The sequence below is a fragment of the Rhamphochromis longiceps genome, linkage group LG19 (assembly GCF_057381845.1).
Source record: "Rhamphochromis longiceps isolate RC_006_pf linkage group LG19, R_longiceps_female_GT1.1, whole genome shotgun sequence".
Lineage (NCBI taxonomy): Eukaryota > Metazoa > Chordata > Actinopteri > Cichliformes > Cichlidae > Rhamphochromis > Rhamphochromis longiceps.
Window position 1 is genome coordinate 9,708,826 of NC_140575.1, and position 72,089 is coordinate 9,780,914.

The 72,089-nt window shown below is 41.4% G+C and overlaps 2 protein-coding genes and 1 long non-coding RNA gene across 4 annotated transcripts; all 3 read right to left on the reverse strand.

The window, feature by feature from the left end:
- Positions 1 to 27,827: 27,827 nt before the first annotated feature.
- LOC146646168 (uncharacterized) lies at positions 27,828 to 30,443 on the reverse strand. Its single transcript, XR_014908923.1, has 2 exons — positions 29,069 to 30,443; positions 27,828 to 28,408 (listed from the first exon to the last, which is right to left on the reverse strand). It is a non-coding gene; the product is annotated as an uncharacterized LOC146646168 (long non-coding RNA).
- Positions 30,444 to 45,177: 14,734 nt separating this feature from the next.
- On the reverse strand, positions 45,178 to 54,252 carry ap5s1 (adaptor related protein complex 5 subunit sigma 1). The gene is made up of 3 exons (XM_085390900.1): positions 53,960 to 54,252; positions 51,743 to 52,034; positions 45,178 to 46,424 (listed from the first exon to the last, which is right to left on the reverse strand). Exons 1-3 carry the CDS (start codon positions 54,139 to 54,141, stop codon positions 46,296 to 46,298), a joined length of 603 nt encoding a protein of 200 aa, XP_085247026.1. The 5' UTR covers positions 54,142 to 54,252; the 3' UTR covers positions 45,178 to 46,295.
- Positions 54,253 to 62,029: 7,777 nt separating this feature from the next.
- Positions 62,030 to 68,949, reverse strand: cdc25b (cell division cycle 25B). Of its 2 annotated transcripts, none has more exons than XM_085391726.1 (15): positions 68,420 to 68,949; positions 68,165 to 68,247; positions 67,760 to 67,811; positions 66,542 to 66,583; positions 66,336 to 66,369; positions 65,981 to 66,109; positions 65,627 to 65,746; positions 65,399 to 65,533; positions 65,223 to 65,300; positions 64,781 to 64,969; positions 64,179 to 64,283; positions 64,032 to 64,094; positions 63,839 to 63,937; positions 63,383 to 63,628; positions 62,030 to 63,195 (listed from the first exon to the last, which is right to left on the reverse strand). In XM_085391726.1, the coding sequence occupies exons 1-15, from the start codon at positions 68,617 to 68,619 to the stop codon at positions 63,055 to 63,057; spliced, it is 1,716 nt and encodes a 571-aa protein (XP_085247852.1). In that variant the 5' UTR covers positions 68,620 to 68,949; the 3' UTR covers positions 62,030 to 63,054. The 2 variants fall into 2 exon arrangements, with proteins under 2 accessions (XP_085247852.1, XP_085247851.1); XM_085391725.1 differs by having other exon boundaries at positions 65,217 to 65,300.
- Between the last annotated feature and the right edge of the window lie 3,140 nt (positions 68,950 to 72,089).

Genomic DNA, 72,089 nt, shown 5'->3' on the forward strand with positions numbered 1-72,089 from the left:
TTAGGTTTGCAGAGTAGCCTATGAATAAACTGCAGGACTTCTGGACTTGTGTCCTTTGTAGAGATGTTTGCCAATTAGCAAAAAACTACACGCAGCATATTAGCACAAATGGGGGAAAGAGGGATGATGATTTTGACTTGTTTTGCAGTCATGGGGCCTGGCCACCTATATGGAGTCAGATGTGAGGCCAAAGTCCAGACCTTAACTGGATTGAAACGCTGCGTTGAGGCTTTAAGAAAGCTGTCAAAGCGAATAGCCACAAACCGCAATTAACTGAAGCAGCATTGTGAAGACGAGTGGGCTAAAATTCCTCCACAATGATGTGAGAGTCATACAACATAGGACTACTTAAAGATACCGTTGCTAATAGTGGTTCCACAAGTCACTGAATTATGATGTACATTGAGCACAGGACGACACAGAAAGACTGTGAAAACTTTCCTTTTTCCCCATGACTGTATAATTACCCCTCCACAACTGCCGTGTCGCCTTTACAGATGCTGAAGTCACACATGTGTTGTCATTTTCTCAGACTGTTGGACCAAAGACTTCAACTTTACAGCTACAAAAAGCCTCCATCAACATGCATTATTCTCTTAACCTTCAGCTCCACAAACACAGAAGATCACATAGAGACGGAGACGCTCCATACACGCTGCATAAATATTTTTAGAATCTGCACTGTGGATCATACTGTATAAAAATCTTCAATATGTACTAACAGTACCGAAACTGCTATTATGCTCTTCAGGTGTGATGAAATCTGGCACATCAGAATACATTAGCGATAATTGTTATAGACAGTGTTGTTGTTAATGTATGTTTGGGGGCGTTGAACCCCGGAACCTTCAGAGGTTTTTCAGGGTTCTCCCTGCCGGAATGTTATGTGTGGAACAGTTTCCTGTATGTGTGCGACTAGCTGTGGTTGTTTCTAAAAGTGGTCAGTAAACGTCCTAAAACTGCCACTTGAGTTTCCGAGCATTTTTATCCTGAGGTTATAACAGCTTTTTGGCGACGAGGATAAAAGCCGAACGCGGACAGTTTTGAGTTTTTGCTACGGATTTTGCAGTCGGACTACCACTTCGCATCTATGGCTACGATCGGATCGCTCACGGAGTTTGCCGAGGGAGACGGCGACTGGATTGAATATGTCGAGAGGCTTGAACACTTTTTCTTGGCAAACGACATTTCGGACGAAGAAAAAAAAAGGTCAGTTCTTCTCAGTGCGTGTGGAGCGAGGACCTACAAGTTGATACGTAACCTGACGACGCCTCGGAAGCCCGGGGACTTCAGTTTCAAAGAACTGGTGACGTTGGTGCAAAATCATCACTGCCCGAAACCCTCCGTGATTGTTCAGCGGTTCAAATTCCACACTCATTCACGCAAGCCGGGAGTTTCGGTGGCTGCGTATGTGACGGAGCTGAGACAGCTATCAGAGCACTGTGAGTTTGGAGGCGTGCTGGATGACATGCTCCGCGACAGGTTGGTGTGTGGTATAAATGATGATGGCATGCAGCGTCGGTTGTTGGGGGAGCCCACACTGGACTTTAAGAAAGCTTTGGAAATTGCTCAGGCAATAGAAACGGCAGCTAATAACACTAAAGACATTCGGAAAGCTAACAACAATATGCACTCAACCGAGGTGCATCATGTATCTCGGAGTGTGAGGGGCAAACTGAGGGAGCTTTTGGAGTGTTACCGGTGTGGGGGGGCACACTTTGCCAAGGACTGTGTTTTCAAAGACAGTACCTGCCATAACTGCAAGAAAAAGGGGCACTTAGCCAAGAAATGCAGGGGCACTAAGGAGAAATCAAAGAAGGAATGGAAGACAAAACACAAACTAAACACTCATCACCTGCAGGGCATGGCACCTGAGGAGGATGAGTGTGTTTTCAACATGTTTAATCTGGTTGGCTTTAATAAGTGCTGTGCGGAGCCCATCTATGCCACTATCCAGGTAAATGGGAAGGAGCTACAAATGGAGGTGGATACAGGGGCTTCAGCTTCGGTGATCAGCCAAGCCACCTACCACAGCTTGTGGCACTCGGGCGGGGCACCAGCCCTCCAAGCGACTGAGATAAGCCTTAGACAGTACACAGGTGAATGCATTCCCCTGCTTGGTGCTATAGAGGTGCATGCAGCATATCAGGGTCAAGAAGCTGCAGCAACACTGCTGGTGGTGAAAGGGGAGGGGCCTAGTCTGCTGGGTCGTGACCTTCTGCAGAAAATCCGCCTGAACTGGAGGGAAATCAGGTATGTAACGGTAATAGCAGAGTTACTGGGAAAGTATGCAGATGTGTTCAAGAATGAATTGGGCACTCTCCGGGGCACCACTGTGAAGCTGTGTGTGGACCCTTTTGCCCGGTCACGCTTTTTCAAACCACGCACTGTACCATACGCCATGAAGGCCAAGGTGGAAGCAGAGTTGGAGAGACTACAACAGATAGGGGTCATTGAGCCAATAGAGTTCTCGGACTGGGCAGCCCCGATCGTACCAGTGTTGAAAGAGGACGGAGGGGTGCGTATATGCGGTGATTACAAACTGACAGTGAACCAAGCCTCTCAGCTCGACGCCTACCCTCTGCCTCGAGTGGATGACCTTTTTGCCACACTGGCGGGTGGTCGGACATTCACAAAGTTGGATATGAGTCATGCTTACCAGCAGTTGCTGCTGGATGAGGAATCAAAAAAATATGTGACAATAAACACACACAAGGGGCTGTTCAAGTACAACCGCCTGGTGTTTGGCGTTGCATCCAGTCCGGCTATCTTTCAGCGCACTATGGACAATCTTCTGCAAAACATTCCTGGTGTTGCTGTTTACTTGGATGACATTTTAGTTACAGGTAAAACAGAAGAGGAGCATCTGCGTAACCTTGAGCAGGTGTTGAAGAAGCTCTCAGAAGCTGGGTTGCGTTTGAAGCGCAGTAAGTGTGTTTTCCAAGCCCCTAGCGTGACATACCTGGGTCATCGCATTTCTGCACAGGGCCTGTCCCCACTGGAAGAGAAAGTGAGGGCAGTAAAAGAAGCCCCGAGTCCAAAGAATGTAGCTGAACTAAGATCATTCTTGGGCTTAGTGAACTATTATGGGAAGTTTTTGCCTGACCTCTCCAGCATGCTTGCTCCCCTGTACGGGCTGCTGCACAAAGACAGTCAGTGGAGGTGGTCCCAAGCACAGGAGAAGGCCTTCAGACAGGTAAAAGAACTGTTACAATCGGCACCACTCCTGGTGCATTTTGATCCGGAGAAGGAGGTGGTCCTGTCCTGTGATGCCTCCCCGTATGGCATAGGAGCTGTTCTTTCCCATCGTATGGAAGAGGGGGAAGAGAAACCGGTCGGATATGCGTCACGCACGCTCACAGCAGCAGAAAAGGGCTATTCACAGCTTGAGAAGGAAGGCTTAGCAATAGTTTTTGCTGTGAAACGTTTTCATCAGTACCTGTATGGCCGCCCATTTACTGTTGTTACAGACCATAAGCCCCTCCTGAGTCTCTTTAGTGAAACAAAAGGCATCCCACCCATGGCTTCAGCCCGGGTTCAGCGCTGGGCATTAACACTGTCGGCATACCAGTATCGCATTGTTTATAAGGCGGGACCTGAAAATGCGAATGCAGATGCTTTCAGCCGCCTCCCCCTCCCGGAGGTCCCCGACCAGTCGAACTTGCCCCCAGAAACTGTGTTTTTGCTGGACAAGCTGGCGAACTCTCCGGTCTGTGCTAAAAACATCAAAGCATGGACTGAACGGGATCCAGAGTTATCTCGGGTTAAACAGTGGCTGTTGCAGGGCTGGCCAGCAACAGTGGAGCAAGATCAGCTCAAACCGTATGCCAAGCGTCAGCAGGAGCTCAGTGTTCAAGATGGCTGCATCCTGTGGGGTTCCCGAGTCATTATTCCGCCTCCAGGTCGGTCACAGATCATTGAAGTGTTGCATGAGGCTCATCCAGGGATTTCTCGGATGAAAAGTCTGGCAAGGTCATTCGTGTGGTGGCCGGGAATGGACAGTGCCTTGGAAGACAAGGTAAAAGCCTGTTCTCAATGTCAGTCAAACCAAAAAATGCCACCACCTGCCCCACTCCACCCTTGGGAGTGGCCTGGCCGTCCATGGTCCAGGCTTCATCTAGATTTTGCCGGCCCCTTTTTGGGCCACATGTTCCTGGTGTTGGTGGATGCGCATTCAAAATGGCTGGATGCCCACATAATGCCGACCATCACAGCCCCAGTCGTCGCAGACACACTCCGGAGAATCTTTGCAACACATGGATTACCAGAGGCAGTGGTCACGGACAATGGGCCCACGTTCACAAGTGGGGTTTTCCAAGAATTTATGGAGAGAAATGGGATCCGACATATCTGCACAGCACCCTACCACCCTGCCTCCAATGGCTTAGCGGAGCGCGCCGTGGAGACGCTGAAAGACGGTCTAAAAAAAATGCCAGGTCTTTCCATAGAAAAGAGGCTCTGCCGTTTCCTGTTTCAGTATCGCATCACGCCTCATACAACCACAAGCTTGTCCCCAGCGGAGTTGCTGATGGGGAGGAAGCCCAGATCTCATCTGGACCTTCTTCGCCCAGATGTGGGAGCCAGAGTCGCCCAGTCACAAGGTGGGCAGAAGGTGAGACATGATCTACATGCCAGAGGCTGTGTTTTCAGGCAGGGAGACTGTGTGTATATCAAAAACTTTACGGGTGGCTCACGGTGGCTGCCTGGCGTCATTCACCACAGTTCAGGGCCAGTATCTTTTGTGGTGGAGTTGTTGGATGGCAGACAAGTTCGCAGGCACAAGGATCATGTGAGAGCCCGCACGGATGGAGCTGAGAAGAGGGCTCAGAGTGGTTCGCACGCACATGGTGGAGACAGGGCTGTGGACATTGTGGGGCCTCAGAGTGGTTCACCCGAAGGGGAAGTCGTGTCAGCAGCCCCTGAGATCGGGATTGGTTCTTCAGTATCACCAGAAGGGCTGGTGGAGCAATCTAAGTCACCTGAGCCGAACCCGGTCACAGGAGCTCAGCAGGCTCCTAGCCTAGAGAACCCAGCAGCAGGACTGAGAAGGTCAAAGAGGCAGCACAAGCCCCCTGATAGACTGAATTGTTAAAATAATGTGGTGTTGAATTCTCCCTCTCTTTTTGTACTTATGCATAATTGCTATGTTGTGGGTTTTTGCTTAAGGGGGGGGGAAGTGTTATAGACAGTGTTGTTGTTAATGTATGTTTGGGGGCGTTGAACCCCGGAACCTTCAGAGGTTTTTCAGGGTTCTCCCTGCCGGAATGTTATGTGTGGAACAGTTTCCTGTATGTGTGCGACTAGCTGTGGTTGTTTCTAAAAGTGGTCAGTAAACGTCCTAAAACTGCCACTTGAGTTTCCGAGCATTTTTATCCTGAGGTTATAACAATAATGAATTTCCCTGGTCTGTTTTTTCACGGCGAACAGAGCTGGCCGAGGGAAGAAAAGGCAGTGGAGTGATGAGGCTTACAGTTCGATGCGTTTCCCTTTTTCCTTTTCATGTGGGAAGTGACACTGTCACGCTCGTGCCTCACTGACAAATGAAAAATATCAGGTTGATGACTGCTTTTTTTTTTTTTTTCATTTGTTTCTCCACGCTTCCTGTCAAGATTTTGGAGATGTCTTTTCTGAGCCCTTGTGTTCGGTACCTGCTCGTTATTACTGCTTCCCCACATTTCCGGAAGATTACAGGTTTCTCATGCAAACAAGACAACAACACAATGCAGACAGACGTGCTAAAAGAAAGAGTGAAGTTAATGGGTGCTCAGCCACACTCAGACAGAAACACAAGCGCCTTAAGTCTGCCATCTATTTTGTCCCTTTTCTCCCTCACACACGCACACACACACACACACACACACACACGTACTGACAGTCAGCCACAGCAGGAAAGCCAGACACGCTGGCCCCCAGCTTTTTTCCTGCTTCAGCCCTGAAAATGCTGAATCAAACATAACACCATCTCCTTCACAGCGGCCTTGCCCACCACCAAAATCACCTAAAAGCTGCAGACACATTTTGGGGTTTTTTTCCTAAAGTGTTTTTTTACCAAGGGGGTTAGCTCATGCATGAGTATTTGTTTTCCTTTCCACCGTTTGGTGTGAGTGTGCTGTGGATTTGTATGTTTTTGCACGTGCATGCATATTTTTGTGACAAGGCTATTCATCTCAAACAGTCCCATCTGCGAGCAACAGCCTTGTTTACTTATCCCTCGACCAGAGAGCAGCAGCACTCCTGTCCACAGGTAAGCGTGCAGCCAGAGCCCAGGACAAGCGGGAGGGGTGTGATTCTGTCTTCATCCGGGGATAAATCATCCTTTACACAAGCGCCAAACTTCCAAACCTTTGTCTCTGCCCATGCTGTCTGCTCGTTGCTGCAGAGTCATCCTTTTCTGCTCTCCATTTTGCTGCATCGTTTGCCACTTTCTCACACCAGTTTAATTTACTCATCTTTCCAGAGCAATCTCATTCACTTCCTCTCAGTCCTCCTCTCGTTGTCCTCTCTGAGCTCCACCCACACCCCCTCCTTTTTATACCCTTTGCCATTTTTTACCCCTTCTCTCTTCTCCCACACCTTTTCCTTTGTTGAGTGGCTGTCTAGTTATCTTTCTAAAGCCATCCTTTCCCACACCTAAGCCTTTCTCTCTTTCCTCCTCTCCCTTCACTTACCGTTCACCCATCCAACTTGTCTTTCTCATCTGGTGGTCAAAGGCATCTTTCAAAACATAGTCATTTCTTCCCTCAGTCTGCTTCTCATCTGTCTCGGCTCTGATTCTCATCAACATATTCTTAGCCCCATTCTCTCTTTCAGTCCCTGACAGAGGACAGGGAACAGCCGGCACGGGCTGATGGGGTGAAATAGCACCCAGTGATGAATATTCATCTCGTCCCACCAGTCGCTGTTCCCGGCCGCCGTGTCACAGAGGCCTGCAGAACACAGATGCCACTATGTATTTGTCTCAGCCAAGATGGGACCCACAGGAAGCTTTCTTCTCTTTAAGCCCGATGAGGGAAGAAAGATCAGTGATTCCCACCCATACTAACATCCAACTTATACTTTCCATGTTAAAGAGAAATGAAGAACGGGGACACATCCCAGAACTCAGAATCACAGATTTAGACAGATTTAGGCAGACAGCTGGGAAAACACTGGAAAAAATGTTTCCTTATTTTGTTACAATTTTGACTTTTTATTTCTTTTTTTGGTTACACTTTAATCACAGTCTATATGATTGTAAATGTAATTCCTACTATTTTGGGTTCAAATCACCCAGCTGGCTTTCTGTGCATATTCTTCCTGTTCCTCATGTTCAGTGTACATCACCCATAACTTCTTCTGATTTAGACTTCCACAGAAATCTATGTCACAAACTACGATGTAATTAGAAACCACTTTTAACCCTACGACATAACCTGAAAAATAACTACACATCAAATATATAACTGGTCAGTTCAGCACCATTTCCAGCTACTTTTTTGTTTTTTAACATACCAGTGGCAGAATAGCAATCATCGCCTCAGCACATAGAACAATAATCATAGCATATATATCGTTAGCTTCATAGCATAATTGCCTAAGTCATTTGACTAAGTCAATGACTTAGGCAATTATGCTATGAAGCTAACGATATATATATATATATATATATATATATATATATATATATATATATATATATATAAGGAATCGAATGTCAGCAGATTCCTGGAGGGAGATTGCTGAAACGACCAAAATGGACTTGAGTGAATACGAAGAAGTGGAAAAACCTGAGAGACTTTTTTATCAGCTGGCACCACATATGTAATACCACACGATAATTAACACGTAATTACACACAAGCATGAATGTGGGCAATGACGTCAGCCAGTTATGTAGCTCACTAAAGTCTGTATCTGTGACAGAACTTGAAAAGGCGCTGTGGGCATATATAATAATTTAGACTTATTAATGTTAATCAGATTTTACAACTTCTTTCTTTCTTCCTCTTTTTGTAGTAAGGGATTGTAATCAACAATCAGTCTTTCTCAACAATCAACAACCTTTATTTCCTGCTCACGTTCATTATTTTTCCTCCAGGCATCTCATTTAGATGACTGATTTTTGACTTTTGTGGCTTCTTAGACTTTGAAATGAAGCAAGGTGCTTTTTTTTTGCTTTTTTTTTAAATGAGCATGAAAACAACTGTGTAAACATATGAAGAAAAAAAGCATTGTATCCCTGTATCAGTGCATCAAAATGTAATACAGTGACATTACAACAGGCTTGGCAAATACGTCACGATGCGCATGAAGCAACTGAAGCTTCTGCGCTGCTGTGGCGACTAAAAGTAGCAGCAGACAAAAGCGTCAGATCCATGTGGAGAGATTAAGAGACTATAACAGTATGTCCTCACCAAAAATACTGCATTTTTCCATTACCTTTTTTTTCACGTTTTATGGTTTGACTACGGTTTAAAGCTTTTTCGTTTGCATCTGGAAAACAGAACGTGGCAGGAAAATTAGAGACATCAGCTCAAATGTGTATTTTCTGTATTTTCTGTCAGTATTGAGATATAAACCTAACATTAACTACTCACCCCTTGTGAATGCTTACACTTTTACAAATTTTCACATTACAAAGTGTTTACAGTTTTCCCAATACTGTGCAGTATGTCATCACAAAAAAATACTATGAACGACACAAGGTAACTTTGATGATTGACTGTTTGAAGTCTAACTGTAAGCAAAAGCGATGCCATCTTGGTCCTTGTGGCATCACAAACCCCTTTGAATGTACTCACTGGTTTGATGATATAGTGACGCTTGAAGGGTGCTTAAAATCATTCTTTGTCTTTGATCGCATTCCCTGCCTTAGTGGACCAAAGCGGTATTATTTTCCTTTAATAGTGCTGCAAATTTTATACACTCGCTTCGAGACCCTGCTTCAGACTCACAGATGATTTTCTCTGAAGGCTCCCTGTAAAATATAGAAGAAAAATAAGGCTAATGGATTAAAAGAGAGCAGGGTCAGATGGGGCGAATGTGCCGACATGATTGGGGTTCCTGCCCAATTAACTGGAGATCACTTAAATGGTTGGCGAGCTGAAGAGGTCATTATCCTGAAGAGCTCTAAAGAAACCCATTAGGGCTTTTCAAAGCTGGACCCATGACTCTCCCACTTTAGTTTTACATTTCTCCAATAAAGAAAACACATGGCTGATTCTGCTTTATGGAGGCTGTTGGCCTTTTTGTTAAATTCTTTACCTTGATTGAATCTGGGGAACAGGTGCAGTCATGCATGTCATGTGTCCGTAAATTCAATCCTCAACACACTCTATCAGACATCCACTGCTATAAGCTGTGACGCATTGTATAAGCTATAGAGCAACTTTATCCTTTTTACGCCAAGCTAAGCCAAAAGGAAAAAAGACCAAAGAACAAATCAATGTTTTCCACAAACTGAGCACTGCACACAAAACAAATCCAAGAAATATTGACTTTCACGTTAGCCCTGAAAAAGAGATGGTAAACTAAACAAAGTACAAATGTTTCCCTGAACAGCCACAGAAACATGAATTGCAACATCAATATATACAACTGCAAAGGGACCGGGTGTATAAAAGTCTTTTTCAACTGGATTCCACATGCACGTTGTGTTGGAATCATTCATTCATGCGCAGCAGCTCTACATAATCACACTCTAACTGTGAACATCACAGCAGCATCTCCTGTATTAGTCATGCAGTCCCACCAGCACGTTAAACATGAAGCAGTCTGTTTCAGCCTCTTCCGAATCCCCATCATCCCTTAACTGACTTCTGGATTAAAACTACATTTATTTAAAAGGGCTTTTTTCAAATGATGTCTGTAGAAAGTGGTTAAAAGTAGAGCATAAAATTCTGATGAGATTGGAAGACCAGGGTATGACTGAATTGTAAGAGTGTTACTAGTTTCTCACTTTGCTTATATAGAGTGACTCTAATTTACTAAGACTGTTACACACAATGAAAGTAAATTCAGCATCAGTGATAAACAGCTAAATTAATCTCAGTTACTTTTCATTTCTGAGTGGATTATGTTTTGCCTATTTTTGGTCATCCTATGTACAAATAATCCAGATGAGCTGAGGGCACATCAGGCTCAAAATGTTCTGTTTCAAACGGATTTTTTAATATGTTCATCACACACTGTGATATTATTACTTTTATTTAAGTGCATAATTACTTCTTATTAACATTTAAACCTGTTTTTTATTGTTTAACTGTTAAAGAGTACAAATTAAGTCTGCAATGTGAAAATGCAGAGAAAAACAATTTCAGCTTGATGCCAAATTAGTCAAGAAAAAACACAAGGAGCACAATTAACTCGAAACAGATCCACCAGATACAGTCATGTGAAAAAAACGAGAGTTTCGCAGGACTCAGTGCAGCATTGCAAATAACTAACTCGACTCAGTAGCATGTAGAACCACCTTTATTAGCAATTACATGAAGCACTTATTTTCTGCAAGAGCTGATCATTCTCTCATGTTATTGTGAAAATTTTGGCCCACTCGTCATGTTGTTTCATTTCGTTGCAAGTTTTGGGCATTTGTTCATGCACGGCTCTCTTAGGATCCAACTTCTCCGATTGCTGCTGTTGCATGACTCGGTTTCAGCCACTCTTCAGCTCTTGGACAGATCTAGAACAAGTTGGTACACAGAGTTCATGGTTGACTCGATGACTGGAAGGTGTCCAGGTCCTGTGGCTGCAGAACAAAGCCAAATCAGGATATCTCCCCGTTTTTCTTGACAGTTGGCATGAGGTGTTTGCGATGCTATGCAGGGATTGGAATTGAGATCCAGTCCTTGGTAAGAACTTGTTCCTTTTAGTTCAGTTCCTTGGAATTCTTAGTCTGCCGCTTATCAATCGTACAATCACCTGATTTCAGTTCTTGTACCAGAAGAGGACATTAGCAGTACAGTCTAGAGCACTGATGTGGATAATTTATTTGTGTTTTATTGCAAAAAAGGACAAGAGCACAATGGTGAAGTGGTAAACTGCATCCAGAACAGCAACAGCTGCATTATGCTGCTAACACAACTTCAAGCCTGCAAGCATCTGCACAGCAGCATTCTAATACTAAGCTAGCCAAGAAAGCCAAAGTGATGTTAAAGCTGAGTGAATGCTGACTCCAGGCCAGCAGCCTGAAACTGAACTTCAACGGGTATCAAAAGCACTGACGAGCATTGAGGCTGCAACCTCTGTTTCTACCTGTTTCTAAAGTGGAATCACCATGGCGATCGCTTTAAAGTCTCGGCGCTGGTTTCCATCTTTATTTTCTGTTGTCAGCTTTGTGTTCATACCTAAATACTAAGAGAAAGATCATAGTGTGTGTCCTCATTAGCATAGGTGTTTGTGTTGGTGTGTGGAACCACACAGCATGCAATTACTTTGCACAAATACCTTTGATCTGCTGCTTAGCGATAGTGGTGAATCTCAAAGGGGAGCCAGTGAGAATCGGATAAGAAAATCGATAATGGAACCGGAATCGCTAAATTCTTATCAATTTCCATCCCTACTGATATGCTAGCATGTGGTGTTGTTCAATATGAGCAAACATCTCCATTTTGGTCGTATCTACCCAAGGGGTGTTATTCCAGAGGTCTTGTGGTTTGTTGAAATACAATTTTTCTAAGCTGTCCTGTCATGTTCTTTTCACAGGGAAGAGACTGTCTCCTGACAAACACTTCAAACAAGCCTTACTTTTTCCATTTTTTCTAATTTCAATAAGTCCTCTGAAACTGCTCTTTTTCACACGACTGGATAGAAATTTTGCATATTCTCTATCAGGTCCTTACTATCATTTTAGGCGCAAAAATCTACTTTACGCCCTTGCATCTCTTGCCAGGTGTGTAGCGTGGCTTCTTGTAGAATTCACTCTGCTGATGATGAAAAAGAGCATAACTTATTGCTACTAATGAACTGCTCATTTGTAATGGTGGTACATAATGGTGATGAGCAACAGGAGTTCATAGTTTTTCCCACCTTTTTATTCCTAACCGCATCTCTTGCAGCACAGCCCCAGTAGAGACATTGCCATATGACCTAATTATCTCTCATTAGTGGCCTCAGTAATTACAGGCCCTTTTACAGCTCCATCTCTTCTGTCTCACATAGGAGGGGATTTCAATTAGGCTTGCCTTGCAGCTCTGCCTGCCTTACTTTCACAGCTAAGCCACACTGTCACCTGTGTAGCCAAGCATAGCCAAGCGGCATGAAGCCCAGTGCTCACAGAAAGCTCCCAGCAAGTGTTTCTGCATCTGAGTTTTATTCATTCCATATCATACCCCCATCAATGAGACATGACAACGAGACAGCTTGAGGAGGTATCTTCTTTCACTGAAGAGAAAAATAACCTTTTATGCCATCTTCTTCATGAAAAATACATAAGAAACAAACTATGTATTGCAGCAGATCTGCCTGTCACAGGTAAATAGCATGTGATATGCAAAATCTCAGACATCTGAGTGACAGAAAATGCCTCCATCAAGCCACATTCGTCAAACATAACTAGAAGGGGAGAAAAGAAGATTGAATCAGAGGCCCCTACGTTATTCAGCTAAAAGCACAGTCAGATTCATAAGTACAGGAAAGTGGGGCGGGGAGGGGGGGTATGAACAGGAGGAGGCCTGAAATTGTTGAGTGGAGGCGACGAATTGCTGCACACACCTCTTCCCTCTACTCATGCTTATCATTTAACTCTCACTCCAACCTCAGCACCAAATCATTCACCCTAATTAAAAGGCCAACGAGGAACACCAATCAATACTGCAGAGGGATAATTAACCCCTTGTGTTCTCAATTGTCTCTACAAAGGTGAAATTGAAATTGATTGAGATTCCCTTTTGTTGGCTAATTGTTGCCCTCAGCTGGGTGAAAGAGTGTCTGCTAATAGTGCGTGCGCTGCTATCAAGAGCAAGTGGCATTTATGCAGGTTGCAGCAAAGGAGCTTCATGACTACAGTAGAAGGGTTGCTTTTATTTTGAAAATACATTGGGGAGTAGCCACTTTGAAAAAGAAACACAGTACAGGAAAAGGATGAGTTTTATTACTTAATGAAGCAAACAGTATTACCTTTAAGCCTGCTTACCTTTTACATATGTGCATCACTGCTGTGCAATATGGAAAATTTGGGTGTTGATCAGATACCAAGGAAATGCGAGGACAATACTGCCGATACTGATACCAGCACCGATACTATAAAGCCAGTTTATGTAGGAGAGAGTGTGTCGTGATTTATGAGATGAATCATTATTAGTTTGCAAATTCTGAACACATTTTAATGACCGCTAAATCACTTTGATTTTTACTTTCCACAATAATTAGTAAATGCAACAAATCACTCGTTTTGTTTTTTTTGTAAATGTGCCTGTTTTTAAAGCACTTTGGGGAAACTTCTGTTGTTTAAATATGCTAAAATAGAGACAGTCAACACGAAAAGGTTCAGACATTTTTCATAGCGCATGTTTCAGTTATATTTTTTTCATTTCCAAGAAAAAAATGCAACACAGTTCAGTGGGCTGCATAATGAACTTAGAGGATAAAAACAGAGGATCGATCACGGCAGTATTGATCCCATACAAATACCAGCGTCGACATTTGGATCAATCCGCCCACCTCTAATGTGCATACAGGTCAGCGCACTGCAAGCACATGTGTTAAATATACAAAACACAATATGCAAACATGTTTCAGCAGCCTTTTATTCACGATTCGTGTGTATGTGTCGCAGAGCAAACTGAGGAAATACAGCATTCTCATATTTTCATCATTTTAACAAGTCCTCTCTATTGGCACCCTCAGTGACCAGTGGATACTACTAGAGCCACAGAAACCCATTTCTCTTTTCACCACAACTTGAACAATGTCTGTCAAGCCCACACTCGGCTCAGCTTCATTTCATTTTCTTTTACCCGGCGTCGAGTCGCCTCAGGTGTCACAACCCCTAGAGAACACTTCGCCCAGCAGTCCTACTTCCTTTCTGCGCTCTTTTTCTCATCTGTTCTAAACCAACCACCTTCTTGCACCTATGTCCATCTATCCTCGGCGACTAAAGGCTATCCCTGCACATTACTAACTTCATTTGTTCTGGCCTCATTTTGCCACCAAAGTTTGGGTTGTTTTTACCAACCTAGTCCACCATGACTTACACTGAAGTTGAATGACAGACGTTTCTTTCTTCTTCATTATGGGACTTCCTACTTTAGGGGCAGTAAACTGTACATACATGATCTCAGTAATAAAATTAGAAAATAGGGCAAGTCTGTAATTTTATTAGGGAGGTTAGGATGAAAGGTGTTGCTGTGCCCCAGCTTGCTGAATGAGGCTGAGCTGCAAGAACACAGAATTATTCCCATAATTCATTTTCTGGGACAGCTGAATCTTGTGTCAACACGCACTAAAACACCGAAACTCTACTTTTACCATGATCTGGATTGGTGTGGACGTTTGGTCGTCAGTTTACTCAAACAAGGATTCTTTGAAATAAAAATGTTTAGATGCATTCACCTTTATAGATGCCCGAGGGCAAAGTGAACCAAAAGCTGAACGAAAATCAGCATAAACGACATGTAGCTTTAGTTTCTGTAATTAAAGAAATTAACATTAGTCATCAATACAACAGAAAATGTTTGAATTGGAGCTGCAGGGTCTCTCGAGGTTTTTAATGTGGCGATCACCTGACTACCTTTTCTCTTTGAGAAGGAGGCAACAATGAAAAAAGGTCCAGTCTGAAAAGACATCAGACTTCAGGCAGGTATAGCTTTGAAACCTGCTGTAATGAGCTGTGACAATTGGAAAGCCGTGGACAGAAATTTCCCTCATTAGCACTGAGAGTAAAGACCAGCTAGTTATTAAATATTGCTTTCTAATTGTTTCTAATGTCTCTGTAAAGCACTTTGAATCACCTTGTTGTTGAATTGTGCTATACAAATAAACTTGCCTTGCCTTGCCTTGCCTTCTATCCTGGGCAGGACAAGGTAATTTGGGGTTGATGCATGCCACCCTCATTGTAGGTACATATAAATCCATCCTCGCTGCAGGGGAAACAATTTTAAGAAAGAAAAAAAAACTGTGAAAACATAGCTTACCAGGTCATCATTCCTCCACTGTCACCTTGGCTATAACAGCCGCGCTAGATCAGAAATATCAGTTTTGTTCCAACAAAACAAAAAGTCTCATTGGTGTTCCAAAACCCCTCTGGGAGGGGAAACTATTATTTCACAAAGATCGGGACGAGGAAAAGAAAATCCTTGAAGATATACGCTGCAATCGTATTAGCATTAGGTAATGATGCATAATTATTTGTATTTCAGCAAACTTTTTGAAAATCAATAAGCCTCTCTTCACAGTTTGAAACCAGAGCTTTCCAGGTAAGAGAGGAGGACTCTGGGGAGTGGGCAGCTCTCTAACTGTTGAAACCGATAAAGGATCAAGGCGGGATAAGGCTAGGGATAAAAGTAGCTAAACAGAGATGGGAGAGAAAAAATTAATTGTGACTCTCTAGAGACATGGAGTGGAGGACGGACAACCTCTGGAAACCTTAAAACAGGACAGGTAGTCACAAAGGACTGTGAGAAAACTTCTGGAGTTCAGATGGAATGGGAAGAACAACTGTTTTTTACACTTCCTAACCTTTACCCATAGCAGGGCCCCTGTAGTGACAGAAACATGAATAAAATAGATCAGAGCAAGATTGTATCCGAAGTCATTCACTGCAAAGATATGGTAAAAAATGTCACCTTTTAGAAAGGATGGGTAAAAGGCCAGCTCCACCAGGAGGACCACCGGGGACTGCTAAGAGCCTTTGAGCTGCCCCTGACATTGTGTACAGCTTCATCTTCTGCTCCCAACGGGAACAAAACACCGCAACTGTAACATCGTAAACTATACAACATACCCACTAATAACACCACTAATCACACCTCGGGGTACCATTTAGCTTTTAATTTATAAATATTTTAGTCTTTTATTTGACACTATTTAACTGAAATACCCCAAATATGCTGCTGCTTTTGTGTTGCCTGAGACTCAAATTGGAAAACACATGGGTAAAATTTGGCAAGGATTGCGAAAAATGCTAATCTTCTTGCATACTTTGGCACGTACGTGCAAAGTTATTAGAAGGATAAAAAAAAACAGCCTAATTTCCATGTTCGAGAAAATCCACAGCAAATAATTGTTCAGTAAATAACACAGAGGCCTTTGTATGTGTCATTCACGTAAGTGTGCCAACGAATGTGGACGTGTCTCCGGAGATTATCGCTGGTAGAAATTATGGGTCTCCTCCAACCCTTGCATGCATACACCTTGTTGGTTTGCAGTAAATTATACATATACATGGCTGGACTCCAGCCAGAGCTGAAAAAAGGCATCAGTCAAAAGTGTAACGTGTGATGTGTTCAAATGAGGTCACAGCGATTTTCAAAGATCTTTTCAAAGTGCTTTAAATATCAAATAGGTGACAACAACACAGCTACCCACACACACAGGTAATTATTAGGCTGCCATTACAGAATAGGGATTCTACCATTTATCCTTCAGTATCCTAACATCGCCTTCAAGGCATATATGATGGTCTAAAATAGCTTTACTACCTACACACGGTGTTTCAAAAAATGTTACATTGACAACATTCCTATATCCAGTTAATCTAATCTCCTTATATGAGCCCAGTCCTTATGACAGCTGTATTGCAACATATTAGAGGCTCTTTCTGTGAGGGATAATGGCCAGTAAGGAGAAAATTGGACAGGCTTGCTTTTAGAGTGGATCCAACCTGCCCAAACTGACATCACTGACACTGGGGGCCGCTCCTGAGTGACTGCAGCTTAGTGAGAGATGACATGACAAGCACATAGTGCTTTCTGCTGCACATCCCTGGTGTCACAAGTGACCCACTTTCCCCCCTCTCTCTAATTGCAATTCCCTCTTTAAAACTGTATTACTATGCACACCCGAAGATGCATTGTGCAACTGCCTTCTTCAGTGACACGCATAAAATGCAAAGGGAATTAGTGTTTATTCTCACAGTAGTTCTGTGTGTTTAGTTTGCAAGTACAAGCACATACGTTATTATACACTTTGCAACCCTTGAACTCATGCGGTGTATTTGTATTATGCGATTTTATCCAGTGAATTAAAGGGGGCTCTCCTAAAACGAGTCCAGAAATGTGAAAATTAATGTCTCATCAGGCAACTTTATACAGAGACAAGTTTGTTTCACACATCTGCCATAATCCTTATCAAACCATCCACACGGAAACATTAAAACCACAGGTTTACAACATATGTTGTGACAGTTTACCTGCGCTGTGAAAAGTGTTAATGAAAACGTAAAATGAATTTACTGTGATCAACAAATTGTTCAGAGTGCTAACAAGATACATTTCCATTGTTTCCGACTGGGACTGGGTTTTCATTTGTCTAGTTTAGGTGATATATTTACCAGAGTCATATCAAATGACAGCAGAAGAGGCAAAAAAAAGCCTCAAAACATCTATTGCAGCTCACCAGACTGCAAAAAAAGTGATAAAGTGCAAGAATGCCCACAGACAAACATTTCAGTGTTACGTCTTCATCAGTGTCTCATCGTGCATCACAAGTCCTTGTACATACAATGTGGTTTTGTTATAAATCTCAACTACTGCGAGTTGATTAGGCTCTCCAGAATGCTTCATTAAACAACTTATCAGTGGACAATGGAGTGTAGCATGCCGGGGAGTCTAAAAGACCCGCCAGTATGTCCTCTAAATCAGCAGAAGAAGGGTGCATTGCTTTGACATGAGACACTGAGCTGATACAGAATCCAGATGCTGAATTAGGCTGCAGTTTGAGTTTGTATTAAATGCCATTGTAATTGAATGGAAAGTAAAAAACACTAGAGTCTGGCAAAGGAGAGATGCTATTATCAAGACCGAAGAAAAGCCAGCTCGTTTGATGAGGCCTCCTGGACATCCTGTAATTTATGTGAGCGAATGCTGCACGGCTTCTCCTGGGTTCCGAATGCAGAACTGGGTGTATCAACCAATTGGTTAATGGCTGGCAGAGAGAAAACCTCCCACACTTCCTGTTTTCCTGTTGGGTCTCACTCACAGGGGATTTTCCAAAATGAATAATACATCTTCTCCATTTAACTTGGAAAGCAGTCATAATGAGGCATTTCCCATCTCCAGGCTCTCACGTGCCACGAGCACTGTGCGGTTGAATTCAAAGCTGCGGTGAACCAACGTAAGGATGAGGCTCTTAAGACATGCGCAGAGTCATATTTTAAATGGGTGCAATATTGCTCGAGTTATTTACTGGTGCATTTTATCTCAGAAGATCAGAAAAATGATTTTGGGAAAGGCCCAGTTAAATATTTTAGCACAACTCAAGTGAAGAACCTGGTACCTAGTCTAATCAAACCCTGTCCTTATTGATATAATGAGATGTCAAAACCTGTCTCTAAGGGTGCTGGGAGATGGTGATATCTAGTCTTTATGGGAGAAAGAGTTAAAGTTTCCAAGTTATCATTTTAAATATCAATTAATCATTTTTTAAATTAAATATATGTTAAATTAGTTCATTTAACAGTAAATGATGCATATTTTGAATAGTATTAATGTCAGTAAATCTGTATTAAATTAAATATATAATGCTTGCCTATAGGGCCACATGGCATTAAGTCAATTAAACATAAGCTGGCAAAAGCAGAATAACAAGCTGTGGTTAAAAATCAACAATCTGAGCTGCTTTATAGATAAGATTAAGAATTAAATCCTCAGCTAGTTTTTTTTTTTTTAATAATTTTGACATTTGTGATAAGTAGTAACATGACAACGACCCCAAACTGGGAACAACTGGGTGAATATGCAGTTCTTTGCTAACATGTGGCCAGTAAGAATTTTAGAGCCTTCTCAGAGCTTTTTTCTAAGGTCTTCTGCCCCCTAGTGGCCAAAAGTGGCACGAAAGAATTTGGAGATGCTGTGGATGGACGATAAAATCCTCACGCCTGTGGTGTATTCATAATTGTCTCTGGTACATTTGTTGTATGGGCAGTATGTGTTCACTGTTTGATTGTGTAATTACGTGTTACGCACTGGCAATGCATGCCGGTAGATGGTAATACAGGAAGTAAAAGAGATGGTCTTACCGCACACAGTGGTCCCGCGTACTTATTCAGATTCAGAGTAAGAATCACACATGGTGTCAGAAGTGCTGTGTGACTCGTAAGACTCCATACATCTGCCGAGTGTGAGGAGAAGGGGAAGGTGGAAACAAAATGCCGAATGACGACGTAGACGATCGTCCGAGGGCAGGAGTTAGCACCGCGGCTAGCACTCCCAGCGCTACGTTTAGCATCCAACCACCGGAGCCCTTTGATTTTTCCAAACCACACGAATGGACAAGATGGGTCCGTCGCTTCGAGAGATTCCGTCAGGCAAGTAATCTGTCTGCGAGCTCGGAGGAAAATCAAGTGAACACTCTCATATATTGTATGGGAGACGAAGCGGATGACGTCCTGAGAGGACTAAAGTTAAGTGATGTAGACCAACGGGACTATGCTAAAGTGAGAGATAGCTTCCACAACTTTTTCATTGTCAGGAAAAATGTTGTTTATGAGCGCGCACGTTTTAATATGCGCAAACAAGAGCCGAATGAGACTGTTGATGCATTCGTGACTGCCTTGCATGCATTAGCAGAGCACTGTAACTACGCACCGCTCCACGATGAGCTGATAAGAGACAGAATAGTAGTGGGCTTGGCCGACACGAGGCTGTCTGAGCGCATGCAGATGGAAAAAGACTTGGACTTGGATAAAGCTATAAATATGGCCAGGCAGTCAGAAGAAATCAAAAAGCAACAGTCAGCTTTGAGAAGTGAAACAAATGTAATGCATGTAAATGCGAAAACAGTTGACAGAGTGATACAAAAGCACGACAAAACAAAGTTCAACATGTTCAAAAATAAAACTGTCAAAACACAACAGCAATATAGCAAGAGACAAAGTAACAAATGCTACAAGTGCGGAGGCTCTCCACATCCGAAACCTGAGTGCCCAGCAAATGATGCAAAATGTCATTTATGTGGAAAAAAAGGTCACTACCAGCGAGTCTGCAGACAAAGCAAGACAGTGCAAAGTATTGAGGAGGAAGAGGAGCAAGGTTTCTTCCTAGGCTCAGTTTCCAGTGACGGCCAGGCGTGGACAGCCAACATACAAGTGAAAGATGCAAAAATCACTTTCAAACTGGATACTGGAGCAGATGTGACTGTAATAGCTGACTCGGACTTATCAAAGATTTTTGCTAACGAACACAGACCAGTTCTCCAGCAGCCAGAAAAACCTTTGTTAGGCCCTGGAAAAACACCACTGGACGTTGCAGGTTTTACAAAGCTACAGCTCAACTACGGAGCGAAACAGACAACAGAGAAGGTCTATGTTGTAAGAAACCTGAGCACTCCACTGCTAGGCCTGCCCGCCATTACAGCTCTTGGCCTGCTGGTGCGAGTTGACGCGGTTTCAATGGACACTCTGAAGACTACTTACCCTAAACTTTGCAATGGTCTAGGGAAAGTGCAGCGGGCCTATCACATTAAACTCAAACCGAATGCTGTGCCGTACTCACTCAAAACTCCGCGAAGGCTTCCTCTGCCTCTGATGGGAAGGGTAAAAGAGGAACTCCAACGAATGGAAGAGCTTGGTGTCATTACCCGAGTTGAGGAACCAACGGATTGGTGTGCCGGCATGGTTGTTGTTCCAAAGAAAAACAGCCCTAGGCTAAGACTTTGCGTAGACTTTACCGGACTAAATGAGTATGTGTGCAGGGAAAAATATGTGCTGCCATCGGTTGAACAAAGTCTCGGAATGCTCGCAGGAGCCAAAGTGTTTAGCAAACTGGATGCCAACATGGGCTTCTGGCAGATTCCCCTGTCCGATGAGTCTGCCAAACTCACCACCTTCATCACACCCTTTGGGCGGTTCCACTTTAACCGCCTACCGTTTGGGATCAACTCAGCGCCCGAACACTTTCAGCGCATGATGGCGGAGGTCATCGAGGGTCTCGAAGGAGTGGTGTGTCACATTGACGATGTGTTGGTGTGGGGACGTAACCATCAGGAGCACGATTCCCGTCTCCATGCTACACTGCAAAGACTGGAAAAAGCAGGCATAACGCTGAATGTTGAAAAATGCGAGCTCTCCCAGAGCAAGGTTGCTTTCTTGGGTCACATCATAGCGGATACAGGAATCAGTCCTGACCCGAAGAAAACGGAGGCAATTACAGAAATGACAGAGCCAACTAATGTGTCAGAGTTGCGCAGTTTTCTGGGCATGGTGAATCAAGTGGGCAAGTTCATCCCCCATTTAGCTGAAAAAGACAAAGCCCTGTGAGATCTTCTTTCCAAAAAGAACGCATGGTATTGGGGAACTGACCAAGTGAGAGCTTTCAAAACATTACGAGATGCCCTGACCTCACCCCCAGTGCTCGAAATGTATGACCCCAACAGAGACATTAAAGTATCAGCAGATGCTTCATCCTATGGTCTCGGAGGTGTTCTTTTGCAGCTGTGGGAAGAAGGATGGCGACCAGTGGCGTATGCATCGAGGTCCCTTTCTCCTACAGAACAACGATACGCACAAGTGGAAAAAGAGGCACTGGCATCTACATGGGCGTGTGAGCGTTTTCGTGATTTCCTGATTGGTAAACATTTTTGTCTTGAAACGGACCACAAACCTCTCGTTTCCTTATTGGGAGGACAAGCTCTGGATCTCTTGCCACCCAGGATCCAGCGATTCAGAATGAGACTCATGCGTTACTCGTACACTGTGCAGTACGCCCCAGGGAAATCGCTCTGGACAGCAGATACTTTGTCCCGCTCACCTCTGAAAAAACCAATGAACCTGTCAGACAAAGAGCTAATGGAAAGCACAGACATATATGTTGACAGTATTGTAGCAAACATGCCTGTCAGTTCATCATATATGCAAACACTGAAGGAACAACTGAAAAGCGACAGTGTGTGTGCTCGCGTCATGGACATGTGCACCGAAGGCTGGCCAGAACATGCAAAACAAGAGCCTTTACTGCGAAATTACTGGCCTGACCGAGCCACGCTCACTGTTGAAGACGGCCTTTTGTTAAAAGACACACGGCTTGTCATTCCTTCAGCAATGAGAAACGAGGTGCTGGAAAAACTACACGAAGGACATCAAGGTGTTGTAAAATGTAAAGCTCGTGCACGCCAAACAGTGTGGTGGCCCGGGCTGAGTCAACAAATCTCTGAGATGGTGCTCAAGTGCAAAACGTGTATTCAAGAAAGACACAATAACAGAATCAGAATCAGAATCAGAATCAGAATACTTTATTGATCAGTGAGCCAGTGAGCCACTCATGCCAACAGAATACCCTGCCCGCCCATGGCAGAGAGTGGGCACAGATCTTTTCGAGCTGGGAGGGAAAACTTACCTTCTCGCTGTTGACTATCACTCTAGATTTGTTGAGATTGCTTTGTTAAACAGGACAAAATCAAACGATGTCATTACTCACCTGAAATCTTTCTTTGCCCGTCACGGCATCCCAGAGGTCCTCATGTCTGATAATGGGCCACAGTATTCAGGTCAAATCTTTACAGACTTTGCAGCAGCATACGGCTTCAAACACATCAGAGAGTTAATCCCATACAGCTTATGACAAAATTTGATCCGAAGTGATTGATGGCCCTAATCACGACCTTTTGACCTCCCGCCCCTCCCCCCCCGGAAGCGTGTAATGAGCGTGACGAATCGTATCCGGAGAAGGGGGGGGGGGGGGGGGGGTGGGAAACCCCCCGCGTGACGAATTATATCCTGAGAAAGGGGGGCGAACCCCGGAAGCGCGCCATCTGTTGCTAACCGTGTCGAATCGCATCCTGAAAAAGGAGGGGTGAACCCCCGGAAGAGCGCCATCTGTTGTTGGGAAAAAAAGTTTTTAGTGGGAGGGACTGCAGCGAGGGAGGAGAATAAAAACCAGAGAGGTGGAGCCCCGTCACAATTTCTAAGTCTCACACACAAGATGGATTTCCTTCTGCAGCCCCGCAGCGTTCCTGTGTCCGATGAGATCTGCTCTCCCAAAGAAGAAGGCTTTGAATATGACATATTCAATCTCGATCCGGACCTTATGACCCTACCGGAAATACTCCGGAAGTGTCTAGTCATTTTCAGACCTGTTGCGTCATGTTCCCTAAGCACAGCGGTGATGCAGCAGATGATTCTGTGATGTATAGAGAGACAGAGCGGATGTAATTTTACTTTCTTAAGCTGCACCGGCGTTTGTAATGGAAATAAAGAGTGACTTCCTGTAGAGATTTCAATAGTATTTTATTTTCCTATAATACAGACGCAGTAAAAAAAAAACCTTTAAGATACGCCATAGCTTGTGATGAAAAGAAGAACTTTCTATCCGCTTGTAACCTACAGGCTGCCTATGTGTAAAAAATTGAATACTACTTTTCCTTTTGAGAGTCCTTTTTACAAGAGACTGAAAAAACAAACCATAATTGACGCGACAGGCGATCTTGTTTCACACACACACACACACACACACACACACACACACACACACACACACACACACACACACACACCCCGCGGGTCAAGGAGGAGTGAGACGGCAGAATAGTTTTTTTCTTCAATACTTTAACAATAAGTTTTCTCAATAGATAGAAAATGATGACGCTGAGGAGTCAACATCCGATATTATCATTGCTTGTAACCCGGTAAATAATTTCGTACATCTCCCCATAAAACAAGTCTTAGTGGAGAAAAGCTCATATTCGAATAAGTTTATTAAAGCACCCCCCTCTGTGGGAAAGAGTTTTTTTTTCTCAGAGTCAACCATGAGGCGAGTTTTGTCAACAGCAAGAACAACTGTTGCCCATAAAGTAAAACAAATATCCGCCTCTAAGTCGTATTTTACCGTTGCAGAATGTGGAAAACAGACAGCCCTCACAGGAGGCACCATAGTTAAAATATTTAAATTTCAACTAAATTTGTAGTAATGATCGGATTTCCTCACTTATCTACACCACACTCCTTGTCCTTGATTTCTTATCGTTCCTCTGTCCCTTAATAGAAACCACATATATAGAAACTATCCTCCCTTTCAGTTGTCTTTTGCACTTCCATATCGCAAAGCAGTTACTGTAGGTTATTTTCTGCTTATGCATTAATGTAATTAATTAACTTATTTATCCTTAAGTAAGGTAATGACTTGAGTTCTAATGCTTTTTGTCTCTTGAGTTAGCTGTCAATGTGGGATTTTTTTCCCCTTTTGTCCAGTTAAAGCTGCCTTTCATTCTTCAACACAGCTTAAACTCTAATAGGTAAGCTTTCTTGTAATTTCTTAGTTCTGCAGGCTTCTTGAAAGACATCCGAGACTCTTCTTTGGATGCTGGCTGCCTTTTGTTTTGTTTTCTGTCAAGATGATCCCACACTGCTTCGATTATCTTGAGGTTCGAACCCTGGAGAGATCAATCCATGACTGATGCGTTGTTTCATCCAGGCATACTTTGACTACATTGGCAGTATGTTTGCGATCATTGTCGTACTGAAAAATGAAGTTGAAGCCAATCAGACACTACGTGGTATTACATGGTCGATCAAAATCTGGTGGAACTTTTCTACATTCATAATTTGATTAATTTGGATAAGAGCTCCAACAACACTGGCTGAAATCCAGCCTCAAAGCACGGTAGAGTATCCACGCTGTGTTAAAGACGGCTATAGACATTCACTGTTGTATCTCTCTTCGGACCTCTTCCATGCATATTTCAAATTTGGATTCATTACTCCATAAGACATATTACAGCTGATTTCTTTTTCCAGTCAATTTCTTGTGTAATTTGGCACACCTCAGCCTTATTTTTCTCTGTTCTCCTTCCTTAAGAATGGCTTATTAACAGCCACCCTTCCAACTCAGATAACTTTTGATGAGGTTTCATGAAATGTTTACAGCACTCGAGTTACTCGCCACGGCCATCCTAAATGCTAAAAACACTAAACTTTAATTCTAAATTACGTAATTAACGTTAACCAGAAAAAACAAGCCAAAGTCGAAATGTTGCTGAGCTGACCTGTGGTATGCTATGTCTTCTAAAGCACGTATAATGTAAACAGAACTGGTCTTTGCACAGAAGCCTGTGGAGCTTCATAATTAACCTCAGTGTGTGAAGAGGACTCTCCATTTAATAATAGCTGTAATAAAATGTTCTGGCCGACGGTGTTAAACGCTGCACTTGGGTCTAGCAGGGAAGATTTCAACTTTTCAATACGAATGAAGGCTGCAAACTGATTAGATTAATGTCTGATGATCTTTTCCGTGCTTCTTCAAGTTTGTAACACCAAACATATTAAAGGATGTTGTAAGGCTCACAGGAAGAGTTTAATTAGACACACATTTACTATTTTTCTTTATACTCTTTCTTTCTTGACATGTTTAATATGATTACTATCAGAGGAGAAAATGAACCTTGTGTAGTTTAAAAACTTTTTTATTTAATCAAACTGTAATGTTGTTGAACTCTGACGGACGTGTCTTTTAATCTTGTCAACAAATCCTTAATCATCTAAATCTGCCATTTATCATCTTGTAAAATGTTCCCTCTGCTTCTGTTGCACATCTCCCCCCGACACTCTCTGCTTCACCAGCCCTGTGCAGCTGGTTCAACCCCTGCCTGCCTCCTTAAACTGGGGTGTTTAAATCTCTTTACCTCTGTTGTGAACTTCACACAAAGTTTGTGGTAACAAAATCAAACTGACGAGGATCTCGTTTGAAAAACACACACACACTCACGAGACAAAATAAAAACAGACTGCTCAAAGCAAAAGCAGAGCCCTCACAGCTGGTAGTACAAACACAGTGACAACATGCGTATTAGATACCCTCAGTGCCAAAAGCATAAATATGAAAAAATGTGATCACCAAGAATATCCTAAAAATGGCATTGAGGTGGGTGTTACAGTAAAGAAAAAAAAAGTAGCCAAATTTTCATCGGAAAATGTTGAATTTTAGTAAAAACAATGCTCTGTAGTTTGATACTGTCGTCACAGACAAAGCAGATGTTTAAAGCCTTTGGACGCACATTTGAAACGCACTCATTCTCCTTATCAGCTGGAAACATTAAAGCCGTAAAATGACTTTTTCAAACGGATAAAAACTATTGAACAGCAGCAATGTTGAGCCTGTTCCAAAATTTGAATGTACATGTGTTGAAGGTGCGGGTCTTGTTGAATTATTAAACATACTTTCTTTAATTTTTCGAGCCACAAAAACAACAACTTTTAATTTTCTTCTGCTTGAGTCTCGGCCTCGGGTAGCTCTACTTATCATTGCTCAGTCAGTCGTCTGTTTGTGCTACTTTTTTTCAAGGAGCAGTGGATTATTGGTAAGGGTGACTTTATGTGTTTAGCTACTTAAGTGGAAGTACTGTGGAAAGTTTTACCTTACATACATAGATCTACCAGTACAGCTTCTGAGGTAACTGTTTACAAAATGTTATAATCTATTCAAAGGTTCTTTGCAATTTTACATTGATAAACATTATCCTTAACACATTTGGCCCACATAAAGTACTATGGCCATCACACGGTCATTTAGAATTGTTTAAATAACTCGTGTCTTAAGTCCTTCCATCAAACAGAAAATTAAAAAAACAAACAAACATGGTTCACTTTTACATCACAAAATGTTAGAAATATAAGCCGTTCATAACAACCTGAAAGGCTGGGAGTTTAAAATGCAAACCGATGGAAGCAGAAGTAGAAGACTATAATGTCTCAGAGCACACGGTGTCTATTAATGTGTAGACATGTATAAATAAGAGCTTAATAAAGATGCTTAATTTCTTAAGAAATAAACAGGTGGAGTGATCTTTATCAAAAGTGGATGTTGCATCTGTGGCTAAACCACTGTACCCAAAAAAACTTTAAAAATCTACTGTGTGTGAGGCTGTGTAAGTAAAGCTTGCCCTTCACACCTGCGTGTAATAAACCATTTGTTGGGGGTTGTGGATTTGGCACCTCAGCATTGTGAAAGTGGGGAAACATGTTTCTGGCTGTGCATAAGATTCCTCCTTACAACTTAGAATCTCAGTTCTAAATGAAATTCAGATGTTTTTTTAAGTATGGCTAATGTATTATTTGACTTCTAAGGCACGCACACACACACACACACACACACACACACACACACACACACAAGAACAACACAGAGAAGAAGAAGAGGGGGTCGTTTTACTACACATCATAAAAACGCAATCATTCATCTTCCAACTGTATCTTTCTGTTCTGTCTTTAGAATCATAGGTTGTTTACTGAGCCGTACTTTGGGAGTCATACTGTTGTGATACTGAGGAGAAAAGGGTAAGGTTTGATAGACTAAAACATTACACACACAAAACTTGAATAACCTAAAGAGTGTGTGAGACTGCTAGCTGTGTTGTTCAGCATTAAACTCATCTACAAATGTGTTAGTAAAGAGCGACTTGTACTTCTGTCCCATTAAGCAACGGTTTAACAAATTTCACTGCAAACTATAAAAGGAATCTGGATTTATATAGAACATAGTAGTGATGGATTAAGTGCAGGAAACACTAGTATAAGGTGTCTATTGAACAAATCTCCTTCAGCGTTCAAAATGACCAAAGTGAGGCCTACAGGTGTTTCTCTCGGTCGGTTGTGTTCAGGGAAAAAGCAGCTAAATACACTGAGACTGCTCCACATTGTTAGCGAGTTAACTCTGGATATCTGTAGGTTTTGTCAAACTTGGAGTGAACAAAAGCAGAAAAACAGTAAAAGATGCAGACAGTGAAAGTCTGGTTTATTTCATGAACACAATGAAACATTTTACAGTCCACAGAGCAAAGTAGCATACATGATAAATAGATACACATAACATGAGAAGTAAAACTCGTCGTCTTACCACATGTTATATTCTGTAAACTTAAAATAACCACAGAAATTAGAGTTTAGTGTTTTAAGTCATCTATTAAAAAACATGAGTCAACATTACTGAAGTGACGCTTTAACGATGCGTCTTATCACCGTGTTTATGATGATAAAACATGTTCTCTCGTTAGTAGTTGTCTGCGCTGTCACTTGTCATGAAAATGTCCAGAGCCAGGGTTCCTCTTTAATCACCATTGATCATTAATAGGGTCACAAAAGATTTGTCACATTATCCCCATAAACAAAATTGCTTTTATAGAAATCATTGTGATACAAATATTTAGATTCTTGATTCACAATGTGCACGAACTCAAAATCTTTAGAGGTTCATATTTATAAAGTATCGCAAATAATACATTTATACCATTGTATGAGCTACACTTCTTGTAAAAACTGATTGAAAAAAGCTCCTGTCGTGACCTTCCTTCTGTGAGGACACACACACACAGAGAGAGAGAGAGAGGGGGAAGATCATTAGGATTGGAGGCGTTTTTGGATTTTCACTTATTGTTGGCTTTACAGTCACATAAAATTCATTCCAATTTTTTTGCCTTTGCTTCAATTAAGGTGTTTCTTTAAATCTACAGCAGCTTCCTTTTCAAAAAGTTTACTGACATAGTAAGGAAGTAGCTAGGGAACTCAGTAAGTATGAGCAACAACAGCTTAGGGACTGTTTCTACAATAAAGAGGAATTCATCATCATCTGCAGTTCATCAAAAAAAGTGCCATTAAAAACAATTCAGCAGATCCTCAAAGTATGGATACAATCTGTTTTCAGCTGTAGAGGTACGCTTCACGTACTTATCAACATGCAGTTTAGAGGCTTGCATTAGAGTGCTTTGGTACTTGGGCCTCTTTTATTTAGCACGGTTATACCATTGTGTATTTAGCTATATAAATATGCTCAAGAGTCTATTGTATGTTTGTCATGCAATTAAAAATTCAAAAATATAATTTTTAAATCAGTAACTTTGCAAATTTAGAGGAAATGTTTTTGGATATCAAATGTGTCACATTTTCAACAGGGTTTGAATAATCAGCGTTAACACAGAGACATTTATGCGCTGGGTATAACAGACATCCTTACCTTGGAGCAGAGAAACACGGTGTATTGTTGCTTTTCTCTATTGTATAAGCAGCGCCCGACTGTCAGAAACGCTCTGTGTGGGTAGCAAAGTCGGATCCAACGCACATCCAGGAATCCGTGTGAAAGAAAGGTCTCGCTGCAGCTAGGCTCTCAGGATAGTCAGGCTTTTATTTATATTTGCATTCTGGTGCGTTAAAGCAGCCTCTGTGTCCCGCTTGGATCCTCATTCCGAAAATTCAGATATTTAAATAAAATGGTGAATTGGCTAGTGATGAGGAGCCACTTAGATCTGTAAAATGAGGTTTGATTAAATTAAACTCTTATGAACAGCTATGAACTCTACCTCTCTGCTGATGTGTTCCAAACAAGCAATGTTTTCTACACGTCCAAACTGTGTGCTAACTACCTCACACCGCTGTGTCTGGGATCCGAAAAAATAAAAAGTTAAAACGCTATACCTTGGGGGGAATTGTGAAGTGCTGAGGAAACTACTGTGTGTCTGATGGGGTGTTTTTATATAGGTGGACTTGGTTTCAGTTGGCCTCTGACATGATAAGATAAAATAAAGGAAACTGATTGTAATGGAACTACAGTGCTGGGATGCTCTTGATAAGGGAGCCTCTTTTATTGTTTTATGACTTGTTTTGCTGACTGTTGAGGGCCTAACTGTAACCAACTCTGTCTAACTGTTGCAGAGTTAAGAATCTGTAGTTTTTAGAAGTAACACAAGAAAAGTTTATTTCTAAAGGAATACCTGTTGTTTGTGGTGCTCTATTTAAAACTATTAGTGTCATGAACCGAAGTTCAGCGCACAAGCTGGACCCAGAAGCAGAGCCAACACACACAGGAGTACGAGAAAATAAACTTTATTTTAACTGAAGGTGTCCCGGGAGGGTAGAAGGAAAACACGCGTGAAACTCGAGAAACCAAGGGACCGGGAGATGAGTCGCGCAGGAACGCCGAAAACGGGACTGTGGGAGGCTGCAACAGAAAAAGGACAAGAATTATTGGGGCGCGGGGAAATAGCAGCATACGTGGGGGAAGAGTATGAGTCTTACGGTGACAGCGGGGCCGTGGGAGCCGGAGGGAGGGGTGAGGGTCCGCGCTAAATTTGCAAAGTTACTGATTTAAAAATTATATTTTTGAATTTTTAATTGCATGACAAACATACAATAGACTCTTGAGCATATTTATATAGCTAAATACACAATGGTATAACCGTGCTAAATAAAAGAGGCCCAAGTACCAAAGCACTCTAATGCAAGCCTCTAAACTGCATGTTGATAAGTACGTGAAGCGTACCTCTACAGCTGAAAACAGATTGTATCCATACTTTGAGGATCTGCTGAATTGTTTTTAATGGCACTTTTTTTGATGAACTGCAGATGATGATGAATTCCTCTTTATTGTAGAAACAGTCCCTAAGCTGTTGTTGCTCATACTTACTGAGTTCCCTAGCTACTTCCTTACTATGTCAGTAAACTTTTTGAAAAGGAAGCTGCTGTAGATTTAAAGAAACACCTTAATTGAAGCAAAGGCAAAAAAATTGGAATGAATTTTATGTGACTGTAAAGCCAACAATAAGTGAAAATCCAAAAACGCCTCCAATCCTAATGATCTTCCCCCTCTCTCTCTCTCTCTGTGTGTGTGTGTCCTCACAGAAGGAAGGTCACGACAGGAGCTTTTTTCAATCAGTTTTTACAAGAAGTGTAGCTCATACAATGGTATAAATGTATTATTTGCGATACTTTATAAATATGAACCTCTAAAGATTTTGAGTTCGTGCACATTGTGAATCAAGAATCTAAATATTTGTATCACAATGATTTCTATAAAAGCAATTTTGTTTATGGGGATAATGTGACAAATCTTTTGTGACCCTATTAATGATCAATGGTGATTAAAGAGGAACCCTGGCTCTGGACATTTTCATGACAAGTGACAGCGCAGACAACTACTAACGAGAGAACATGTTTTATCATCATAAACACGGTGATAAGACGCATCGTTAAAGCGTCACTTCAGTAATGTTGACTCATGTTTTTTAATAGATGACTTAAAACACTAAACTCTAATTTCTGTGGTTATTTTAAGTTTACAGAATATAACATGTGGTAAGACGACGAGTTTTACTTCTCATGTTATGTGTATCTATTTATCATGTATGCTACTTTGCTCTGTGGACTGTAAAATGTTTCATTGTGTTCATGAAATAAACCAGACTTTCACTGTCTGCATCTTTTACTGTTTTTCTGCTTTTGTTCACTCCAAGTTTGACAAAACCTACAGATATCCAGAGTTAACTCGCTAACAATGTGGAGCAGTCTCAGTGTATTTAGCTGCTTTTTCCCTGAACACAACCGACCGAGAGAAACACCTGTAGGCCTCACTTTGGTCATTTTGAACGCTGAAGGAGATTTGTTCAATAGACACCTTATACTAGTGTTTCCTGCACTTAATCCATCACTACTATGTTCTATATAAATCCAGATTCCTTTTATAGTTTGCAGTGAAATTTGTTAAACCGTTGCTTAATGGGACAGAAGTACAAGTCGCTCTTTACTAACACATTTGTAGATGAGTTTAATGCTGAACAACACAGCTAGCAGTCTCACACACTCTTTAGGTTATTCAAGTTTTGTGTGTGTAATGTTTTAGTCTATCAAACCTTACCCTTTTCTCCTCAGTATCACAACAGTATGACTCCCAAAGTACGGCTCAGTAAACAACCTATGATTCTAAAGACAGAACAGAAAGATACAGTTGGAAGATGAATGATTGCGTTTTTATGATGTGTAGTAAAACGACCCCCTCTTCTTCTTCTCTGTGTTGTTCTTGTGTGTGTGTGTGTGTGTGTGTGTGTGTGTGTGTGTGTGCGTGCCTTAGAAGTCAAATAATACATTAGCCATACTTAAAAAAACATCTGAATTTCATTTAGAACTGAGATTCTAAGTTGTAAGGAGGAATCTTATGCACAGCCAGAAACATGTTTCCCCACTTTCACAATGCTGAGGTGCCAAATCCACAACCCCCAACAAATGGTTTATTACACGCAGGTGTGAAGGGCAAGCTTTACTTACACAGCCTCACACACAGTAGATTTTTAAAGTTTTTTTGGGTACAGTGGTTTAGCCACAGATGCAACATCCACTTTTGATAAAGATCACTCCACCTGTTTATTTCTTAAGAAATTAAGCATCTTTATTAAGCTCTTATTTATACATGTCTACACATTAATAGACACCGTGTGCTCTGAGACATTATAGTCTTCTACTTCTGCTTCCATCGGTTTGCATTTTAAACTCCCAGCCTTTCAGGTTGTTATGAACGGCTTATATTTCTAACATTTTGTGATGTAAAAGTGAACCATGTTTGTTTGTTTTTTTAATTTTCTGTTTGATGGAAGGACTTAAGACACGAGTTATTTAAACAATTCTAAATGACCGTGTGATGGCCATAGTACTTTATGTGGGCCAAATGTGTTAAGGATAATGTTTATCAATGTAAAATTGCAAAGAACCTTTGAATAGATTATAACATTTTGTAAACAGTTACCTCAGAAGCTGTACTGGTAGATCTATGTATGTAAGGTAAAACTTTCCACAGTACTTCCACTTAAGTAGCTAAACACATAAAGTCACCCTTACCAATAATCCACTGCTCCTTGAAAAAAAGTAGCACAAACAGACGACTGACTGAGCAATGATAAGTAGAGCTACCCGAGGCCGAGACTCAAGCAGAAGAAAATTAAAAGTTGTTGTTTTTGTGGCTCGAAAAATTAAAGAAAGTATGTTTAATAATTCAACAAGACCCGCACCTTCAACACATGTACATTCAAATTTTGGAACAGGCTCAACATTGCTGCTGTTCAATAGTTTTTATCCGTTTGAAAAAGTCATTTTACGGCTTTAATGTTTCCAGCTGATAAGGAGAATGAGTGCGTTTCAAATGTGCGTCCAAAGGCTTTAAACATCTGCTTTGTCTGTGACGACAGTATCAAACTACAGAGCATTGTTTTTACTAAAATTCAACATTTTCCGATGAAAATTTGGCTACTTTTTTTTTCTTTACTGTAACACCCACCTCAATGCCATTTTTAGGATATTCTTGGTGATCACATTTTTTCATATTTATGCTTTTGGCACTGAGGGTATCTAATACGCATGTTGTCACTGTGTTTGTACTACCAGCTGTGAGGGCTCTGCTTTTGCTTTGAGCAGTCTGTTTTTATTTTGTCTCGTGAGTGTGTGTGTGTTTTTCAAACGAGATCCTCGTCAGTTTGATTTTGTTACCACAAACTTTGTGTGAAGTTCACAACAGAGGTAAAGAGATTTAAACACCCCAGTTTAAGGAGGCAGGCAGGGGTTGAACCAGCTGCACAGGGCTGGTGAAGCAGAGAGTGTCGGGGGGAGATGTGCAACAGAAGCAGAGGGAACATTTTACAAGATGATAAATGGCAGATTTAGATGATTAAGGATTTGTTGACAAGATTAAAAGACACGTCCGTCAGAGTTCAACAACATTACAGTTTGATTAAATAAAAAAGTTTTTAAACTACACAAGGTTCATTTTCTCCTCTGATAGTAATCATATTAAACATGTCAAGAAAGAAAGAGTATAAAGAAAAATAGTAAATGTGTGTCTAATTAAACTCTTCCTGTGAGCCTTACAACATCCTTTAATATGTTTGGTGTTACAAACTTGAAGAAGCACGGAAAAGATCATCAGACATTAATCTAATCAGTTTGCAGCCTTCATTCGTATTGAAAAGTTGAAATCTTCCCTGCTAGACCCAAGTGCAGCGTTTAACACCGTCGGCCAGAACATTTTATTACAGCTATTATTAAATGGAGAGTCCTCTTCACACACTGAGGTTAATTATGAAGCTCCACAGGCTTCTGTGCAAAGACCAGTTCTGTTTACATTATACGTGCTTTAGAAGACATAGCATACCACAGGTCAGCTCAGCAACATTTCGACTTTGGCTTGTTTTTTCTGGTTAACGTTAATTACGTAATTTAGAATTAAAGTTTAGTGTTTTTAGCATTTAGGATGGCCGTGGCGAGTAACTCGAGTGCTGTAAACATTTCATGAAACCTCATCAAAAGTTATCTGAGTTGGAAGGGTGGCTGTTAATAAGCCATTCTTAAGGAAGGAGAACAGAGAAAAATAAGGCTGAGGTGTGCCAAATTACACAAGAAATTGACTGGAAAAAGAAATCAGCTGTAATATGTCTTATGGAGTAATGAATCCAAATTTGAAATATGCATGGAAGAGGTCCGAAGAGAGATACAACAGTGAATGTCTATAGCCGTCTTTAACACAGCGTGGATACTCTACCGTGCTTTGAGGCTGGATTTCAGCCAGTGTTGTTGGAGCTCTTATCCAAATTAATCAAATTATGAATGTAGAAAAGTTCCACCAGATTTTGATCGACCATGTAATACCACGTAGTGTCTGATTGGCTTCAACTTCATTTTTCAGTACGACAATGATCGCAAACATACTGCCAATGTAGTCAAAGTATGCCTGGATGAAACAACGCATCAGTCATGGATTGATCTCTCCAGGGTTCGAACCTCAAGATAATCGAAGCAGTGTGGGATCATCTTGACAGAAAACAAAACAAAAGGCAGCCAGCATCCAAAGAAGAGTCTCGGATGTCTTTCAAGAAGCCTGCAGAACTAAGAAATTACAAGAAAGCTTACCTATTAGAGTTTAAGCTGTGTTGAAGAATGAAAGGCAGCTTTAACTGGACAAAAGGGGAAAAAAATCCCACATTGACAGCTAACTCAAGAGACAAAAAGCATTAGAACTCAAGTCATTACCTTACTTAAGGATAAATAAGTTAATTAATTACATTAATGCATAAGCAGAAAATAACCTACAGTAACTGCTTTGCGATATGGAAGTGCAAAAGACAACTGAAAGGGAGGATAGTTTCTATATATGTGGTTTCTATTAAGGGACAGAGGAACGATAAGAAATCAAGGACAAGGAGTGTGGTGTAGATAAGTGAGGAAATCCGATCATTACTACAAATTTAGTTGAAATTTAAATATTTTAACTATGGTGCCTCCTGTGAGGGCTGTCTGTTTTCCACATTCTGCAACGGTAAAATACGACTTAGAGGCGGATATTTGTTTTACTTTATGGGCAACAGTTGTTCTTGCTGTTGACAAAACTCGCCTCATGGTTGACTCTGAGAAAAAAAAACTCTTTCCCACAGAGGGGGGTGCTTTAATAAACTTATTCGAATATGAGCTTTTCTCCACTAAGACTTGTTTTATGGGGAGATGTACGAAATTATTTACCGGGTTACAAGCAATGATAATATCGGATGTTGACTCCTCAGCGTCATCATTTTCTATCTATTGAGAAAACTTATTGTTAAAGTATTGAAGAAAAAAACTATTCTGCCGTCTCACTCCTCCTTGACCCGCGGGGTGTGTGTGTGTGTGTGTGTGTGTGTGTGTGTGTGTGTGTGTGTGTGTGTGTGTGTGTGTGTGTGTGTGTGTGTGTGTGTGTGTGTGTGTGAAACAAGATCGCCTGTCGCGTCAATTATGGTTTGTTTTTTCAGTCTCTTGTAAAAAGGACTCTCAAAAGGAAAAGTAGTATTCAATTTTTTACACATAGGCAGCCTGTAGGTTACAAGCGGATAGAAAGTTCTTCTTTTCATCACAAGCTATGGCGTATCTTAAAGGTTTTTTTTTTTACTGCGTCTGTATTATAGGAAAATAAAATACTATTGAAATCTCTACAGGAAGTCACTCTTTATTTCCATTACAAACGCCGGTGCAGCTTAAGAAAGTAAAATTACATCCGCTCTGTCTCTCTATACATCACAGAATCATCTGCTGCATCACCGCTGTGCTTAGGGAACATGACGCAACAGGTCTGAAAATGACTAGACACTTCCGGAGTATTTCCGGTAGGGTCATAAGGTCCGGATCGAGATTGAATATGTCATATTCAAAGCCTTCTTCTTTGGGAGAGCAGATCTCATCGGACACAGGAACGCTGCGGGGCTGCAGAAGGAAATCCATCTTGTGTGTGAGACTTAGAAATTGTGACGGGGCTCCACCTCTCTGGTTTTTATTCTCCTCCCTCGCTGCAGTCCCTCCCACTAAAAACTTTTTTTCCCAACAACAGATGGCGCTCTTCCGGGGGTTCACCCCTCCTTTTTCAGGATGCGATTCGACACGGTTAGCAACAGATGGCGCGCTTCCGGGGTTCGCCCCCCTTTCTCAGGATATAATTCGTCACGCGGGGGGTTTCCCACCCCCCCCCCCCCCTTCTCCGGATACGATTCGTCACGCTCATTACACGCTTCCGGGGAGGGAGGGGCGGGAGGTCAAAAGGTCGTGATTAGGGCCATCAATCACTTCGGATCAAATTTTGTCATAAGCTGTATGGGATTAACTCTCTCACATCACAAGCAGTCCCAAGTTTCCGCAAAGTAATGGAGAAGCAGAACGTGCTGTGCAGACTGTAAAAAATCTTCTGAAAAAAGCAGCTGATCCTTATCTAGCTCTTCTTGCCTATAGAGCTACACCACTGCAGTCCGGATACAGCCCTGCAGAGCTTTTAATGGGCAGACGTCTGCGAACCACACTGCCGATGCTTCCATCGCAGCTGGAGCCCACACTGCCGGACAACGCACTGCTCGCTCGAAAGGAAAGGGAGAAGAGGATGATGGACATGGCAAACTTCAACAGGCGCCACCGCGCAAAACCTTTATGCAGCCTGTCCCCAGGAGAGCAAGTTTGGGTGACTGATGTCAAAACTACAGGCACTGTTATCCAAAATCACTCTACACCCCGATCATACACAGTGGAGTTACCACAAGGGACTGTGAGGCGTAATCGTGTGCATTTGATTCCTTTAAGTTCACCTGTGCATGAACCTGCTAATGTGCCTGTGTTGCAGAAGCCTCAAACACCCAGTGTGATCCCTGCTACACCTGTTAACACTGATGTGGTCAGAACCAAGTCAGGGAGGCCAATAGTTAAACCTAAAAAGTTAGATCTGTAAGAAAAAAAAAAAGGTTGTTGTTATGTAACTGTGTTATAAGGGTTTTGTAGAGCACAGTAAAATAAAGCTAAAAAGAGTTGTTAAGAAAAGAAAAGAACAAGAAAACAAAAACAAAAGGTTAAAAATGTAATGCAGATTGTTTGCCAGATGTTCTTGTATGGCTTTGAAAAAGAGAAGTTCTGTCCTGAGAAAAGGAATATTCTGTTTTTGTTTAAAAGGGGAGATGTGGTGTATTCATAATTGTCTCTGGTACATTTGTTGTATGGGCAGTATGTGTTCACTGTTTGATTGTGTAATTACGTGTTACGCACTGGCAATGCATGCCGGTAGATGGTAATACAGGAAGTAAAAGAGATGGTCTTACCGCACACAGTGGTCCCGCGTACTTATTCAGATTCAGAGTAAGAATCACACAACGCCCATTATCAGAAATTGTGCTTGTGTCATGGGCCCTGAGTTCCTGCTGCTTCAAGAGAACATCCAGTGTCCAACAAGAGTGTATAGGAAGTTCCCAGGTGATGACAGATGTTAATACCATTAACTATTGACAGCCCTTCACATTCTCCAGGCCTAAATCGAACTGAGAACCTTTGGGATGTGTCAGTGAATCTGAAGCCATCAAATAGCACTTGTCCAGGAGCTTACTGATGTCTTGACCCAGGTCTGGAAGGAAATTCCTTGACCCGATCTACCATCTTATCAGGAGTGACACTGTCAGGAGTGAACATGGCCTGTGATTTCAAATTTCAAACCCTCAAGCCGTTTGTGATTTTTGTTTCCATTGACCATATTGCTCTCAACAAATTACAAAATGTATACCATTAAAGGATTTCAACTTGGATATTTCATTCATTAAAAGCCAATTTGTGATTGAAGCACTCCCTTATTTCACTGAGTGAATTTGCTTCATAGATGTCCTGATATATTCAGTTAAAATCAAAGAGGAAAGGTGAATTGTATGTGGCTGTATTTCTAAAACATAAACATAATACAGACAGCTTTTTTCTGATCTGAATGAAGAAAAGTGCATCATGAGGAGCAGGGAGGAGACATAGGGGAGTATTAATGTGATAAAGGGGCATGACCCATTAAAAAAAACTCCAGGCCCGACTATGACACAGTGACACGCACTCTCACTGTAATTTTACCATAAAGGAGTCAACCATTCCCCGGATGTAAATTTATTGGGGAGGCTGTAACATTTTATAGCCGGTACTCTGTAGTGGATGTGACCACATTTGTTCAGAGCTGTTGAAATTATGATCCCAGACATACTGCTGAGGAGCTTCCAGCCTCGCTGAAATTATTTTCATTACTGCTGAAAATTGCAATTAATGGCTAATTGCAAGCTGTAAAGCAGCAGAAGGTTTTCTGCGTGATAAAGAAACGAGTGTGTTTTTGCTACAATTCTTGGAACTTATTAGGAGTTTATACGGAGCCGTGCGTGCACAGCCTGTCGCTGTGATTTTAAGAGAAAAGCGAAAAGTAAGTGAAAGTATCTCTATCTGTGATTTAAACAGTGGTGACAAATATTAAGAGCGTCTCCCGTGCAGAAACAGATGGCATCCAGTTTGCTATATAATCCCCTCTGAGTCACTATCAGAGCATCCGGAGCATGTGGCCTTTATCAGTCTAGACTACTTTATCGCTTAGCTTATTTACAGATCAACAAATCAATTTGGTGTGAAAAACAAAAAAGAACACAAACAGAAAGCAGAAAAATTAACGCCATAAAAGTCCCCGTTTTCATTTCTTGGTGTGAAGTTATTTACTCGACTTGTTTCCCCGCAGACCCACGCGCTGCCTTTTCATTGGTAATGAGCAAAAACAGAAATCCTACAGAGGCATCCCGCAGCAGAGGGAGCTTAATTAAGAAATAATTGACTTATATTTTCAATTAATGGGGTTGTTTGAAGTCTGCCTCTGACAAACCGTACCTTTAGAAAGCAGGCACCTTGCGCGCATGTTGGTTGAAATGCGGAAAAGATGTTTTTTCAGAGACTGGGGAGAAAAAAGCTATGAAATAAAGGGCTTGAAATTGGAAATCTAACGCGATTTGAGATGCTAAGAGAGAACGTCTCACTTGTGATGCCCGATAGACTGGATGAGAGAGAATGCGATACTCCCTCTGCATATGTGTGTTTTTAAAGATGATTCCAGGTATAAGTTACAGAATTATGGGGAAAAAAATCATCATGACAAATTTATGTTTATTACATTCCAGCCATTAATTCAAGCTTGGCATGTGCGCACCCACGCACTCCACAAACATGTAATCTCCCTCCTACGGATTCTGCGGAGAAAGCAGAAATTTACAGATCACGCAGATCTGTTGTGACATCTAATATGAGTGGCGTTTAGCTGTTAGCACTGAGCATTCCTCCACCTCCACTCCAATAGAAACTCCACTTAGCTGTGGCCCAGGAGCAGAGGAACGTTTGAAATTCTAGCGATGTACGCGTGAAAGGGAATAGAAATGATGCCTAATGTATATGAATGGAAGCCATGGCGTTCAGGTATTTCACACTGCATGCCCTGACAGAGGCTAAAGTGAATAAGTCGTCAACTCGCATTGAAATTCATATTGTATCTCTGGCTGGGGCTGAGCCCATTTTCTCCACTGCGCTCTCGCCATGAGCCATACAATAGTCAGGGAGACATCTAATGAGGCAGGAGAAAAAATATTAAGAGCAAAATCCTTAAACTCAGGAGTTGGCATACTCAATGACCACACTCTAAATGCAATGAGAAAATCTTTTTTTTGGTTTTTTTTGTTAGGAGCTTGAGGCCGGTGGGAGGGAGAGAACAAAAAGCGGGGAGAAGAAAAGATTGAGTGAGTGACTGAGATGGGCTGTGACAATGTCAGCTTTGGTCTGGTCAGCCCGCACAGATGATGAGTGAATATGAGGGAAGCTGGAAGAAGAAAGGCAGGAGGGGAGAGCCGGAGCACAAAACCAGAGCAGGAGGGAGCTGCCAAGTGGATAAGAATATTGTAAAAAGAGTGAAAATCTGTGTAGGACAGCCACTCTGCTCGCTACTACAGAGTATCAGGTGCTCTGGGAAACACCTTCTTTCTTGACTTGGTGGGTCAGCAGTGCAGTCCAGCTCGTGTACAAAGCAGATACCCAGATTTTGCCTTTGATCCACTGGCTCTGCTGCTTCATGCAGCTTGACCTTTGGGTCTTCTTTAACCTTGCCCCACTCACCATCTGCTTGCCATTCTCAGAACCGGGTTTTGTTAGCTATGAGAATTTTCTGTACTTCAGTTAATGGCCTTCAATTTATTCCCTCTGTAAGTGCTATTGAAGCCAGAGAGTGTTGAAGTTTTCATTTCAGCAACACATTAAAGCAGCCGGCTCGCGCCTTGTGCTAATCAGGGAGCTATCACCTGCAGTGTTTAGCCGGAGTTCTTGGGCTTTTGGTAGCACTCAGTAGAAAAACCTCTTCATGACCTTCCTCCATTTAAACTTTGACCTGAGAGCGCCCTCCTTTCAAAGTCAAGACAACCTGCGCATGCTCATTTTGTGGCATCATTGCATTTTCTGTCCCTGGGATTTTTTTTTGTGCAATTATGCTGAGCGTCTCCTTCGCCCTTCTGACTTCCACGTGTTTATTTGTACACTCTGCTGCGTAACATGTCCTTTTTAAGAGTCCCTGTTTTTAAACCGAGCTGTGCTGTAATTAAATGTAGCTAGGCCATTACAATCACAGGCTTTGAAAGCACAACATACATGCTAAAATATCTGCAGCAGATACTGTAAATTTAATCTCCACTTGACACCAAGTCATGCATTTTATCAAACAGCTGCTTGTTGGCAAAGATCAACTTCTGATTTTCCGAGCTTCCCTAATTAGACGTAATCACAAACAGGATCCACACACATGAAAACAATTTGAGCGCCTGCTTGTTTTGATGTCTATCATATTGTTTTAAATGGTTTCAAATAAGTAGAATTTGTGATTTTATGGCCGGTTCTGCTATTACTGTTTGTCTTCCATTAGAAGAAACACAGGGAGCAGCTGCTTGGATCGTCTTTGGCTACATACTGCCCCCTAGTGGTGAGGCGCTGCATTGTCAGTCCTTATGCTGCACCTGGTTGTTTAACACAACTTTTTAAAGATGCCAAGTAACTGGATGGAGGCCAGCCTCCACATTTGAATCAACTAAATGTTTTGTTGGGAGATTATAAAATGAAGTAAACTAAATTTGCTAAACAATTTAAAGAACTCAGAAACTACCTGAAGTTAAGTTTGAATACAATTACAGACAGTTAAGAACACTTTGAATGAGTTTTATGATTTTAACACACAAAGTCTGAATTCTTCTTCCTCAAAAGAACCAGACTCAACAAACATGCTAATGTTTTTCATTTAAGATGTAAATGCTATTAAAAAAAAAAAACAACTAACAATTGTTGAAAAGTTTTCCATTTCAAAAATAAAAATATGCCACTGGAAACCCACTAGCTGCTCCACAGATAAAACCAAATGCGTCATGCATCTGCGCCTCCTTGTGAGTGCATGGCATGGCAGTAGCGCCCAATCATACTGATTGTTAATAAAACATGAGTGAATGTACAAGTTTTGCTTTTAGTATGCATGCCCTGAAAAACACATTTGTAGCAATATTAATTTGCACAACACTGACGTTCAGTTGTGCCACCCATGCAAGAGCTGCATTCAAGGATTTGTGATAACTGCTAATGAGCCTTTTATATCACTGTGGAGAAATTGTGGCCCACTCTTCTCTGCAGAATTGTTTTAATTCAGTCACACTAAAATGTTTCAAGCATGAACAGCCTGTTTATGGTCTTGCCGGAGCATCTCAACCGGAATTAAGTCCAGACTTTGACTCGGTCACTCAAAGACGTCAAGTTTGACTTTTTGAGACTTTCAGAGGAGGACTTGCTGTTGTGTTTTGGATCATTGTCCTACTGCATAACCCAAGTGCCCTTAAGCTTCAGGGCTTGAGTTGATATCCAGATATTCTTTTTCATGATTTTCTGGTAGCGAGCACAATTCATGGTTTCATCAATTACAGCAACTCGTCCAGGGCCTGAAGCAGCAAAGCAGACCGAGACCACCATGCTTGACTGGTGGTATGAAGTTCAACTGACTTTCATCAGTCCACAGAATATTTTCCCAAAGATTTCAGTGATCATCGAGATGTTTTTCTTTTCTTTTTGTGGGGCCAGTAGTGGATTTGGGCTTGGACCTCTTCCCATGGACACAATTTCTTATTGTTGAATCATGAGCTCTGACCTTAACTCTGGCAAGTGGAGGTCTTTAGATGTTGTTCTAAGTTCTTCTTTCTGGGTGAGTCATTCATCACTCTTAGAGTAATTTCAGTAAGATGGCCACTCCTTTCAAAGGTTCTCAATTGGGCTTCACTGGAGTCCCAAAGCCTTAGAAATGGTTTTAGAATCCTTTCCAGCCGGTAACATGTCAATGACTTTGTTTTGTCAGTTGTTTCTTTAGATCATGGCATGGTGTGTTGCTTTATGAGCCTGCTTCACTTTGTGACAAGGTTCTATTAAAGTCATTTCTTGATTCAGCAGGTCTGACAGTGGTCAGGCCTGGGTGTGACTAGTGAAACTGAACTGAGCTTTCCAAAAATTCTGGTTATTTATCTTTCCTAATATGTTTTTTAAATTATCTGAAATATGTTAGTGTGATAAGTGTTATACATTTTCACTCAAACTCAAATTTTGGGTCATAGTTTTTGTTGATACTGCAATATTCCTGAAACAATCATTTTATCCACAGATTTGATCATTTGATCATGAACACAACAAAAACAAAAATAAACTTTATTATTCTGATGCATTTCCTGTTGTTGTTGACTTGTGAACAATCAGCAGAAATTACAATTTTCACTAGACTAGCACCAGACTAACAAGAAGAATTTCTGTTTTTAAAGGTAGAAATGCATGAAATTAAAGCTAGAATTATTGTAATTAGTCGAACAAGAAGATGCCAGAACTTAGTGCTCAGCCCGTGAATATTAGTAAAGTCAATAAAAACGCTCAAAAGTAGAGAAAAAATCAAAAAATGTATTGAATTGAAATCAGTTGATATTTTAAGTTTAATGGCCTTTTTCTTTCTTACAGTGTGCATGTCAAAAGATGTCTCCTACTTAAAATCTCCTGCTTCGGATTTGTATAAATAATGTTATTGAACAATAACAAGACTTCCAGTCTTTTAAAGCTAATTGCTCCAAAGAAAAAGTGTTGCTCTCATTATCTACAAAAGGCATAGAAGTTAAAGATTCAATATTATTCACATGCAGATAACACTCTAAGCAAGAGGTTGTGGCTTGTTCACATTCATTCATAATAAAGGTCAGGTAGAGCACATTTTAAAGCTTTATAAACACTCCTTAAACCTTGCTCAAGTAATCAGTAGAGAACACAGCTGCACTGCACTTGGAAAATTAGAGTAATTGATGCCCCCAAAGCAGGAGAAGGCTGCAAGAAGACAGTAGGAAGATGGATGTTTCCTCAGTTAGAAGTGCAATTAAGAAATGTTAGTTAACAGGAACGGTGGAGGCCAGGCTGCGGTCAGGAAGACCTGGAAAACTTTGAGAAAATTGCTCATAGAATCGCTAGAGAGGCAAATCAAAAGCGCAGTCTGAGTGCAAAAGACCTTCATGAAGATTTAGAGTGGTGCCACTGCATTCTGCTGTGTTCAAACAACAACTGTAAATCCCCCCAAACAAGAACTGAAAGACTCATAGCACCACAGAAAGCACCTTCATGCTGTGATCCTTGCCAAAGGGCACGCTGCTAAGCGCTGACCTATCTTTGCTGTGGGCCATTTTTTCTTTTTTATGTTGAAATTGTGGAATATGCAAATTAAAGAAAAGCAATTTGCGTGAAATATTAAATCAAATGTATCCTCTTTAACTCGGTGCCTTTTAGAAATCAGGACATCTTTATTGGCCATTCAGAGTCATTTTGACGAGCACTACTGCCCAAACGTCTGCACGGCACTGCACGCAGAGAGAAAAGCAGGCCATGCGAGTGCAGCAGAGGACCTGCGCTGCCTGTCTGAACCAGCTCTGAGTTATTCATAAGGTCGCTCACTGATGTTGGATGATGAGTTCTGGCTCGCAGTCAATGTTCTAGCTCATCTCAAAGGTTCTGGATGGGGTTGAAGTCAGGTCTCTGTGCGGGCCAGTTCTACACAACTTCTTTATATTTCTTTATATGGCTGTTTTTGTTGGTTGGAAAAAAGGGAAATGTAACAATTTCTTGACTGAAAGAACTCTTGAGTTCCGTTTGATGTCTTCCATTTAGTGGATCTGTCCTTAGAAAATGTTCCCCTGGAGTCAGATACTTTTTCTGTGTTTTACACGCTATTAGTAGAGACGCTGTTATTGGAAAGTTGATGGACCAACACTTACTTAGCTGATGTCTCCACTGGCATTATTTATAATAGCTTCAGGATGGAAAGATGAGCATTCTAGAAAACAGATAAAATACAGTACCACCCCTCATTTCTTTATATTTTGCTATATATGTGTGTATGTATATATATATATATATATATACATATATAAGGCAAAAACAATTTGTACAAGCTGGAAAGTTAATATTCAGTATGACCACCTTACCAACTTTCTAAGGCAAGCTTTCTTGTCATCTCCGTGAGGACTCTTCAGTAATACTTCTTCTTGTCTTGTACTTGTCCTTTTTATTTTGCAATTATGTGGAAGTCTCCCTCAGTCCAGCATCCATCTTTTAACAAGTTCTTTCTCTATGAAGAGAGCTCCAAGTAAGATTTCCCCTCCAACGTCCTTCATGGCACACTGAAAGTCACAGTAACAGCTCCCTCTCCTGGTCATACCATGACATTACTTGTCACGATCAGTGTAAAGGTGTTTATGGTGGTTCATTTTTTTCAGTAATTTTTGCTCAGCATATCAAATTCTCCTCTTGTGTGCTACATCTCATTTAAGGTGCAATCCCCAGCTCCTCGCTGATATCTTCTTTTTTTTTTTCTTTTTTTGGGTGGGGGAGATGTGCCGCATCCTTGATTGCAGACTACACAAGTATCAAAGCATACGCCTTGGGTAATACAAGAAATTAGTTTTATTTTTAATACAGGGGGGGAAAAAGAAGAAGATCAAAGCAATCAGTGTTGGCATCCACACAATCTCCTCTCCACACACACAGACACACACCTAAAAACACAGCTCTGGTTTTGGTTGCCAGCACAAAAAGTGGGGTTTAAGAAGCTCTTAAGAGGCCAGAAGGAGGAGCAGGAGAGTCTGGCTCGATGTGAGGAGAGGCAGTCGGGGGGGAACAACAGATGTTCACAAGACACAGGAATACATTTTTTATTTGTTGAGTCAGGATGTTTGTGTTTGTAGGTCTACTTGTCATCATTTCCTCATGTTTTGTTCCATGTTCTGCATGCCAACATTTCTGCTTTCATTCATAATAGTTTATCCAAACGTCTCCTCACTTCCTGCCCCGTCCGTTGTCCTTAGCATCACTGGCATTGCGGCATTTCTGCTATAAATTGTCATAAAACAACTCAGATCTAGATCTTTTGTTCTTCCCTTTCTATTGTGCTTTTCTTTAAGAGGATTTATACTGTGTTCTTGTTCTCCCAAAACATTCTTTTAAAACCCATTCGCTATCCCAATGAGTAGTAGGAAACGTAAGGTCTTATGAGGAGTTACTATAAGGCAATAACACTCCGAGATTTCATTTATACTCACTGAAATCTGAAAAAGCACAAAAAAGGGTCAAGTCTGGCTCCTCAAGGTCACACTGTGACATTTCGAGTATGGTGAATCAGATAAACAGCAGGCTTTAATGCTGACAAGTACGTCTTAACTGGCCTCTGCGACTGCACTCTTTAATCTGCCACATTTTTCTTTCCACTCTTCAATTTGACAAACAGGATTTGAAGTGAAGCCACCCACACAGTAAACAGCCAAGAGTGAGCTGCAAGTGGATGAGGCAGGTATTTACCACTCTGTGTGTTTACACATCATGCAATCTCTAACAACAGCAGCAGCAGCAGCAGCAGCTGGTAGTCCGCTCTTCGTCTTCCAGCGTGGAAATGTCACCGGAGGTGAATGACAGAGGGCTTGTTTGCTTGGAAGCCAGCAGATATAGCTAGAAGTAGCTGTAAATGATAGCCCGCCCTCCCTGAAAATGGCAACCGTGGCTGCTCGGCTTTATTTGGCCATATAAGCCGCTACTTCCTTTTCCAAACTCTGGGCAAAGCGGTGGTTGAGGAAGAGCAGCTGGCCGTGAGGAAGCAGGCGACTGAGCAGGACGTCGATCCGGTTGCTCTTCAGCAGGACCTGGAGAGAAAAATGCCACAAGTGATGACCCCGAGCAGGCTTCTCGATTAATCAAGAGATGCTTAAAAGCTGGTAATAAGAATGCGCGCTGCTGCAATCTAGTTTCATTACTGCTGAATTTTGCTTTATTGATATTTTTCATAGCACGTAATGAGAGGCTGCTCTTGCGAGTCTCGATACCAGTGTTCGACAATCATCTTTCTTTGGGGAGGTAAACTGTTTAAGTTAATGGATTGCAGTCTGATGATGCCTTAGGACGCATATAGACACAAACACTCGCTACAGTTTCTGAATACAAATGCACTTTACAGCAGCCGGAAGATGCATGAGTCACAGTGATCTACTGTATGTTTGTGGTAAAGAAAAGATGTTTATGCAATTATTCCTGTCAGAAAAAAAGAAAAATTGGAGAAATGAAATAAAACAATACATTTTATCAACAGCTGGTCAGTGACTCATGGCTTCACTAGGTTTGTACAAGTCAAAAGGCTCAAGAGGTCTTTAAAGTTTCACTGTTGAGAATAACTTCAAAGCTAATGACATGTCTCAGTGTTCTTCACACACTTCTCACTGAAGCAGCTATCAGAGATAACACTTCTTTAATCTATGAAAGCCTTAAACAGTATATAAAAGAAGGCATTAACAAATGTGATGTTGCACTTCAGCTTGTGACATCCCCATGTTTAGCATTTTAGCTGACACCAAGATTAGCCAGAAGCAACTATATTTCGATGAGAGCGCTAAGCTATCAGCAGGTTTATCGCACAGGCGCTAAAAGTAAGTGCTGTGAAACACACAAACACATAAAACACCATAACTTCATTCATCAAAACTGAGAGAAAGACTTCTTGCATGGTCTGTCAGCACAATCAGTGACACATGGCCCCATATTACTTGTCAGATAATTGAACTGATGACACTCAAAAAGGCATCAATACCAGAGTTCTCATTCAGTGACGTGAATTAACTGAGATGAAGCTCATGAAACTGCTGCTGGCTACAACCCCGCAGGCAGGCGTCCACTTCTCAATCAAAGGGACAATACTCCTGATAATACAAAGTTTAAACCCAATTTAAATGGGTTTAACATATGAAAATTCATACCGCACCAGACCATAGCCATTTACAAATTACAGTAACTGGAATTGGCAAGTTTGAACTATAGTAATATGGGCACTTATTATAACTCTGTCATATTTATGAAATCTAAACTGTATTTGTGAAAATAGATCCTGAATACTCCAGACCAGGGGTCCGTTCTTCGTACCTCGCTAAGTAAGTTAGCTGGATTTGATTGTTGACGATTTCGCGTGATCCTGGATCGTTCGGTTCCCCGAAGCTCATTCGGGACTTGCTGTCGTAGCAACAGAGCCGTAAGCGTAAACCTGCTCGGGAGCAGGTTTACTTTATGTAAACAGGATTAGATCGCGGCCACGCAGGTATGTCCGCTTCATTTATACGAAAGCAACAGCGATATTCCACCACTGTTTCACCATAAATAAATATTATCAATGTAACTAAAGATAATGCAGTACTTGATTCTTTTATTGATTTCACACAGATACATACAGGTCATATCCTAAAAAAGGGAAATGTACTATTAACATTCTATTACATGTATGTGATTATTACAGATGTAATTCATATTTTAGAGTAGTAATTGTAAATTACTTCGTGTAATCAAGATGAGAGACCACGGCTATAAAAGCGAAGGTGGATAAGGAGAGTTTTCAGAATTCAGCGTATATTGCGGGACAGACAGGATCCTTTAGCTCAGCGCGACAGTGTGCTCATTGAGAGATATCGATTTTCCCGTGAGGATATTATTTACTTAACCAACTTGTTGACGAGGGGGTGCAGGACCACCACCTGTCTTTTTTTGCTCTGCCCTTTTCTTGGTTGCTGTTATGAACAAACAAACAGATTATTTCAGGGTCTCTTTCCAAGAGACTAAAAGCAATATAAGTGATAAATATTACCATTCTGTGGAATATTCTTATATTTCACTTTTACTTGTTCCCATGTTCTAGTGGGTCCTGTTGGGGCTCTAATGTGAAAGAGGATATAATATAACATATTATAATATAATATAATGTAATATAATATTGGATAATATAGTGTGATATAGGGCTGCTCAATTAATCGAATTTTAATCACGATTACGATCTGGGCTTTCAACGATCATTAAAAATGACTGAGCCGATTATTAGCCCCTCCCTCATTTATCCGCGACACCTTAAAGGCCGGTCCGTGAAAATATTGTCGGGCATAAACCGTCCGTGGCGCAAAAAAGGGTGGAGACCGCTGATTAAGAGGACCCGAGGGAAGCTCGGAAAGCTAAGCAGAAGTTATTTGGAGAGTGACTGCCGTTGGTTGAAAAGAGTTAAAAAAAAAAAAAACTTCAGTGGTGTTGCACACTATTTATATTATTTTTTTAAAGTCATTGTTAACCCTTTAAAGCCGGTCAGACCAGCACGCTCCGTTTTGCGTAACTATTTTTAAACCCCTGTAGAATCTGAACCGTGTAAGCTAGCGCAATAATTTGTTTTGCATATGAAACCGGAGGAGTTGTACTTACATCTGATGCCATCAGCTTGTCCTCGGTCACGGTTTCGTTCCACATATAGCTTTGCAAAAACTGCATAAAAAGCGCTTGCAGCAACAAAAACATAATATTCCAGAAACACGCTTTGCCGTTCCTATCAGCTGTTCGTAACACTTCCCACAGTGAAATGATGCACATGCTGTTTTCTTTGCAAATTTGCATCATAGGATTGTTTTTGTTTTTCCTGCAGTATATAAAAATTGCTGTATCTCCAAAATAAAACTATGAAGACACTCAAAATAAATTTCCTGTTGTTGTAAACTATTTTTTGCAACTTTATTGTATTTAAAGTTTTGAGGGATAAACCTCTTAAACTTCTCCAAGCAGAAATATATGTAAACAAAACAAAAGCGATTTTCAATTTTTTTTGTAGTTTATTGCACTTTTTTGCAATTTATGTAATTACTATGCACTTAATGCATACATATTATTAAAATATGGGCTATAACAGTTGTATTGATGTATAGCAACTTGAAATGCTCCCACAAATGGCACTACAACATGTAAAAAAAATAAATAAAAATAATATAAGCTCTGGTGGACTTGGTTCTATAGTAGGTCTTAAAGGGTTAAATAAATATCGTCAAATAATCGTGATCTCAATTTCAGTGAAAATAATCGTGATTATCATTTTTGCCATAATCGAGCAGCCCTAGTGTGATATGAAATTACTTACGAGTTTAATTTGTCAGCAACTTTCTGCCAGCCCTCTCTCCTTGCTTTTGCAGCCTTTGCAGTGTTCCCTTGAGTTCTGATTAAACTCCTGAAATCCCTCACTCAAGAGTTCTTGCTCTGCTGCCGAAAAATACTGAGCGCGCTCCTTCGACATTTTCGCCGACCAATCAGAGGGTTGCCGATCAATGTTTCTACTATGGATGCGTAGCCCCTTTTACGACACCCAGTGATCTCACATTACCATATTTTCACGACCATAAGGCGCACTTAAAAGTCTTAGATTTTCTTCAAAAAGTGCGGCGCGCCCTATAGCGCAGTGCGCCCTGTGTGTTGTAAGGAGGACGTAGTAGAGAACACCATGAGAACGCTAAAGGGTGAAGTGTGTGCGTTGACTTTATTGCACATACCTGTATAAAAGAACAGGTATGTGCGTTATGCAGGACATCGTTGTTTTAACAACCCTGAAAATGGCAAAGAGACACGCTTACGAAGCAGTTTAAACTGAAGGCCATCAGCTACGCGGAGGAACATGGAAATCGAGCAGCGGCGAGAGAATTTAAGATTAATGAATCGATGGTTCGCAAGTGGAGGAAGCTGGAAAACAAGCTCCGGCAGGTCAAGAAGACGCAGCTGAGTTTCCGCGGACATAAGGCGATCATCGAGCAAAGAACGAGCGGGAGAAGCGTTTCGACGGTCACCATTCGGCTAAAAGCAGTTTCACTTTCACTTTTTATGAAACGGTGCCATTTTTCCCTCCGGACCAGGACTACGGTAGCGCAGCAACTTCCAGCGGATTATAAGGAAAAGCTGGCCATCTTCCGCTCCTACTGCAGCAAACACATCGGCGACAAACACATCCAGCGATGGATGACCGATGGAGACCACAGTTTAACCAAGAGTGGAAACCAGCGCCGGGCGAGTTACGCCACAATTTGCCAATGGATTGTAGATGCTTGGGCTAACATGTCTGCTGGCACTGTTGTTCGAGCTTTCGCAAAAGCCGGCATCATTTCCGAGGAGCCGCACGGCACGGAAAGTGACTCTGACAGTGAAGAAAGTGAACCTGGCATGTTTGATGAAGATTTAGCGCAGCTGTTCAATTCAGACACAGAGGATGAGGACTTCGATGGGTTTGATTGATGATAAAAATGTGAGTACCAAACTTTGTTTTGCTCCTGCTTTATTTTTAAATACGCACACTTGTATGCTTGTGTGTTGTTGATGATGACGATTACTGGTAATAAAAATGTGAGTAAGGTACCGAACTCAGGTTTGCTCCCGCTTTATTTTTAAATACGCATACGGTACTTGTATGCGCCCTATGATCCAGTGCGCCTTATGTGTGTGTTAAATACAGTAATGGCACACATAACTGAGACTGCGCCTTTTAGCACAGTGCGTCTTATGGTCGTGAAAATACGGTACTTCATCCAGCTGTACTAATCGTCAACAGCAGGTGTGTTCGGAGAACCGGATTAGCGAGCTCACGGTTAGCGCGATGATTTGGTCTTGGATGTGTCATTTGATCTTGGATGTAGTAAGCGACGTACGAAGAACGGGCCCCAGGTCCAAATTAAACACACATCGAGTGCAACAGAGTGAGTATGCTCACTCTAGAAGAAGTCCAGCTCTCCTAGAGTAGCTACCTGCCTGCTGGAATCTCCTGTGTGGTCTTGAGACTGTGCTGTGAGACACAGCAAACCTTCATATTGAAACATATTGATGTGTCATCCTGAAGGAGTTGGAGTACCTGTGCAACCTCTGTAGGGTCCTGGTACCAGAAAACAATCAGAAAAGATGAGGCAGGAAAAAAATGTCAGGGGCCTCGACCTGTAAAACCTGTTTTGGGGGTTGTCTCATTTTTGCCCCTCTAGTGCACCTACTCTTAATTTCAAAGCAACTGAAACTTATTTACAACCTACTGCTACTTAGCTGACCAGCTCAGTATCCCAGAAACTTAACTGACTTGATGGTGTACGCTGATTAAAAAGTGTTCCTTTCATTTTTTTGAGCAGTAGAATGTGTGTCCACGGCTCACCTCGCTCCCTTGCCCCAGCATGTGCAGGTGCTCCAGGCAGTGGCGGGTCAGGTTGCGCAGTGTTCCCTCAGCCAGCAGCAGGTTCTCATGAGGCTCACAGACGAGCGTGAAGCCCAGACTCTGAACCCCCAGCCACAGAGCGCTCGTCTCCTCGGAGAACGGGTCTCCGGCTCTGAGCCGCACCACGCCGCAGTCGGCGTCCTGCAGAGCCAGATTCTCTTCGCCCGGCAACGTCTCCTCTATCAGCCGACCCGAGGCTTCCCGGGACAGAGAGATAGCACTCCGGACTTGTCTGAGACACAAAAAGTGTTTTGCCATTAGTTAGGATGCTTTCATAGTCACAATAACTGTGGGACTCATTTTATTTTGAGCTATTTAACCAGTTTTACTGATAACATTAGAACAACCGTTGTCTTTGACAGTAGTAATCACTAGTTACAGGCTGGAACAGGAGAAAAACAAAACACACACACACACAATTAGGGATGGGTATCGAAAACCGGTTCTTGTTGAGAACCGGTTCCCACTGTTTCAATTCCTTGGAGTCGTTTGCCATTTTTGCAAACGATTCCCTTATCGATTCCAGTCGCCCCGAATGACGTCACCACGTTGCGGAGCGTCATTTACCTGGCAGGAAACACGGCGCCTAAGCGGCTCAAACGCTCAAAAGTTTGATTATACTTCATGAGAACCGATGACAACAGGGCAACTTGCAAAGTAGAGATTTCATTTAAGGGAGGAAACACTACGAATATGCAAAAGCATTTGCTCACAAAACACGCGATGACCTTAAATGAATGTCGTGTTTTTAATTCCACTCCGGACTCGTGAATCTCAACCCAGCAGCAGCGGTAACGTTTGCACGCCCTCTTCCGTTAATGCGGCAGGTAAATAATCAACTAACAGTGCATATTATGTTAGCGCCATCTGCCTTATTACAAAACCTGCCATTACTGTACATGTAGGTGACCATGATGAGAGAGACAGAGTCTGGCTCAGATGCTGGCAGTTCTCGCTGCAGTCTGCCGGCAGCGTCTCCTTTCAGGCAGGATAGACGAACGTCACAGAGCAGTGACTCAGTTTGTGGTAAAAGGCTTGCACCCGTTTGCCACAGCAGATGATTTTTGGTAAGTGAATGTGTTTAATTGTAGGCAGGGACATTACTGGATATTCTTGTGTAATTGCCACAGAACAATTTATGTTATACTTTGTTATTGCTACAGAAGAATATTTATTTTATTATTTTACATTTACAATTTTTTTTCCTGGGGACCCTGTGACACCCCATTGAAGAGCCGTAGGCTGGATCTCTGAAGCTCTCACTGTTGGGTTTGTAAGGCCATGTTACTCCTAAGTTTCTATCTTGTTCAAAGAGAAGATATAAAACAAAGTTCTAAGCTAATCGACCTTAGTGTTCTCCTTTTTAAAAAAAAAAAAAAAGAATCGATAAAGAATCGAATCGTTAAACAGAATCGAAAATGGAATCGGAATCGTTAAAATCTTATCAATACCCATCCCTACACACAATGATTCATGAGTCACTGAAAAAAAATATTATTGTCTGGCATTTTACATTGTGTGTTCCCATCAAAATAGCAGGATGCTTTATATGAGAAAACAGAGAGATGATTGATGGTGAAAGAACTGCTATTATGAGTTATCAACAAGACTAAATCCTAAAAATCACTAGAAATAAAGCCAGGGTGCTATTTTCAGTATTTTTTTAAATTACCTTCATACAATTAGCAGTAAAAAAAAAAAAAAAAAAATTGCTCAAAAGCCAAAAATGGCTCTAGGTACTCTGGCAGGTAAATTCATTTTTTTAAAGCATTGAGACTGAGGCCATCTCGGTGTCTGGCAGACCATCTGTATAACAAGTAGTCCTGTGTTCTTGAGTCTAAACATAGCTCCTGTGCTCATCGCTGGATAGATCTTCATGACACTGCATGACGGATATGAATAGAGCATTCAAAGAGCCTTTTGAACAATACTGTATATGACAAACATCAACAGGCAATGCAGGGACACGAACAGACGCCACTCAACAGAATACACTGGCTGCATGTCTTTATCTGGACAGGTGTTAGTTCCAAAACATGAAAAGAAAACACACATCACTTAATTAAAGTGTCCACTTCTGTCCCAATCTGTGGATGTCCAGAAAAAAAATGACTTCGAATAATGATTTATTTTTAACTGTTAACCACAAACACCCACCTGGCTACTGCGGTCACCCTCTCCTTCTGCAGAAGCCTTCTTTCCTCCGGGCTGAAGTCTCGGTGCCGCTCGGACAGGACTCCGTCATCTGGACCGAAAACCCGGGAGTACAGAACACGGCTCTCCCCGGCAGACAGAGCACTCACCGGGCACACGGTGTGTATGAGGAAACACCGAACCATGCTGTCGTACTAGGGGAGAAAAAGTTATCCAAACAGAGCTTTTTACTTTATTTCTTCTGAATCGTTGTTTACACTGCTGATTTTAAGCACTTCCGCATTGGTCAGCTGACCAGTCTCGTGCACTGTTGCTTTTCATAAATATAACCACCAGAGGTCGCTCGCAGTCAGCGACTCCCACATATGCTCCCAGCAGTGTTATTCAGAGCCATACAGTATCTTTGAAGACTGTTTGTTTGTTTGTTTACACTTACAAATGATTGTTTTTAAACGGCAGCATGGAGCTGTGTGGTGGCTGTGTGTAAAATCAGAATGGTTTAGCCAGAATAGCATTGCTTTAGCTGACAGTCTATAGTACACTGATCATAGACAATACGATCAATAATTCTGACCGTAACATTCTATTGAACAGGTCACATGTGAAATTAAACACTCCTGCTTTCAGCTCAACATACCTCACTAACTCAATAGTCTCTTTCTTCCTAGTACAGCTCTCAGGACTGAGGGACAGGAGAGGCTGCAGAGAGGCTGAGTGAGAACAGAGGGTTTCGGGGTCTCAGCAGATAAACAGAGGCAGCTGGTAATCCAACAGCTGCTGCTGGTCATGCTTCTTTACACTGAGAGGCCCTCCTCTGTGTGTGTGCATGCGTCTGTCTGTGTGTGTGTGAAGAAGAAAGAGAGCATTCACTCTGCTTTGTTAGCATTCACTCCACCATCCTGTTAACCTCTTCACCCTCAGCCCTGAACTTACTTGGTGTAACTGAAACACAGTGTAACAAGACCTGGGGATAGTTCTAGCTCTTCATAGGATTTTATTTTATTTTATTTTATTAAAAGAACTGCTGATTTTATGATATTCAGAACTCCGTATGTCATTATTACAACTCTAACAGCTGGAAGAGAGTAGCATCATGAGGCTGTTAGCAGTCTGGCTTTATTATTAGGTAATAGGGACTCATGTTAGTTCACCACGTTGGTCCAGAATGAAACATCTCAGTAGGTATTTTAGGGATTTCTAGGCTAGACTAAACTAGACTCCTTAGCATCAGGCAGGAAATCCTGGAAATCCTTATTTTGATCCAAAAGGCCACAGCAAACAAGTAACATAGGCAAGAAAGAAGGACTGTATTTCTCCCATATTAGCTTCTCTTCATTGGTTCCAGGTAAAATCTAGAATGTCATTTTAAAACCCTTTAAAAAGTCTCTTCTCACATGCAATTTGACATGACGATGAGACCCTGTCATATGTTACAGATCGTTTAGTGTCATATTATCCCAATAAAGCACCCTGCTCTCAGAGTGAAGGCTTACTTGCTGTTCCTAGAGTTTTCAAAAGTAGAATGGAGGGACAGCCTTCAGTTTTCAGGCCCCTCTTCTGTGGAAACAGCTTCCAGTTTGGATTTGGAAGACAGACACAATCTCTACTTTTAAGATTAGGTTTAAAACTTTCCTTTTTGCTAAAGCATATAGTTAGGGCTGGATCAGGTGACCCTGAATCCTCCCTTAGTTAAGCTACGATAAGTGTAGGCTGCTGGGGGATTCCCATGATGCATTGAGCCCTTCTTCTTGAGTCAGCTTTTCCACTCAAAGTGTGTTTATACACCTCTCTGCATTTAATCATTAGTTATTGTTCATCTCTGACTCTCTTCCACAGCATGTCTTCTATCCTGTCTTGCTCCCCTCTCTCCAGCCGGTTGTGGCAGATGGCCCCGCCCCTCCCTGAGTCTGGTTCTGTTGGAGGTTTCTTCCTGTGGAAGTTTCTCCTTCCAACTTTCGCCAAAGTGCTTGCGCATAGGGGTCATACGATTGTTGGGGTTGGTTGTATTATTTTAGGGTCTACCTTACAATATAAAGCGCCTTGAGCGACTGTTGCTCTGATTTGGCGTTGCATAAATAAAATTGAATTGAATTGAATACAACAACTTCTCGCTGCTTTCAATAGGTTCCACATTTTGGTGATTCATCTTCCTGAATTCAGTGGTACCCTGACTCTTCTTTTAGATATACAGTTTGGTTTAGTTACCTCAGTCAGGTTTAACCTGAAATTAAGCTGTCTTGTTTCATTATTTAGCTAGGACACTCATGTCACCTTTGTTTCTATTGCACATTTAAAACAACAGGAGTTCTATCCAGTTAAAGCAGATGTATTTATACTCCAGGTCTACAAAAACTCAAGTACCATAATTCACATAAAAACCACCAGTCAAATAGAAATGACTATATAAACAATGTCTAAGAATACAAACAGCAGCTGACATAAATGAGCAGGAATAAAACATTCACAATGGACATGACAAAAACCACGAGGCCCCTCAAACTTAACTCAAAGGGAATACAAATAAAAGTAAGTCTTCAGATTTGATTTAAAAACAATCACCTGTTTGACAGGTTTTTATATGGGATGGCAAATTATTCCAGAGCCTGAGGGCTATAAAAACAAAGATGCGGTTGCTTTTAGGCTTTAGGCGAAAAGGGGACGCTGAGAGACGTTGCTGGAGGATGACCTCAGTGACCTCGAACCTGGAGGCAAAATTTGGGCTTAAAACATCCGTGAACTATTGTGGAGCTGATCCTCAGAGGGCTTTTAAAGTAAATAATAATATTTTAAAAACAACTCTATTTCACAGGTAGACAGTGCAACTGAGCTAAAAAAGGAGGGATGTGTTGTCAGGCAGTTAGAAGTCAAGCAGCAGAGTTGTAAACCAACTACAACTGAGAAAGACACTAATACAGGGAGTTACTGTAACCCCACACAAAAATTACTATCTTTTATTTTGTTTGAGATGTCTCCATATAAGCATACAATATTGTAGCTTAAAATGACAGTGTGTAAAAACTTACTACTAGATGTCTGTAGATTGCAGACTCCAGTCAACACACATGGGATGCTTACCATTTGTTCCAGAAGACAGACCATTAATCTGTAGTGAGTGTACTCGGGCATTAAAGTGACTCTGGACCAAATCTGCCCTGGAGTCTTTTTGCTATCTGGGCAGGCCACTGTTTGCCTCAACTGTCAATATGCAGATGAGAGGCGTCCACGTCTATTTACTTTTAGGAGGCTGTAAAACTTGAATACGAGTTGATGTGTCAGCGATGTTCACTTCTGTTCAATGGCACAAACACTATGATCTTTTTTTGAAGATATCCTGTTAGCTGTTAGCCACCAATAAACTCGGTTAGCCGCTGTTAACTGGTGTTAGAGAAAATTGGAACTTTGAAGTTAATATAACATTATTGGACTTTGGCACTTTGTAAATAAACTCATATGACGTGAGAATGTAATCAAACTGTTTATCAGAGGGAAAGTGTGATTTTTAGGAAACTCCATTAGCTTTCACAATGTTAGCTTATAAACAGCTGTTTGTAAGCTAGCCAGCCTTGAGCTGTCCAGATTCTCTTCTTCTCCACCTTTTGCAAGTCTCCAGACGCATACATAAGATGCGATTACGGTAGGTGGAACATGATGACCATCTTGGCCATTGTAGTCAAGATGGCGGAGCAACATAGTAGCTGCCACAAACCGGTGTTAACTCCTGTGTATTTTTAATGGATGAATTCAAAGTTATGACAATGCATACATTTGTTGGAACAATTACTGTACATTTATGAGAATAACATTCTTTGACTCTATTAAATAAAATTTTTTTAAAAAACAACTGTCTGTACTTTTAAGATGCGCATAAAAATTCCATGTTTAAAAGAACAGACATAAAAATGGGAAAATATGAAGATAGTTGTAGCACTTCTCAAATCACTGGTTAACATATGAATGTTGTGCAGGTGAAATTATGTTCCACTTACAGAAAAGACAGAAAAGAATTGAATGAATGTAACTTAATAACTAACTATTCTTTAGACCAGTGTGTCAAACGTAAGAACAAGCCTAACAAAGAGCTTAATCTGTACGACTGCGTGGCTGGTGCATTTCTCTATGATGACAGTGAAATGACTGAACATGGAAAAAATTAGTCAGAGCGTTGAAGACGCATTTATTTTCTCAAGACTTCATTAGCTTTTCGTCATCAATTTTTCTGAATGGGTGGTTCATCAAATGTGAACGTTTCCACAATATAAATCTTGAGACTAAAAGAAAAATGATCCAATACTTTTGCGTCCCACTTAAGATCAAGTGGCCCGTGAACTAAAACGATTCTGCTGCTTTAAACACTGACTACTTTGGATTCAGTTCAAGTCTGGTTTTGATTCATGCTCGGAAACCAAGAGAGAATTTTCAGCCCACTTTTATGGAGCTTGTCATCAAAATAGACATAGGAGAGCAATATTTCTGCAACACACACATAAGGTAATGATCTACACATGCACACATTGCTCCTCAGCAATAAAGTAAAGGGTGGAGATCACTGCAGGTAATAATTAGACAAAATCATTGAGAGCAGTCAGTGTGAAAGTGAAGGCAGATTATGTTGTCATTGTGAAATTTCAGCTTCAAACACCAGCTGTTTGACGAGGATCGCGTTTTCAGCGTGGAGGAAAACAAAAAAGCAAAAGCAGCGAGCGTGACTGAAGTGCAGAAACTTGTGTCGAGATCACCACAAAAAAAAGTCAGAACACGTTTCGGTGTTTTTGACCTATGAGTCACATTTCCTTGTGATGAAATAAAAACCAGCTGAATATGAAGAACAACAGGATGTGGGGGATGGCAAGGGCAATCAGCCAGTCATACGGACCAATAATGATGAAACCCGCCAATTTGAATTAAAGGAAGCTGAAGACAACATGCAGCGAGTGACATAAAGAACATTTTGTCTGCTGCGCAGGGTGAAATCTTCTTAAATTGTGTGTATGTGTGCGTGTGTGTGTGCAGAAAGCAGAACTGTGAGTGAGACATTAAGAAGTTTCTAATCCTCAAAAACTTTGACTTCACCTTAGAAAACCACAATCTCCACCCTTTCCTTGAAACCACACTGTTACGCTTCAGAATTTCACCACCCTTGTTGGCCCGTGCGACCCTTTGATTTGCAGGCTGGTTTGTCAGTTTACTGACAATGTCGGCAGTCGCACAGCAAACAGAGGTTTATGGGTGACACCCAGGCTGGAGGTTTGTTTGAGGGCACCTTTGATCGGCTTTGCAGAAAAGGAAAGACAGTCACAGGAAGGGTGGCGAGGTTTTAAGGGCAATTCTACAGAGCGCTGGCATGCTTTTTCATCTCATGTCAAGTCTTTACATATCTTCATCAGTCTTTGGCCATATTTGAATTAATTAAACTGATTTAACAGGAACATTGCTTCACACCATCAAGGGTCCACATTTAGTCATTTGACTAAATCCAAACCAAAGTAATGAAAGGTCATCAAACAGCATCCACCATCAGAGAGTCACACACTGTATACGCAAAGTATAGGTAGTGAGTCTGTGAAGTGAGTGCCTTAAACATGCATTCAGAATTTCCCTTTGTTGCAAAAAGAAGTCCAACAATCTAGCAAGCTGTGGGAAAGCAGCCCTGGGCTCGCTTGAGCCATGTCCCCAGGAGACACTTTCCTCAAAGTTTACAGACTCGATTGCTGTTTTCAAGTCTTCCTGAATGGAAAATGTTGTTTATTTTATTCTCTGTTGTGCCCAGAAGGTACCCTTTAGGGTATGTCTTTATAATATACACTGTTTTCACTATGGAAATATGGGATTCCTCCACTATACAGGGAGTGAGACCTCTATTGTGGGAGGGAAAAAAAGGAAAACATACACATAAGATATTGTTTCTGTTTATGTTGTATACAGTTTAGAGTTTACATTCATTCAACTCTTTTGAAAGCCGTCAGATAAACAAAGCACACCTTTGAGAACAAGCCACTCGGTAATGCAGCATTCATTCGTGGAAATCAGTTTAAGTGTCCCACTGTTGCTTTGCTGAATTCTTGAATCTCCTAATTGGATGAGTCTAATTGTAAAACCTGGCTCAGTTTACTTTTTGAGGACCTGCCAAGGACTCATCTACATTTTAAAAACGACTATTGAGGTGGAGAAGGGAAGCTTGTATTGAAAGGATCTCGCAAGTGTTGCATTATGTATGCCTCGTGTAAAGGTGTGAGGCCTCTCAAATCTAAGCAGCTGGCCTGGTAATTGCAAAAAAAAAAGGTGAAAGATACCATAGACTCACGGACCAGTATGTGTAAAGACTGTGGAAGCTAAATAGTCGTTTATTAAGCTGTGTAGTGTTTGCTCTTTAGTGCTGCTGTCAGTAATTTTTTAGAGGATTTAGGAGAGACTTGAAGCAGCTTCAGTTGCACAATTCAACCAACAGACATTAGTTTCGGCAATTTGCCACTGGCTGTAAATAAGTTAGACTTCACTCACTGGAATGCAAACAAAGCCTTGCCCTTTCGTTCCCACAGCCACATGGACATTGGGAAACTGTCTGATTTCAAACTTTGGTGAGGTGCCAGCAGGCTTGTGCTTTTACAACCTCTCCTCCCTTCATGTCACGTGTTTTCAGCACGTGGTGACTGTGATATTTTCCCTCCACTCCTTGTCCTGTAACAGGACAGTTAACCTCATGTCAGGACACGTCAAGCTGCCAGGTACTGCCTTCACAGAGAGGAATGTGTTTGTATGCGTGGACACGTGCTGGAAAGGAGAGGCCACTCCCACGGCCAACTCGAGAGGGAAAATTTGAAAAAACAGGAAGCAGCCTGTGGAAAGAAATCCTTCACCGTGCACAGCAGGCATGCTAAACAAAACGGCAGACGGGCTATTCTTAGAGATCAAATGTGGAAAACTGGCTTTGGGTGAACTCAGGCTGAAAGCTGAAGGAAGTTTAGGTCCAGGATGTGTACAAATAATGTGTATATCCCGGAATATGAATAAAGTTTCTCTAAACTGGTCTATCAGTTCTTTCAGTTAGTTTTTGCCAGAAAGCAGTGGAAAAAAATTACAAAAACAAATGTTGTTTAGAGGCTCTAATGTGATTCGTGCAGCCATCAGAGAGCATTTCCTACATTATAAATCACTTTATTAATCAGAAACAAATCACTGTTCCGCTTGGAATGAAATTTCAATATCACAACTTGGTCAATATTAATATACAAAATCAGCATCTTTCTTTAATGTAGTTTTGTGTATTTAAGACTAAAGTTAATCCTGAGACGAGAAGAGGAAATAAGAATAGTGGCCCTGTTGACATGTATATCAATGAATAAGATGTGAGATACACACATGCTAAAGTGACTTCACTTTGAACTGGTCATTGATTTTCAACACTAATCAGAAAAATAGTCGGGGGGGGAGAGACTCCCTCTGGGCAACCAATTAATTATTAATCATTGACAGGAAACCTGCTGCCTTTTCAAAGAAAGCATTCAATTAGCAGGGTAATAAACTGACTACACTCACGTATAAAGTATATTCAAATGCATCAAAGGCTAAAAATTGCATAAAAGTATTGATCTATTGAGCCTTTTGTACATTTTTAAATCTAGGCCTTATTAAAGACCGAGATCGATATATCTATGAACTGATAGTCCTAATTTTAAGTATGAATTTTAGTATTCGTACCTCACCAAAGCAGCTCAACTCCTTAGTAGGACATACATACTGAACATTGAGACTTTCTTATAGAACAACTGGTTTCAGCTAATAGACATGGCAATTATGAAGCCAGTGGGCACTTTTAGTCCCTTAAACTCTGCACGAGTGGTTGTGGCCATTAGAGCTCAACACTTTCGATCTTTGATGGTCTTGCCAAAACCATAAAGGTTTAAAGTTTGTCAAGCTCAACTAAAGCCTGATTTTATTAAATAATTCTGACAAACCATTTTTAAAGAATTTTAAGTTTATTTTAAAAAGTATTATTCATTCACAAACTACTTGCAAAGAAATATAATTTTAAAATCCTGCGTGATAAAACTCAGAAAGAAGAGGCTGCTATTCATCTCATTTCAACACACATCAGATCTTTATTTCAGCAGCTCCCCCGCAAGCCTGGACCAAAATACCAAAAGCACCCTGCTCATTATAAACCAACATTATTAGCTCGGCAGAGGGTTAGACAGTTCTCTCTGGATTTTAAAAGGTGTCAAAGCGAAACAAAAGACTTCTTATAAGACAGAAAAAGAAAAAAAAATCTGTCCACACTTGCTGACCTGCAGCATCAGAGAAATCTCACTGCAAAGTAAACAGGTAGCTTTGTTTGCTTTGGTATCTTCTGACTGAGGAAAATAATTATTGCAACAGATGTGGGTGGAGGTGATGGGGCAAAGCTCTGCATTGATCTTGTGCTTTCACATGTTATCATTAAGTATCCAATTTGCATTTTGGAATGCCTGGAGAAATGCACACTCCAAAGAATACTCAAATCATTCTTTAAAAACAAAGTGTGTGTGTGTATGTATATATAAAAATCTTGGGGACAGGGACACCTCTCCAATTCAACTTTTTTTTTTCTTTAATTAAGTGCTGATATAATGTAGTACATGACATTAAAAGAAAAAAGAAAAAATCCAGTGGGGGGACTGAAAGACAAAGTCCTGGCAGTGTGGTCTGTTTGTATATTGCAATATGGCATTGATTCATATCACTAATGCCAGCTTATATTTAAAAAAAAAAAAAAAAAAAAGGAAAAGGAAAGGTAAAAAACAGGCAGTAGGTCCTAGTGGTTTGTTTTGTTAAAACATACAAATTGTTTCAAATCACCTTTATAAAATCTGTTCACTGCACTGCTGATTTCTTCAAGGATCCATCATTCCACATCCTTCTCTCTTTAACTCGCATAAATAACTAAATTGGCTATAAATGAAACTTTGTAGGAAATTTAAAAATCCCTTTTTCTGCTGGCGCAATCACAGAAGGCATTTCTCCTTGGTTAGAGTGAGGCGTTAGACACATGAGGAGGTTGCACTGAGTCCGTTTCATGGAGAGGCAGTGTGTTTTAGCGAGAGGTTGGGAAGATGAGGACGTGCTCACAGCTTCTTCAGTCGTCCGTACATCTCCCTCTTACTGCGCTCTCCGGCCCAGGTGCGACTCTTGAGGCGGCACTTCCTCAGGTCCTCCTTGAAATCCTCATGGTGCATGGGTCGGTAAGACTGAGGTTCACATTGTGCCTGCACAAGAGAACGAGATGAGGATTCAGAGGACTGAACAGCTGAGATTCATGTGGGTCTGTGATAACTGATATGCTAAAACATGAGCACGCAGTTCTTTGGACTAAAACCGAAGCATTATGCTCCAGATACACAAGGCCTCACCAGCATTTATATTTCACTCCTTGAGAATCAAATCAAACCCAACCTGAAAATGAGGGAAGAAGTCCTTGTAGCCGCCCTTGAGGATGTAGAGCTCGGGGTAGTGAAGTTTGGGATACTCGTTCATGGCGCGGTCTTGCTCTCTGACGAAACGGCACATTCGGGGGCCGCGCTCCGAGGAGAACTCGCAGTGGAAGATGATGACGATTCGTTTGTCTGGGCTGGATGGGACAATCGGGTTCTTGAGGAGGAAGTCCTTCACCTGGTCCTCCTGGTGTAGGTTTAGCGCTCCCTGGAACAAAAACAAATACCTTTAGAGCTCAGGGATGGATCACCTACAGAGAAGTCTTTAATTAAGCAGTTTTTACATCATTACCCCCCCCCCCACAGTTGTTACTGAAAACATCTATCACCGATTTTCACATCGTTCTGTGTGATTTTCCAACACAAATTAGGAAACACTCGAGTTTTATGTATACTGCAATGTCTGTCACTGACTCACCTTGATATGTCCTCCTTCAAACTCATAAGGATAGCGGCAGTCAATGACGATGACTTGTTCAACTACATGATCAAACTGGCCAGTGAGAGCTGCCACCATCTAAAGACCACACAGAACATACTTTTAATGTTTTCAAAAGGAGCAGTGATTACTGTGAAGGGACTGAGCGCTTTGACACAGTGCGTCTACTCACCATGTCTGAGGTAATGTATTTGAGGTCTTGGTGTTTTCCATGCACTGTGGGTAGAACGAAAGGCTAAAAGACGAAAGAGGATTCGTTATTCCACTTTTTCAAGCAACTAACTAACAAGCACACAGAAGAGTTTTCATTCTCCCTTACCTTGGTGAAATCGCCTATTAGCTCATTAGAACCAGCCTCACTGTCCAACAGCTTTTCAATCTCTGCCTGGCAGAACGACTTGGACCTCTGGAGCAGTGAGCAGCCCTGGAAAGAGAGGAGAGGGACACTTACCAAGGAGAAAATGAAGCGATTTAAGATAAGCTTCAAAGCCTGGAACAATAGCCAGTAAGCCTCAGTGGATGTTTCAGAAGCTGGGTGACAGATGGTCAGTGGAGATTTTTTAAATCACGCCTACAGATCATTGCTGTCTGTTCAGAACAGCAGCTCCATGTTATCACTGGTTTTAAATGTTTCAATCAGAAAAGGACTTGAGCTCGACAGCACGTTTTTGTAACACAAGACAGTTTTTATTAATCTTGCACCGTGTGGCTTAGACCTGAGCAATGCTGTAAGACCAATCTCAGCATGCATGCACTTCATTCCGTTTTCATTTAAAAGACGATGCTGCTACTTCCTCCCATTCACCTCAGCTCCTCATGTTATTGGCCAACATGTTAAAATGATCAAGTCATCCAACTAACTTGCATCAACTATCACAACAACAAAAGTGATGCATGTTGTCCAAGGCAGTATGGCCTTACCATTCTTGGGGATTCTGGGTTTTGTTCCAGGGTGGTTACTTGCGTTCCTGCAAGGCTACGCCGCCTCTTCACCCTGATGGGTGTATTTTCATCTCCGGGGCGGTCAGCGCGCTTCACAGAGAGACGGGAAACAGGACTGGGCATCGAAGGAGAGCGAAACAGGCTTCGTGGTCTGCACCGAATCACAGGCTAAAGAAATGCGAGAATAAGTACATTTTTAAATTCAACCCACATTTTGCGTGAGGTGCTACAACTTGTGACAGCAAAGCATCAAAATTTATTCTGGGTGATTGCATCAAAATACATCAGGACTATTCTTTATACTATGCTGTGACATATTGTGTTTGTTGTAAAATGGTTGTCAAGATGGATAAGTCATCTGTGGCTACTGAGAAAAGCAGGCACACACTTTACATACTGCACCTAAAGTACGCACACTTACAGAGTCTTCTCCTATACTGTCAGCCACCAGTGGGGCAGTGAGTAAGCTGGCCATGCCCATCGGTACCCCAGAGTCATTCTGCAAACAACAAATGGGTGCCGTTAAAAATCAAGTCTGACAAAAAGGAATTGCAGAAAAAAAATGAATCCATAAAAACATGAATGGCAGGGACTCACCTCCATGTTGTCATCAAGTACATCCAAAAAGCCATCGTCTTCATCATCATTTGAGGAGGTGAGGGAGGAACTTCTCAGAAACATGGGGCTGGAGTCATGAAAGTCAAGCTGCTGCACCGGAGGAGGTGAAGAAAGCTTTACATAAAAATGAAAAAAAAAAAACGTCAGTCAGCATCTTTCGAGAAGCAGATCACCCCTTTTTAACTTGCAGACAGATTCTTCACATACCATGAGGGCTGGTGCGGAGCTGGGACGGCAGGCAAAGGCATCCTTAGACTGCCCGTTGTTAAAGGATCGCCCACGACACCGCGAAGCAGGTTTGGTGGGTTTCTTGAATTCAAAGCTTTCCTGAAAGAAAAAAAACAACAACAAGGCATTTTAAACAAGGAATGCCAACACAGACGTGACAGATTAATAAAAGCACCTGCTAATGACACTAATAATTTTCACTTACATAAAATGCAAATATCCCGTTTTTAACCCAAATGATGAAATGCCGTCTCCACAGTAATAAAAGCTCATTTAGCATCGCCTTAGTTCTAAGGCAGTGAGACTTAAGTAAATGATTTTGGTCCAACTGACCTCTGGCATGTTCTCCTTATTCTCATGCTGAGAGGTGGATACTTGGGAAGGTTGCTGACCAAATACTCCATAGCGGTTTGGATCATTTTGCTGCCCCTTCAGAGCTGGACTGAAGGCCATGAGCTGGAGCTGAGTGGGGGAATAAAAGGGAATCAGTTAGCAACGCGTTTAGGCTTAACCTCCACTGTATGGTTTGTTTGAGTTGTGTTTATGTGTACTGTCAACTCCTCTTTAAAAATTAAGATTAAATCCTATTCAAGCGCCAAAATCACAACTACAACAGGACATTATCTGTTATCTCTGGGGATAACAGATAATATGTGTACGCATAACACACAAGCTGTAAAATACTTACGGGCAATGAGTTGATTCTTCGAATTGGCATTCTCCTATAATCAACAGATGGCAGAGAAAAGAATTGCAGTCAATAAAATAAGGAGATAAGATTTTTTTGGCTTGAAAATTAAACTGCTCTGCAATGTTGTTTTTAGAGAGAGAGAGAGAGAGAGAGAGAGGGGGGGGGGGGGGGGGGGGAGAGATAATACCAGGTACAAAACTTACTCATTGACAACTCTGCTTGACTCTCGAATGGCTTTTTCAAATCTGTAACAGAAAGAAGAGCAAGGAATGCTTCAGAAATTACAAAACTAATATATTCTTGCAAGAAGATCTGCTAAGAAAAGAGACTAGGAAGGCCTCAACTGTCAGTCGAAACATTGCATACTCATAAACTACAAAGAGTCTGGGACTCTATTGAGACACCGAGAGGAACGGTTGGACATGAGGAAGTTGGGTGAATGCATGGAGGCAAGACGTACTCTTTGCATTGGGAGTACGGCCCACCTGTATGCTAAATAAGTGGGCCTGAGAGCTCAGGGGGTGGGAGGGAGGTCAGGGGAAGGGATGCGGAAATCAGCTAATCTACCATATGCCTGCTGGAGCCGAAGCTGCAAAGCCCCCTTTCTGCAAGAGCTCTTTTGTTTGTCGAGGGGGGAGCGTGTCCCATTCAGTGCAGACCACAAGAAGGGAGGGCAGCTGTTCTCTGGGGGTGCCCTGATTTCAATAGCTGATGCAGAGAAACTCCAGCCCTCAATTCCCTATTGAAACAAGGCTGCAGTAGAAGAGTGTGCCAAAGCTCAGAGGGGGTGGGTTATCAAACCAGAGCACGCACGCCACATCCTCCCCCCCATCATGGAAAACTCCTAGCAACCTAACAGCTGTAAAAGGAGGTGAATGAAGTCTTGAGCACCAACTGCTGCAAAAGAACTCACATCAGACCTCGGCAGATGTCTGCAGGGCAGACTCACCCAACTGAGAATAAGGAAAAGGGCCACCCAAGATTAGGCAGCTGAGGGTATGCTAACAAACTGATCAAGATAACAACGCTGAGCACAAGTGCAACAGTATTTTCAGTGAGCAGCACTAGGGTTTCCAACTGATTTTACAGAGCATATTGTCCCAGTTGTATTACTTCCCACCTACAAAATTGCAATATTTAACTATTAAGTTAAGTCCATAATATGTCACACTACATTGATTTAGAAAGTAAAGCTCACATGGTGTATCAGCTAATCTGCTTTGTCTAAGAAAAAGGAGCGAGGTCATCGTCTTAAAGTCAACGGCAGAAATATTAATCCCTCAGATGGGAAATGGTGCTTAGCGCTGCTGAACCCTAGCACTGGGGTGGGGGTGGAGGGTCGGGTGAAGGGGCAAAAGGGTAAGGAGACGCACTGCTCAAAGGCTGATAACAATAGTCAGAAGGAGGATAGTTTAACTTACGTGTCTTCCACTTCGATGGCATCTAGTGGGCTGGGGAGATCCATGCCCAGGCCTGAAGGAAGAGATGTGTGTCACTAATAGATGATACTGACCTGCCACATGTATACACACATTTCTCATATTGCAGTGCATAGGTGAGCTGTCTGGTGGAGTAAGGACTTTACATTAGAAGACTGGAATTACAAATAAATAAATAAATAAATAAAAGACTATACTTGATACATTTGAGTCGTAACTGAGTCGTAAATTACAATACATAAAATATTACTGCAGCTAAAATAAATAATACAATACTACATTCCGCATAACCGTATCGAATCTTGTGACTTGAAATCAAATTCAGTCCATGAACATTTGGCCTTATAGCATAAATTAGCACAAACAATAGCTTTAACGAGGTCTCACCAGCATCAGATGAGACGTCAGAGGCGAAGGAGGGAACCTTCTCGAGGGGTGCATGCTTTCTCCTTTTCGGGGTATCACATTGGCTGCACGACAAAGAAAGAAACAGAAAATTTTCCTTAATGTCAAGACTGAAACGTATTGTGCATTGCAAAGAACCGATCAAAAGGAATAAACAGATGACAGGGTAGTTAGTGGTTTGAAAAACAGGAACTGCAGTTACATGAAAATAATTAACAAATAAAAACTTAGTAGTACCTTCCGAGTCCAGCTAAATTGTTCATGTCCATAGCCAAATTGGTAACAGGAGACAGCACAGCCGTGGGCCCAGGGGAAAACAGATTCCTGCAGTGCGAGGTCTTAGTGCTGTGCTCAAGCAGAGAGGGCAAGGAAAGCTCGGGGATCCGGTCGGGCCTGTTCGTCTTAACAGGACTAATCCTGCTAAAAAAAGATTCCATGTTGCTTTTTTCGCTGTCAAATCTGTGCAAAAGTCACGCGGGAGTACTACTGTATGATAGATTTGGTTTGAATTTCGAGTCGGAGAAAGCAAGACAGTCAAAGTTTCGAGCTAACCCGGAAGCTAAGCAGCTAGCTAGGAACAATTGAGATTACATTTCCAAAAATACGAAGCAAAACACCGGCCGTAAGTTAGACGGTGGTTCCGTGAGGTGTAAAACCTAGATTTGGTCTTTCCAAATCACTAAAGTCACATAGCTGTTGTTTATGCCAGAGAGTTACAGCATAAGGCACCTCCTCTCTGACAACCCCTGATTTGTGAGGAAAGGACTGAAGCTGCTCGTATTTATGTTCAAAATAGAAGCTCAGAAGCGGCAATATTTGAGCCAATCAGCGACGTTGTTACATCTGGAAAACCAATCAGAGCGCGAAAGGCGTCTCCGCTGTTGTCCTCTCACCGGATGAGGGAAAAAAGGAGGAGGATATGACACAATATTCATCTTTTTTCTTCCTCGCAATTCTTTTGTTCTGAGAAGAAATTTGAATTTTTTTATTTTTTATTATGTATTTACCGGGACTATACACTCAGAAAAACATGTCTTCAGATTACTTTATTAGTTTTTCAATTTGTGGAGTAAGATTTACTTAACTGTAAATGATGGATTTGATAGGGAACTTTGAATATTTCGAACAACAATGGACAGTCTTGCAAACAAAATGCCCGTTTTTACAAACCTGTACTCAAATCGACGATTAAGGGCATCAATAATAATCTAACCTCAAGTACAAACTGAAACAAAACGTTCTCCCTCATATTTTCATGAATATTTTTAGTGAAGGCAGAAATATCAAAGTACTTTTTAAGTGAAAGACACAAAGTAAAAAAGCATAAAAATGCATGATTTTATGTACAAAGCATTATCAACATTAGGTTTAAAACATGAAACCAATTGCAGAAATTACAAAAATGCTTCAAGTGGGTGTTTTTGGTTGTGTGTGTAACAAACTTGTCAAATACAGAAAACAGATATCCATTGTTGTTCAAAAGGCAGTGAAGAAGAATTGAAAAGCAAATGGAAAAACAAATTATAAGTACAGTACTTCAATAATAATTAAGCATAAAAGGCCCAAATATGTTACATAAATCTTACAGATGAACCGCAGGTTGTTCCTTAAGAGGACTGAGCTGCACAAAAATTTGGTAAATCCCATTGTAACACTGATTGTGTACATGCTTAATGGCAGAGTGAGTCAGTCAAAGAAATCAGCTTCTCGCAGGGCGAACATGTATTAAGAACACCACGTTCTTTCTCTTGTGCTTTTCTTTCTGAAATCATGTTAAATGCATGAAGCATTTTATTGATTAGATGAGAAAATAGAACTCATGTTCTAATGAATGCTCCTTGTTGATTGTGAATGCTGTGGCGTGATATGGGAGTTGTTAGGACTTCAACTAAGTGTTTTAAAATTCATCTTATTTGAAATTAAACATCAGAACCTGGCTCCTAAAATTACAACTAAATGTTTTAGAAAGCATCTCAAATAGAATGAACCCATTTTCACGCTGCTGGACAATAGAGTTTACCACGCATATGTTTCAATTTAAAGCATGGACTTTTGACTGTACAATGTAATGATATTATAAACTGCAAAAAATGTAAATGGTTCATGATTTCTGTATTTGTACAGCAGGTTATTACGTAGGTTCTGGTTCTAGCTGGTTTCAGCACAGACTTTTTATTTCCTTTTATGCTTATCCCAATCTCCTATGTGCAGTGGGCTAACAGTCATAAAGTTTGTACATGCTCGCTGTTGACTGATATGCCATATATTGAACTGAAAGGCACACACCTTCCTGCAACTAGTTCAACCAGACAATTGAAGTTGTCCAACCGACAAAACCAGACTGATGTTCGTAAAACCACATCGGTATTCTGCCTGAGGTTAATGTCAGGCTTTGTTTTTTGCTTTCATCCATCTCTGCGTGATTCATTTCGAAACTTCTTCCACCAGCAGTCCAGGTTTCCCACATTTTGATTGCATTCACAAAGCTAAGGGCGCAGTGGTGTATAGTTGAAAATCTGATATCTTATCACTCATTTTAACATGACAACAGTGATTTAGTATTTCAGTGAGAAGATCCTCGGCTAACATTTTCAGCAAAGTCGGTGTGTTGACCCTGTGACCTTCTGGTTTTAATCGCTGTTCACTGGACTTCGCTCAGCTAAAGTATCCTTGTAACTGCCATCTCAAATGTAAATGAACTTTCTTTGGAAAGGTGTGAGCACAGCGATACGACCCAAGGCTCCACACCCCGCAAGTGAAAAAGGGAGACAAAAGGTGGGAGAGGGAAGGTGAATCATCCCAAATGAACCCCCTTCAAAACTACTGCTCCCACTTGATAGTGCTAGTGCACTCACACCACAACCTCAGCTGCACAAACATGCAAATAAGACTGAGATCACTGAGAATCATTCTACTGAAAACAAGACTCTATCCGGTTGTTCAGTGATGACGCGACGAATCCTACTTCCGGGTCTAAAGTAGTCTGCGTTTAATATGGCTTTTGTGTTATTAACATGTTTAATGTTATGTATTTTCTTCTATTTAATCTCAAAAAGCTCCTAAAACAGTCAGTGATCACTGTTGACCTCCCTCGGCTTTTATTACCACTAATCATTTATTTAAGCTCAGTTTTTAAAACCTTAGGATGTAACTACAGCCCAGCCCATGCAGCAGTATATGAATGACTAACCTCGTATTGTGGATGGATTATCTCAGTTGTTCTCCTGGCTGAAGTTTGGTTCTTTTACAGCATCCTGCCATGCGATTACATTTGTTCCTGACCACCGAGAACACTCACGTTAACTTTTATCGAGTGGAAAAAAAGTTAGCTTGTGTATATTATGCTAACATAGCTGTGTCGCTAGCGGTCACGTAGCACATCATTATATACCAGCTAGCCCAACTTCAGTAACCCTACAAACGTCACTGCTGTTTAGTTTTCTGTCTTCATTTATGCTGGAAGTGATAGCAGAGCTGTACGTTTTAATTTGTTTCCAAAACCCCGCAGTCAGGACATGCTATATTGTATTTAGATAGAAGCTAGCGAGCTAACTTCCTGCTAACTTCTAACTCCGTTAAATCTCATAAATTCCGTTTTCATGGATGCCTGGATGTTAAACTCAATTGTTACACCTGGTAGAGCAGAACGCTGATCATTTTATTAAGGATGAAAGACTTTAGACAGTTTTTCAACTCTCAGTAATGCCATAGTGATAGTTTGATATATGGACCTGCAGCGGAGTTTAGGCCCAGACACGGCGTCAGACTGAACAATCGGATACCATTCAAGTAATCCGATACCATAAACATGTTGATTTTTTGGATTTATGAGAATTCATTTTCCTTCACACTTTAAAGAAACAATGCTGACATCAGTTTATGTATTTGTTGTTACTTTAAATAAGTG

Coding starts and splice junctions, on each gene's coding strand:
- ap5s1 (XM_085390900.1), bottom strand. CDS start 54,141: ATGGTTCGGTGTTTCCTCATACACACCGTGTGCCCGGTGAGTGCTCTG. Junction 52,035..53,959: donor AGGGTGACCGCAGTAGCCAG/GTGGGTGTTTGT, acceptor TTTGTGTCTCAG/ACAAGTCCGGAGTGCTATCT. Junction 46,425..51,742: donor TGCTGGGGCAAGGGAGCGAG/GTGAGCCGTGGA, acceptor TTTTCTCTCCAG/GTCCTGCTGAAGAGCAACCG.
- cdc25b (XM_085391725.1), bottom strand. CDS start 68,619: ATGGAATCTTTTTTTAGCAGGATTAGTCCTGTTAAGACGAACAGGCCC. Junction 63,938..64,031: donor AATACATTACCTCAGACATG/GTGAGTAGACGC, acceptor TGTGGTCTTTAG/ATGGTGGCAGCTCTCACTGG. Junction 63,196..63,382: donor ACTTCTTCCCTCATTTTCAG/GTTGGGTTTGAT, acceptor TCTCTTGTGCAG/GCACAATGTGAACCTCAGTC.